The sequence below is a fragment of the Pezoporus occidentalis genome, unplaced genomic scaffold (genome assembly GCF_034315485.1).
Source record: "Pezoporus occidentalis ecotype Australia unplaced genomic scaffold, CSIRO_AGI_Poc_V1 ctg54, whole genome shotgun sequence".
Lineage (NCBI taxonomy): Eukaryota > Metazoa > Chordata > Aves > Psittaciformes > Psittacidae > Pezoporus > Pezoporus occidentalis.
Window position 1 is genome coordinate 2450607 of NW_026915877.1, and position 72089 is coordinate 2522695.

General features: G+C 37.9%; 1 long non-coding RNA gene across 2 annotated transcripts; it reads right to left on the reverse strand.

The window, feature by feature from the left end:
• Positions 1–14290: 14290 nt before the first annotated feature.
• Positions 14291–57846, reverse strand: LOC134173669 (uncharacterized). 2 transcript variants are annotated; one of them, XR_009968349.1, is made up of 6 exons: positions 57602–57846; positions 57198–57320; positions 15882–15963; positions 14986–15050; positions 14551–14621; positions 14291–14430 (listed from the first exon to the last, which is right to left on the reverse strand). It is a non-coding gene; the product is annotated as an uncharacterized LOC134173669 (long non-coding RNA). The 2 variants fall into 2 exon arrangements; XR_009968348.1 differs by having other exon boundaries at positions 57198–57846.
• Positions 57847–72089: the final 14243 nt, after the last annotated feature.

Below are 72089 nucleotides of genomic sequence, written 5' to 3' on the forward strand. Positions count from 1 at the left end.
CTGCATTTGTGAATGATAAGCTTTCTGTACTGTACATAGCAGTTGTTAAGGATCAACTGATTAACCATTTTATAGAAGATTTAGAGGACTCATTCAAATTTTTACAACTCCATGTGTTTTTTTAAATATTGTAATGCTTTCATCCAATATGTTTTCTGCCTCCCAGCTGTAAAACAATACCTATTGTCTTTGGGGGAGGGAATTTATTTTTATAGAATTTTATTATAATTTTTTTTTTTTTTTCATGTTGCTAACAGTATCTTCTAGGACAGAATAAAAAAGGCTCAAGATGAATATTGCATTCTTCATTCTTTTCTCACTCACTTAGGTCAGTGAATTACAATAGTACAAACATTAGGTGTCGCAATATACACTGAACAACCTAGAAAGACACAGATTATGTGATTCATGAGTTCACTAGGTTTTGTTGGTTTGGCAAGACCCCTCACAACCTTTCTTACAAATATACTGTGTATTTTTAATGAGAGAATAAAGGGCTCACATAAAATATGTCAGGCTCAAAAGACTTCTTTGTAGGGGCACTGGTGTTGTTGTTCATGTAATTTTGCATAAAAACACTAGGGACAACAGACACAGTCCAAATTTTCTGCAGCTTTTAGTTAAAATCATGCAATGTAATATAATCAAGCTGTAATAACTTTAATAACAAAAATTATGCTTAAGGTCCTAAGAAGGAGCAAACATGCTGTTTTGGTTAAAGTAAAATGTATACTTAACTGTTGATTTCACTGAACAATCTAAATACTATTGAAGAGTAACAGTTTACCTCACATGAACTAACCAGGCAGGACAGATTTAGGTTTCTCTATCCTGTTATCTCTGTGAGCCAAGCTAAAGTAAATAAATTCATGTTTGCCACAGTGTGCATATGTAAGCATACACTGAAGAGCCACTGGTGCCCAGTTAACCTGTGTCTAAGATGTAAATCAGGAAGGCTTTTCTATGTGGCTTAATAGACCCTTCTTAATTAGTACTGGGGCATCTTCATTTCACTATAAACAGAAGAGTGGTTAATTAAAATATGATCAAATACATGATTGGATCTGGCATACTGTGAGACACCACACCTATGACTGGGTAGTGCTTGTAGCTATGAACTACCAACTGAATTTACCTCTTACTTTGACTCGGAAAAGAGAACCTCCTAAGGAGCAGACTGAAACAGGAAGCATTCAGTTAGGGCGTAGAAGACTGACATTCACTCTCAAACCTGAACCACAGCAGGTCTCCTGCAGTTTTTAGGTAAGAGCCTCTTCCCTCCGGACTGCCTTTGTGCCACATATTCCGTCTGATACCTGGAAAGGTTTCCAGAAAATTCTTTGAAACTGGTAGCAATTAATACTTTGGCCTCTAACAAATGATATCCAATAAGCTCTACAAAGTTTCCCCAGGAAGACAACGGGAGTTGTACAAGCATTGTACATAGAATCATAGAATGGTATGGGTTGGATATAAGGGAAGAACTTGGATCTGATAAGTGCTAGCAGTTAGACTTCTATGCCTGTCACTTAGAGATTCTATTTTTTACTCTACACTGCTTGATGATGTTTTCTTCCTGATATCATATTTTCTCCAAGTGGAACTTCCTGCAGATAACAATCCAGAAGGTACCACAGAAGAGAGAAATAATAGTAAATCATACAGAGCTGCAACTAAAAAGGGCAGGAGAATTTTTGCCATATTAGTTTACTAATACCTGTGAATCTTACCAACCCTGCGTAAAACATTTCATGCCAGGATCCCTTAATTCTTTCTGTGATGCTCTGCAACCTCTAGAATATTACTGCAGTACTTCTCCCAGCACTCACACAAAATTCCTGTTACAGAAATAAATTACAAAAAGAAATTCTTAATTTTTTAGTTGATAATATTGTAAGCACCTGCTGTACCTTTCAGAGAAAAGCAACAAAAGCTGTTTTCTTAAACAATTTTTCTTAAGCAATTTTCTTTTGCAACAAATTTCTTCTGTATCTAATATCACAAATAATTTCCAACGCACAACCTTTTATTAACATGCTTTCCCTAATATCTTTACCCTGTTAGGAATTCAGCAACATTTAAACTTTTTGACTGTTACATTTCCATATGTGTTTTAAATAAGGTTAATACAAGACTCTTACCTGAAAGAAAAATGTGAAAACCTCAATATACATACTCCTGAGGCTTTGATTCAAAGTATCCCACTCTGCTACAGAGATTTTCACAACAGATTTGGTGGGTTTGAGCCTTCAGCTCCCTTGAGGTATGTAAAAGAACACATCCTGTAAGATGTACATCAATTTGACACAAACCAACTGCTACCAGGAACAGATAAAGCTGCCTTGAGGTTGGAAGTGTATTCACAATCCCAATCATCTTTTTGATGGCTCCATTACTGCTTATTTATAAAGTATTTGCCACATATTTACAAAGGAGTTATGTGATTATAGGGATCCTGAAATAGGAAGCACTGCCAAATTATATAGCTATAAAAGTGAAATGAGAATCCGAACTAAGGTCAGGATGTCTGTGTCTAAATATAACAAATACTACTTAGGAATGGACAACAAAAGTGTTTTCACAGGCAAAGGCATTGCCTGCCCCTTTTCTACTAGGCAAATCACTCTTGCATTTCCCCTCTTCAAAACTAATCTATTGCGGCTGGCATTAAACTGAGCTCATTGTTATGTCTTGTAGTTACTGTATTTACAGTGTCAAACTTATATTAACCAGCTTATTAGACACAGCTTAGAGTGTACTTCAACTTCAAATTTATTCACAATTTTCCTCGACTTTATCTGGAACGCTTGGTCCAATCCATATTATGTCTTACCTTTTGGCTGCTAACATTGATAGCACCTCTTTTTATTGGGCTCTGGACGTCTACTGATGTTTTATGCATAATGATGCTCAAGTTTAATTGAGCTGTAAGCTTCAGTTTAATTATGAGCCTTCATGATACCTTCAGCACTTTTTCTTCTCTGATTACTGTAACTGGCTCTCTCTAACCCCTTTAAAATCCTTAATCGATTAACCCACTTGTAGACAAGTCATTTTTAGGAGAATGTCTAATTACACTATTGCAATTATCTTAATGCATCCTCAGTATTTACAGGAAAAAAAAAAAAGCAAAACCAAAAAAGCCAACAAAACCCGAACCTGAGTGAAATGCACTTTGTGGAATATTCTACACATTCACATTCAATAATCTGATTCACACTGCATGTGTCCTGGGCTTGAAATGAATTTATGTGGAGAAAGAGAAGTGACACTCAAAGAAGTCACCTTGTGGGGTAGATTTTTGCACAGTAACTTTCCCACAGATTTTATATCTGTGACTTTTAGATTTACTGAGCTATTCTGCTTCTTCCAGTGTATGAAGCTCTGCTTCTTTCAGTTTCAGAGCCAAAAGAAGTAGTAAGAAATGAAAAAAATCATAGTAGATACATATAGATACATAAATTACATTTAACACTATCTATTTACATGTGTCTCTAATGTAATCTTTTTTTTTTTTTTTAAATAAATGCAACCATGATTAGTACACACATAAAATATTTTTCCTTGTCATTTTGAGCAGGATCCTGGGTGTTATTTGACTATCATACACTATGAACTGCTAGTGGTAAGAAATTTTTCACATATTTGGATCCATAAACATTTTCTGGGATCGAGTTACAGCATTCAAAACAAAACCCATCCAAAAAGAGACCTGGAGCACTACAGCTATGATTTTCCTAAGATGGCCCTAGGCCAAGTGAAGGCAACAGCTTATTTACTGAAGAGTATATCACTCAGCAAAAAATTATACTTGTTGAGTATACAGGCAATATCTAATCAATTCTGAATTATCTATTAAAAAAAACACTTTACAATAAATTTCTGAAAAACAAAAAAACAAAGTAAATTAAGTAGAAAGCACTGCCACCTAAGTCTTTTTAGATCCAAATACATTTACTGATAATGAAACTGAGATTCTTAGTTAGTTAACATGTCTTAAAATGCTTCCTGAAAGTTTGAATATAAGGATCGAAATAAGTTAATTACAATATTATTAAAAAACCCCAAAGAGACAGCTGAACTTAAAATTCTTTTGGCAAATCTTTTTGTTCATTTTTCTTATTCAAAAGTATCTAAGGAATTTTGTAAATTTTATAGCTATGCGCCTAGTAATTAAACCTTAAAATAAAAAAGATGTCACACTAAGAAAACATAAGCAGCCTAATAAATGTGTGTATGAGAGGGAAAGAGGAGGGAGCTGTATATTGTCTGTTTTTGTTCAGTTAGACTTGAAAATCAAATAAGGTCTAAGCTCTCTATTTTTCTATGTCTTAATGTTGTTTGTGTTAACAATGCACTGTGATTTATATTGGCAAATGCATTGTGAACTTGCAAAAAAAAAAAAAATCCCTTTTAAAAATTAGAAGGGAAAGGTTCAGCATTAATACTGACTTTTCTCTCTTTAGTTCCAATTTCCTTACTTCTCGTTGTATAAGCATAACCTTAATGATACACAAGTTGCATGCATGAAATAGTACTTTATATAGTATATTGCTTTCCTCTTCAAGATTCGTCACTTGTTCCCTAATTTATATACTTGTTTTCTGCAACAGGGATCTTGATGGGTTTTGATTTTTTTTTTTTTTTCATTTCTTCACTTGATAGCCATTTAATTATCTGCATGTTTGGTTAAATTCCTGAATTTGGGATCAAATAAATTTCTTGCATATAAATGAACATATCAAGTACAAGGAACATATCAATTCCAAATCAGTGATTTGTCTTCTTGCATTATAGGGTACTTTCTCTAAAGGCATCACTTTACATTATGCACTTCACCAAGTGCAAAACTGAGCTTGCAGTTCTTGAGACTGCTAAAATTTTCTTCTATGCCTATTCAAATAGCATGATTTGCTGAAATAATCCTTGTGGAGGACAATTGTGGTTGCCTAAGGAAATGCAGCATGCAAAATTTTACAGCTTATCAGCAAGTCATAATTATGTTTTTCTCTTTATTATAGAAATGGGCTGATAGATTTCCTTGTCTCTTTCTGCTCCTGTTTTCGCATTTAAGCTTTCCACAACCTCAACACTGTAATTCAAAGTACTGGCCAAATGTGCCCAGAATGTATTCATGTTTTCATAAGAAATATATTTAAAATATTTAGAATTTCTACAACCCTTCTTATTCAGCAATCTCATTTTATATTAGGGAAAGAGATATCATTCCTTATTTATAAAATAAATGCTCCTTTCTTTTTTTTTTCTTTTATTCCTTCAGAGCATTATATATGACTTTCCCTAATGTATTTACAGTGTTTGTATTATAATGCAACTTTTTAGGCAGGAGGCTTATTTTTGTTTCTTCCAGATCCATGATGCAGAACACTAAATCTTATTTTGGGATGATGCAGAGTGAGTTTTGGTAACGCTTAAACTGAGCCCAAACCGAGAAGAGCGAGAACAGTGGGCTCACAGTTCTCAAAAGCAGAAGCACTTTTCTGCCAAAAACATTCACAGCTGCCTTCTCATTTCCTGGGAAAGTCAAGGTGTTCCCCTGGACCTACTTTACAAATTTGTGATTATGCAAGTATTCTGGTCTTCCTTTGTAATATATGCAGATCAATTCAGCCTTGTTAGTATTACCCCATCCTCATTCCTGCAGGCTCGTGCCAGCCTCATCTGTGAGGGTCGGCAGCTCTTAGCAGCTAAATATGCCAGCATTCACAGCTGCTCTCACTTTGCGTGTCTCTCTCTGCAGTGAGGTTGTCCTTGTTTAGTGCTGTCTGCTGCTCACTGGATACCTACGCCCATGCATACCAAATGCTGGGCAAAGAGGGACATCAGCAGTTGTCTTTTCTTCTGCATGCTCATTGCTCTTTGGTATGCCAAAGAATTTGCCTTACTTACTGGAATCATTCTTAATACTGACAAAAAGTAATTACCCCATTGTGCCAGTAATGCTATTGCACCCTCCATGAATGCTGTTTGCCAAAGGTTGCACTTTTGTCACTTTTGCATTGACTGTACTCCAAAGTCTAGACCTCAAGTAGCCAATATAATCGTCATTCTGTAAACATTCTGGATTTTAGTACTTAAAGCACCAGCTCAGACAACACATAAAGAAGAACTACCATCTGAATATTGCAACTTTCAGCACATGAAATAGCAGCATTTAGGTACAGAAATGTTAACGTAGCTCATATTAACCACTTGCAGGTTAACAAATTATTCTCACGCCTTTTTGTCTGGCCCAGGTCTTAACTTGCTGTACAGGTAGTTTACTTCCATGATTATTCCATCTTTGGAAGAATCAGACAGGAAAATATTCATCATCATTTATCTGCTATTTTGACGTCATAAACCTGGAAAGTGTTTTAAAAAACGTCTCTGAACTTTTTTGATATTTCTTCTTGAAGAGACTTACTAAGCTAAATCCTTCTTAGTTAACCCAGTAAAGATTAAACTGTACCTTGACAAGAAGGAAAATAAAAAGTTCAGTCACTATTACAGAAAATGTCATATATAGAATCATAGAATCATAGAATAGTTAGGGTTGGAAAGGACCTTAAGATCATCTAGTTCCAACCCCCCTGCTATGGGCAGGGACACCTTACGCTAAATCATATCACCCAAGGCCTCATCCAACCTGGCCTTGAACACTGCTCCAAAATACTTGCAGATGCAACTACAGACACTCAAATCTAGACTAGAAACACAGATCTCAGTTAATCACAGGAGCAATTCATATGGATCTCCTTCAATCAAGACCTTTAAATTGGCTCACAATTTTTCTGCAAGAGATTATTTTCTAGCTCAGCAAAAGATAGATACATGTATAGTGTAGAAGTGGCTGAGCTCCAAAACTTGTATGTTACAGAAAATCAGCCTAGATATTTTCACATTAATATTTTACCAGAACTGTGGGGTTTGACTGGGAACACAATGAATGAAAGAAATGTATATATGAATGTATGAACGAATGAAGAATGAAATCAACTACCAATAATTCATAACTTTGATGGAATATGAGTCACTGTATCTAAAACCTGGAGAAAAATAAGATCGATAACTGGTTCACTATGTGTTTATCTGACTTGCTAATACAGCCCACATTTATCAAAAATTATTTTTCTTCTGGACAGTAACTGAATCCGATGTGTTTACTCTTTTCACTTTCAACTCATTAGGAAGTGGAACACCTTTCTCATTTGGCCAACACCAAAAAGCGAGACTCAGTTACCAAACCCAGGGTTTTAATTCTTGCTTTATTCAGTGTGTTTTATAATATACTCTTCTAAGCTTCAGGAAAGATCCTAGTGACCTGTTAGAGCATTTATGTCAAAAGGTCGATGCTGATGGCACCAAAGACCAACATGGCAAATAATTTAAAACCTAAAAGCGGAAACACTAACCTATTACAATGAACATTTATTGGTCAAACACAATAGCAGAGTCAACAAGAGAAACAGAACAGTCCATCTACAACTGCTCTGCGTGGTACTCTACGTCTTGATATCTGTATCCATAGACAATAGGAAACTGGTCATACCAGCAAAGAACAGAATTGAATTCTACCTTCTAATATTGTGACTGAAACTGACTATTATATTTTCTTCTCAGCTGAAAGTATTTGCACATTGGATGATTTCAACCACACTGTTCTACCTCCAATTATGAAGTATCTTCCTGCAATCTGCTTTGTTACGTCCTGAGCCCCAGAGCAGTTCTTTTTCTGTGAATGTTTCTCGTGGCTTGTAGGAAGCACAGACCTTTAAATATGAAGGGTGTGAATGTTGTATCAGACCCAAGTAAAATTAAATAATATTTCTCCATTTTAGTATCAAAGCTGTGAAAACTGGTAACTTGGCAAAAACCCAATACATTTGCATATGTTTTGGGTCAATAAGGATTATTACTGCACCCTATCTAACATGCTAATGGTGTAGCCAAAAACATTTTAGTCAAGACTAGATTTTCCTAAGCAATATATGCACTCCATAATTTCAAACAAATAATATTTACTTAAAAACTCATGGGGAAAATATATTTCATAGGGAAAAGGCTGCTGAATTTAGGTAGCATAACAAAATACCATGTTTTAACTGGCATTCTACAATTATTAAGACAATACCTTTTATAACTTTTAATAATATGTTTCACTTCTGGTTTATACAACAAACCTCTCAATCACCTGATACTGAAATCACCCTCAAAATTTATTTCCTACTATCAGGCATATGAAACGGTTTGTTATTTATAGGATAAATGTTATTATTGTAGGGTTTTCCGTGGATGTTTACTGCCAACTACTGACTAACTGACTTTGGAAAAACAAAATTACTGTGACTTTTTCTAAGACAATAAACCGAGAAATTCACAGCCTTTATAAAGAAAAAAATTCTTCCAAATACTACCACCTCGAATTATTCACTGAAATGGTTCAAGTTGCATATATTAAGTTTGGTCTGAGAAATACTACTATTTGCTGTTTGGTTATTCATATATATATTAGGCAAGTACTGCCACATTTTTTCTGGTCATTTAGTGTTTTGGTTGTTGAAACAACAGTCTTAAACAGGTGATTAGAGCTGAGCCTTTATGACTCCTGTCATCTCTCAGACCAAAGTACCTAAGAACCACAGATGAAAAGGTTTAGGGAACAGATCCTGAAAAAAATAACTGTTAGACTACAAAGTCCAGACTACAGATTATTTACACTGTAAATAAAATTAATAGATAAAACTAAATATATTAAATTTTACCAAACTAACATCTGAATTAATGTAATGAGAATTTTTAAAAAGATTACTCAATTCGCAGAGGAAAAGATTGAAATTTCTTTGGGCCAACCTTCAAAAGGTGTGGAACTACACTGAACTTTCTGTTATAAACATTTCACTCATCAGTTAAAAACTAGTGTTAAATGTGTACAACTCTTCTGAATTCTGATTGCTGTAGTTTATATTTAGAGATTTTAAGAACACTCTTGATCTCCAAAACTAAACCTAATAATTAGTTTCATCAGTTAGGGGTTCCAGCTTCAAAGGCTGAACTTCCAAACAAGGCTCAATTTTTGATTACCATCTACAAAGAGACAGAGGAGTTCCATGACTGTGTTTAGCTTGCATCGCCCTACAATAGTAACTAGTAACTCCTGCTAAATACAAGTAACCCTACAATAAAAAACAGTCTGCAATTTGGCCACCTAGGTTAACTTTTGGTCTCAGTCCCTTATATAATGGAAATTTTCACACTACAACAACAGGTAGAGCCAGTACCAGCTGGTACACTGAAACCACTGTTTTCCATACTGGCCGTATTTTGGTCCCAACCATGGATACTGTTATGGTATGAATGTCATTAATAATTCTTAAGATCATTAAATTCATTGTCATACTGCTTGCCACCAGTTTACTCTTCAAATTCTGGAAAGCTAAATATAAACATAAATCGATCATACACTGATGTGATTTTTTTTTTTTTATTCTACAGGTCACTATTATAGAAGCAGACTGCCAGCTAATGAAGTTGTGACCTCATGAGCAGAGCTCCAGCTAAAGCAGGATTCTATATTTGGAAATTGAAAGCTTTAGTGTCTAACATTGTATAGACTGCTCAACACTTGTCAAATTCTTTTCTAAATCAATGTAGACCAACATAAAGCAGATGGCTAATAATACTGAGAAGCAAGTCATTAGTTCTATTCATTTCACCTTATGAAAGCTGTTACTTTTCTTCATGGTAAAAGAATATCTGAAAACAGCAGAATTTTCACGAAATGCACCATAAAGCTATAAAGCCAACAAATTCACCACTTACTCACTACTTTCTTTATGTCATTATCTTACTTTGGCTGCACCATTTTAAACTGACAAATATCTAATATCTTTTCATTTTCTGTTAGAAAATGATGAAGTCTTTTTCCATTGTGTCTACTGCAGTGAACATATTGACTCATAATATGAACTTTCTGGATTAGAAAACTGGCAATTTTTTACAAAGTGAAAAAAATTTGAAATTCTCTGCTTTGGAAAATGACAAGTTTTGCCACCGAGGCTAGTGACAGAAATCTTAAATTGTGTCTAATGCAAATAGGAAAAGCATCTTGGTAAAAAAAAATAAAAGTCACATTTGGGTACATTTACCTTGTTAGTTCCAATGGCACAGAGAAGTACGATGTCTAATCTTTCACTATGCATGAGCTTCATAAACTGCCTGAGGGACTGGCAGAAAGGGACAGAAAAAAACAGCAGTGACAACCATTTTCACATAAGAACACAGCTGGAAGGAAAGACAGTAATGATGTCCTCCTTATGCATAGTATTTCTGTGTTTGGAGCACTTGGGAACAAGTTTATTGCTTCTCTGGAGACTATGCACAAAGTCAAGCTACAGATTAAGTTGGGAAGGGGTTGTCTACTCTTCCAAATGAACTATGGACCTCTCCCCCTTGCAGATGAAGAAATGTGGATTAAAAAAGTAAACTGACAGTGCAAGAAGTAGAGTACACAAGAGGAAGGCAAGCTTTGTGTCTTAAGGGTGAGAGCACTCAATGTGGCAGGGTGGGTAAAGGGTTTTTTCTGTACTATTATTGATGTATTGATAACAGTACTGTTATCAATGTATTCTGTTATCAATGGTTTCACTCTGGTGACTGAGCAATAGAGAACTACCAAAATCATACTCTAGGAGGCACATCCTCAGTACTCTACACAAGATGCATTCAAGCACTGTAAACCCTAACAGGTCAAATCTTGTTTGTCTTGCAGGAAGTCAAGAGATATCATCAATAACATAGTGCTATCCCTTCTTTACCTCAAAAAAATTAAAAGTATATGCAGTCTGTCAGGTTCACCCGAGTTCTCTTTTATGCAGTGTACCATTTCAAAATGCTAGTAATTATTTTTTTAAAAATTGAAATTGAAAAGGGAAACTTCAAGCTAAAACTATGAGAACAGGAATGTGAAGATCAGGCTCTTATTCTAGTTGTCACCTACGAAGCTCCTGTGGGCTATAGCAAAAGGTGCTGAAACCATACCCTGAGCCCTTTATTTCAGGAAACCGTAGGATTTTGGAGGCAGGATGGCAACAGAAGTCATATTCATTCTGAATGAGTTCATTCTAGTGGTACAGTGTGGTATGGTATTGTCCCCAGCAGCAGGCGCTTCTCCCAGCAAGTCCACTGCCATCACACTATACCACTTTTTCATTGCCTAATCTAGGAGAGGTGGAAGCCCTCATAAAATTGGACTCTACAGGTAGGATGGAAACTATCCCTCAGTCATTAATAACATACATCAGATAACAGGTTCTATTTCAAGTCTCCCAGTGGATATTCTTGTGGTACCTCAGGTTGCAATTTTACTTAAATATTTTTTTTCTGATGACTCTAACAGTCTTCATTAATCATTTGGATGCATTTGACATCAACACAAAAGACTAGGTTGACCTTAATATAAGTCATTAATGCCTATGAATAGAACTTCCAAGATTTGCTGAGATCATTCTTTAATTTTTGCATGTTTGTTTCATCTCATGTAACTATTATTGGTTTTGAAAGCAAAGCTGGTCACTGCATTTTGCACTGAGTAAACAGAAGTCTATCTGCTGTTTCAAAATGCTAGAGATTTCTTTCTCCCCCCCTCAAAAAAAAACAACACTACCAAACTTAATATTTTTTAATAAAAAACAGTTTCTTCTGATCTTTATATGATAATAAACTTTCCTAATATTTTCCATTGAAGATTAATACACTTCTCTAGAAAGTTATATCTAATTTATGTGACTTTAAGGGTCATGCTTTAATAACAATGATGAAACACGATTATTACTTCCTAATGCTGAAATTACAGTTTTTACATTGTAAATTTTTCCTGCTATGCGCCCTGTGGCACTAACATTTTTATCACTCCATGTGTTTCTAGTTTTAAAACCTTTACCCCTGCTGTTTGAAAAATATTTCTCATTTTCGTCCCCTATGGAGTACAGAAATCCCTAAAGGCAAACCATTAGTGATCTTTCTGCCTTTTCCCAAACACTTATTATGATCACCAGTGTTGCTTCCACTGCCTCATTGGCTTTTGGTAAAGTATGCAAATGAAATGTTCAAAACACACACTTTTTGCAACTGTGCAAGTTCATACTGATTTATAAAATGGGAAGGCTATTAAACTGACTGAAAATGTCAGCAAGATTTATGCATGGGTGACAAATTGTATTGGAAATGTTCATTTTTAACATGCTGGCCTGGGTTCCTTCTCTTTTTAAAAAAGTATTGTATGTGATACATTTGCTTTAAGGCCATTTGCCCCTCCCATCTCCCCATTTGTTTTAAATATACACTGACAGTGACTTTTTGACCAGGAAAATAAACAAAACTATTCACATCGATTGTTCTTTATCATGGAAAGCAGAAATTGCTTTTCTTCTTACTTGTGTTTTTCCAGGAAGCTATTTAAGGAATTACTTTCACCTTTGTGTTGCAATGAAACACTTGTGGACCAAACAGCTACCTTCCTGGAAAAAACACACTATCTGAAACAGCACAATTCTCCAGATACTGATATACTCAAGTCCTGTCTCTGGGTATGCATACATGAGAATTCTCCTTTTGAGAATGCAAGGCTTGTATTTCAAGTCAGAAACTGCCCTGACACATGTAGGACTTGATCTTTGAAGCAATGCTCATTCTCAAGCAAAAATTCCATATCCAAATATCATAAAGACCATTAAAATGCAAACATGTGCCATGTGCAAATATTATAGCTGTTAAATTTGCCAAATACATACGAAGCATTTGTGGAATCGTGTGAAAACTAGTAAAGAAACTCTATTTTATAATTGTATGATAAAGAAATATATTATAAAGCAATGAAAGCACTATAGTACATTTCACAATAGTAAGGAAATGATGGAGAAATTTATGAGGGTTCATTTCAATTTCAGCACCAAAGGCAAAGAACCTTGTCACTGATGTTAAAGAGAAAAGGTTTAGGCCCATAATCACACATCATATTATCAACATATGTAAAGGCAAAAATGTTGTAAAGAAAGAAAATCAACAAACTATTGAATGCCTTGAAACACTCATACATCATCTCAGCTGCATAATGAGAAATACAGGTCTGATAGCAACATAAGTATAATTTCTGTCAACATGTACAATATTATGTGAGGTTCTTTAAATAGTTTAAAACATAGCATGTTCTATGATACTAATGTTATGGCAAAGAAGCTGTGCTTTTGTGATTACTTTCTTCTATTCTTGTGTATTCATTTTGGTGTAAATCCCACTCATACAAAAGCTTAAACCAAGCAGTGTTTGGGTTTATACAGCAACACCTGTGGGCAAGGTTTCATGTCACCAGTCTGTGGGATCAGCCACCTAAGCCATGTGTTCAAGGTATTTAAGTACCTACTGACCACAGATATAGTATTTCAACCGTATTTAGCAGCACACAAATTCAAATGAGGCTTGTCATTATCTTGTCCTTACTTCTTGGGGTTTGCTGATTTTTTCCTGATTAGTTTTTTTGTTTTGTTTTTTTTTTTAATTCTTAACCAGTACACAAGTGTGCTTACACAGTTCAGTACATGAGATAGATAGCAGATCATTTGCGTACCCACAGCAACTACAGATGCAGTCCTCCTTCACCTCAAGTTCAAAATGCTTTAAAAGTTATTGTATAATCCTTTATGTTGAAAAATTCAATACTGAGAACTTAATGCTACTTTTTATATTCAGATCAGTCAGTACCAGTACCATTATTGCTCTGATTTTCCTAATTAGTTCATTAAGTTGCATAATAATTGGTTTACTGCCACCAACTTTTTATTATGCTAGAACTGTGAAAATTAAATTGATTTAGGGCCTTATTCTGATCTAGTATGCTTACTCACTCACATATCCTGGTGCTTGTTTCAGGCTTTTTTTCCTCCTCATCTCTCAAAATCTGCATATTTTTCCCTAGTTTCACTTAAAATGCAGCCCATATTCCAGTTTTATATAGGTGGGTTTCAGATGTGCATTTTACAAAAATAAACAAATAACCAAAGCATTGCCAATGGAAAACATCTGCCTCTCACCTTAGGAGGTCAAGATAAAACTCAGTGTGTGAAATACAACTTACGAATTTGAATTTATTTCTATTGTGTTAATGACATATATCAATGCCTTGACATACAAGTATCTGGCATTATAATAATGGGGTACCATCCTAAAAGAGATGGCTCGTTGCCAAAACATCCAGACAAAAACATGATGGACCAAATGGAAAGGAATAGGGCAACTATCTGTTGCTAACCTGTCTGAGTAGCATGATTTATGGTAGCAGTACAACAGAGATGGCAGCAGGTAAAACTCAGTACATTTCTCTCTGGAAGGCAGGAGGAACTACATAGTTGCAAAGTGTCCATTCAATGCAGATGCCTGGTGCTATAAGAGGTATAGGAACTTCAGGTCAGGAAGGTGGTTTGGATTTTTTAAAAATTGAACATGAACCCCTATTTATTCAAAACTATTTATATGGATGGTTGGAAGAAGACTTACTTCTTTCCAGTACATAATAAAGCTGTAGCACCCTTGTTCTGAGTAGTCACAGCCAGAACATAGCAGCAATGCTACACCAAACGATGCAGGAAGCATACCCAGACACAAGTTACAATCAGCTGTGGGCACCACTATTTTAGAATAATGTAGAAGTGAAATTACATGAACAGGTGAAGTAAATTACTCTTCTGTCATTTCTGTTGCTTTCCCAAAAGCCACTCTGCCAACACAGAACAAGTAATGGTTCATCTCTTCCTCCCCTGTGTGAAGAATGCAGGGCAAAGAAAAAGAAAGAAAAAATCTGTAAAGTTGCATATTTGCTTATAACTTGAGGCAGTTACTGGTTGGAGGCACTTCTGCACACTTGCAACACCAAAGTTTCAACAAGAATACCTGCCATTTCCTCCTGTGGCAAAAATAAAGTGATGTCCACACCTTGTAGTCCCCAATGGTCTAATCCATAAGCCCAACACCAAGCTGTAGTGGTAAAATGAATAAAACTGAAATGAAAAACAGCAGATAGAGGCTGTTTTCATGAGTTTTTGATACTCTTGGCCTGCTTCTTTATTTTTGGCTGTCAACTTTGTGGCTTTTGGAAATGGAACTACACAGACACTATGCAAATTGAATATTCCCTCCAACAGAAGCAAGGAACTGACCTTTGTGCAATTGTTTTAAAAGTTAAAAGTTTATTGAGATTGCAAACAGTTTAAAATGTTATTGGGAATGGAATATGGTGCATTACATTCTCATGTTTACCAGATGGCTGCCTTAGACAGATTCCATCAGTTATGCCGTTAACACTTCCAAATGAAGAGACACCAGTTTAGAGATGGCTAAGACCTTTCAGTCCTCCCTGCCAGAAACACCTTTTCCCTCCTGGGTTCCAATACACAATCATTGCATTTATTGCTCTGGACCATCAAATTCCAAAACTGTTATGCCAGCTGACTGTTGTCTACTCTCAAAACCTCTCTCAGATGACAAAACACTCGAGTCATGAGAAATTTAGTTAAAACCTTCTGAAGACACAGTTGACAGATTCTGACTGTTCTTAAAGCACCTAGATGACTATGTCATTGGAGTACAATCAGAGAACCACTGTCAATCCCATTTAATATACTCATAACAAACCTGAAGTACAACATTCAAGAGAAAGGGATTTGTCTACTGATACTGTGCTACACAACAAGTTCTGGAATTTCTCTTTATGCTGAGGTATATCAGCTCACTTACTATATTAATACTATCTTACTATATTAATACTATAATTTTCTGGAAAAAGGCTATTGAGTCAAGAGCCAGTTCTGACCATGTAATATTTCACTTACATTACTCCATTTTCCCTGTTGTCCCAGAATAAGGCCTCATTTGATGAACATTTTTTCTTGCTGATGTAAATATTTTCAAACACTGCAATAAAAATTTCATTACAACAGTGATTGAGATGTTTTGGGTAGTTTTGCTAAAAAGAAATGATATGCACATTTTTTCAAATATACACTTGAAGGGAATGATGTGAAGTTAGTGCTACAATAAAAATGTAAATAATATTCATTATAGTTCATAGATTTACTGATATCATCTTTATTGACTCGATAATATTGAAAAACGTAAAAATAAATATAAAATTATTTTGGAAATACATCAGTACACCTTATTTTATCATTATAAAATAATAATGGAAAATTTCTTTAGGAAAAAAATGACATTTACAATATATGAATTTGCTTATGTTTTCCACAAGTGTGATGTTACATAAAATTAATGCATATAATTAATGTTCCTCTGTTTATGAGCAGCATTGCTTTATTCTTACTGCATACAATGTCTCAGTGCCAAGATATAATATAGACCCATTGGATCCAATTTCCCTACAATATCACAACATTTTTATGGTTTCTTGTAACCATCTAAATGGTACTATTTGAATGATGTTTGTCAATGAATCTTGTAGCTTAATTGCAAGATAAGTGTTTCATGACCTGTTTCTGAAGTTAAGCAACATTTATATCTCACTTGAGCAAATATAACTTTTAGGATTGAAATGCAGTATTTGATGAGTTATATACTGGACATTGACAGATGTCAGATATGATTTGGTTTTCCATATGCCTGATCAAGTGAAAAAATAATCTCTGATCAGGTTTCAAGAATATAATACAGAGACTTAAGGAGCTGTAGTGCCAAATGAGAAGCGTCATGACTATACAGCACAAAGCCCTAATCCGGTAAAATATCATTCTGCCACTTGAAAACGGTTCAAATGTGGCAAGGGGTCATAGAATCATAGAATCATAGAATGGTTAGGGTTGGAAAGGACCTTTAGATCTTCTAGTTCCAACCCCCTTGCCATGGGCAGGGACACCTCACACTAAATCACATCACCCAAGGCCTCATCCAACCTGGTCTTGAACACTGCCAGGGATGGAGCATTCACAGGTTCCCTGGGCAACCCATTCCAGTGCCTCACCACCCTAACAGGAAAGAAATTCCTCCTTATATCCAATCTAAACTTCCCTTGTCCTTTCACTACAGTCCCTAATAAAAAGTCCCTCCCCAGGATCCCTAAGGCCCCCTTCAGATACTGGAAGGCTGCTATGAGGTCTCCACGTAGCCTTCTCTTCTCCGGGCTGAACAGCCCCAACTTCCTCAGCCTGTCTTCATACGGGAGGTGCTCCAGTCCCCTGATCATCCTCGTGGCTCTCCTCTGGACTTGTTCCAACAGTTCCATGTCCTTTTTATGTTGAGGACACCAGAGCTGCACACAATACTCCAGGTGAGGTCTCAGAAGAGCAGAGTCAAGGGGCAGGATCACCTCCTTCAACCTGCTGGTCATGCTCCTCTTGATGCAGCCCAGGATACGGCTGGCTTTCTGGGCTGCAAGCGCATACTGAAGCCGGCTCATGTTCATTTTCTCATCAACCAACACCCCCAAGTCCTTCTCCACAGGGCTGCTCTGAATCTCTTCTCTGCCCAACCTGTAGCTGTGCCTGGGATTGCTCCGACACAGGTGTAGGACCTTGCACTTGGCATGGTTAAACCTCATGAGGTTGGCATCAGCCCACCTCACAAGCATGTCAAGGTCCCTCTGGATGGCATTCCGTCCCTCCAGTGTACCAACCAAACCACACAGATTGGTGTCATCAGCAAACTTGCTGAGGGTGCACTCAATCCCTCTGTCCATGTCAGCGATGAAGATGTTGAACAAGACCGGTCCCAACACCGATCCCTGAGGGACACCTCTCATTACTGGTCTCCCGCTGGACATTGAGCCATTGACCACAACTCTTTGAATGCAGCCATCCAGCCAGTTCTTTATCCACCGAGTGGTCCATCCATCAAATTGATGTCCCTCCAATTTAGAGACAAGGATGTGGTATGGGATAGTGTCGAATGCTTTGCACAAGTCCAGGTAGATGACATCAACTGCTTTACCCCTGTCCATCAGTTCTGTAGCCCCATCATAGAAGGCCACCAAATTGGTCAGGCAGGATTTCCCCTTAGTGAAGCCATGCTGGCTGTCACCCAGCACCTTGTTGTTTTTCATGTGCCTTAGCATGCCATCTAGGAGAATCTCCTCCAAGATTTTGCCAGGCATAGAGGTGAGACTGACAGGTCTGTAATCCCCTGGGTCATCCATTTTCCCCTTCTTGAAAATGGGGGTTATACTTCCCTTTTTCCAGTCATTGGGAACTTCACCTGACTGCCATGATTTCTCAAATATGATGGGCAGCGGCTTTGCAACTTCATTCGCCAGCTCCTTCAGGACCCACAGATGGATCTCATCAGGACCCATGGACTTGTGTACATTCAGATTTTTAAGATGGTCTCGAACCAGATACTCTCCTACAGTGGGAGCAAGGTCTTCATTCTCACAGTCCCTGCGTCTGCCTTCCAAGACTTGGTCAGAGCCTTTGCCAGTGAAGACTGAGGCAAAGAAGTCATTCAGAACCTCAGCCTTCTCCAAATCCTGTGTAGCCAGTTCTTCCGAGAGCTTCCTGAGGGGGCCTACGTTCTCCCTAGTCTGTTTTTTATTTGCTATGTACTTGTAGAATCCCTTCCTGTTATCCTTAATACCCCTAGCCAAGTTTAATTCTAACTGGGCCTTAGCTTTCCTAACTTGGTCCCTAGCTTCCCGGACAACATCCTTGTACTCTTCCCAGGCCACCTGTCCTTGCTTCCACTTATTATAATGCTCTTTTTTCATTGGAATTTTCCTCAGGAGCTCCTTATCCATCCAAGGAGGTGTCCTGGCCCTCCTGCTGCATTTCCTTCTAATTGGGATGCAACACTCCTGAGCTTGTAGCAGGTGATCCTTGAATATCAACCAAGAGTCTTGGGCTCCCCTGCCCTCTAGGGCTGTATCCCATGGAACCTTACTAAGCAGGTTCTTGAAGAGGCCAAAGTCTGCTTTTTTGAAGTCCAGGGCAGTGAGCTTGCTGCACGCTCTTCTCACTGTCCTGAGGATCTCAAATTCGACTACCTCGTGATCGCTGCATCCAAGGCTGCCCTGGAGCGTCACATTTCCAACGAGCCCTTCCCTGTTGGTGAGCACGAGGTCAAGCATGGCACCTCTCTTTGTTGGCTCCTCTATTACTTACAGAAGGAAGTTGTCTTCCACACAATCGAGGAACCTCCTGGATTGCTTGTGCCGGGCTGTACCTTCCTTCCAACAGATTTCAGGGTGGTTGAAGTCACCCATGAGAACAAGGCCCTGTGAGCCTGAGTTTTTTCCTACCTGTCTATGGAGTGCTTCATCCGCAGGTTCTCCTTGATCAGGCGTTCTGTAACAGATACCCACAGTAATGTCTCCCATAGCTATATTCCCTTTAACCCTGACCCACAAACTCTCTGTGGACTGGTCACCTGTCCCCAGACAGAGTTCCATACTCTCCAGCCTATCCCTAACATAAAGGGCAACTCCCACTCCCCGGCTGCCAGGCCTGTCCTTCCTAAAGAGCCTGTAACCTTCCATTCCAACACTCCAGTCATAGGAGCCATCCCACCATGTTTCAGGGACGCCTATTATATCATACCCCCGTAGACGTGCACAAATCTCTAATACCTCTTGTGTGTTCCCCATGCTACGGGCATTTGTATAGAGGCATCTGAGCCGAGCTCCAAATGAAGCCGGCTCATTGGCTGGAGCGGCTGGGATATCTCTACATTGCTCCAAGCATTTATTATAGGTGCTGGTAACTGACTGGGAGTGTTGGAAGGTAATGATGCCCCCCTCCCCCAACACAACTAGTCTGGCAAGCCTCCTACCAAAACTGTTCTTTCCCTGCTTTAGACCAGCTCCACCAGCCCCCAGTAGACCTGGCCTACAAACTTGGGTCCCGTGTTCTAGGCACCCAAACCCCTGACTATGACACCACCCTTTTAACCATTTATTAACCTGTTCAATCCTCCTAGCTTTTTTTAGGTCCTCCCCTATATCCTGGAGAATTGATGAAAAGACTATCTGAGCTCCAGAGCCCCTAACCACCTCCGCCAGGGCTCTGTAGTCCTTCTTTATGTTCCCCAGGCTACCACTATCTACATCCCTAGCACCCACATGTATCACCAGAAGTGGATAATAGCCCCTTAACAAATTTTGTACTAGACCAGGCACCATCAGCCTTCCTCCAACCATCATAAAACCAACAGAAATTTCTCTGAACTATACAGCTTACGAGGATTCAATAATGGGTAGATGCTGACTGAGAACAAATCAATATTTCTAGACAACCTGGCCATGGCCACCCGTAGAATTCCTGGTCACATCTCTGCTCCACAGCCTCCGCTTTCCCAGTCATAACAAAGCAAGTCATGAAACAAAAGCCAGCATTTTGATACTGGCCATGAAAAATCAGAATACTTTTTTTCTGAAGAATTATTTTAAATAAGCTCTGAATATCAAGAATTACACTGTTCCCATTTCTATAAACTCCATACAGCTGTAACCTTTAACCCAGCCCTGTAATCAGCTCTGGGTAGAATTGAAGTATGACACCAAATCCTGGTATAAGCATTTTGTTTTCCTACAGTGGATAAACAGGCATCCTTCTCTGTGCATTCCTCACTGGATTTTCAAGCCTTTGCCAAGTATGATTACACAATTCTTAACTAAATATTTGCCAACTGCAGCTGCCATACTAAGCGGTGCTGCTTGAAAATTCCTTCAGCAAAAAGAAAAATATATTGTTACAGCACTTTTAGCATCTTTTACTTTTATGAAAAAAATCCATTTAGGAGTATTAGATAGCATGTAGAAATGAATAAGAACTTTAAAATATATATCTATCAATAATTGTATATGTAGTGCACTTACTTTAACGAATTGTTGCACAAACTACATAGACAGCATTTTTCCTGTGAAATCATTACACTTAAATGAACTTTTGACAATGTATTAATTACAAGGACATGACCACATTTATTTTGCTGATCCAGTAATTACATGCATTAAAGAAATATTTATTCAGAAATGATGGTGCACTTCAAAACAGACTTTTATTGCCAAATTACATTTCCTGTATACAACTGCTTCTTTGCCATTTATGAGCCTTTGCAAACTTTTACAGAGGGCAGAAAGGGGAACAAAAATGCTTAGTAAACTCTGGGCTGACAACTTTCTCTGCACATTTGAAATGATCAGGAGTCTCTTGGTCAGACATAGATCTCAGGCTGCACGGAGAGGTTGGGGCAACTTTGTACACATTTGTCCTATCTGGGTTTTACACTGCTGTTTTATGAGAAAAATGTAAGAAATAGGTTCAATAATTTTCTTTCTAGCTGGCAGAATTTTTTTTTTACTCTGGACATGAAATTAATGTGACCCAACATTCTTGTTATTGCAATACTGAAATTATACATTTGACTTTCTAGATATGTATACAGCCCTGATAATAAAGGTTTTCGCTATTGTAGCATGCCTGACCACTCATATGCACAGGTAAAATGGAAAAGTATTTCAGTCTTTGCTCTTGTCACAGACAGAGATACAGAATTATAGATAAATTGACCATCAGGTTTATTTCTTATAGGACAAGGGGTAACGGTTTTAAACAGGGGAATTTCAGCTTGGATATAAAGAAGTTCTTTACTGTGAGAGTGGTGAGTCACTGGAATGGGTTGCCCAAAGAAGTGATAAATGCTCCATCCCTGGCAGTGTACAAGGCCAGGTTGGACAGAGCCTTGGGCAGCATGGCCTAGTGTGAGGCACCCCTGCCCATAACAGGGGGCTTGGAACTAGATGATCTTAAGGTCCTTTCCAAACCAAACCACTCTATGATTCTAAGATTTTGCAGTTTGTGGTTGTCCTGGGTTCAGCAGTAGCAGTCTTTCTTTTTCTCCTTCTTAGTAGCTGGTGCAGTGCAGTGGTTTTGACTTTCTGCCTGGGAACAGCACTGTTAACACCGATGTTTTTAGTTACTGCTCAAATGTTTAGTCTGACCAAGGACTTTCTGAGTCTCATGCTCTGCCAGGGAGGAGGGGATGCTGGGAAGAAGCAGAGATAAGACACCTGACACAAACTAGCCAAAGAGGTATTCCATACCACAGCACGTCATGCCCAGGATGTAAGTGAGAGTTATGTGGAAGGGCTGACTCACTGCTCAGTCGGGCTGGGTATCGAGGGATGGTATTGTATTCTCTTCCCTTGTTATTTCCCTTATCATTATTATTATTGGTGGTAGCAGGAGTGGGTTTGTGTTATACCTTAGTTACTGGACTGTTCTTATCTCAACCCGGGGGAGTTACCTTCTTTTGATTCTCTTCCCCATCCGTCTGGGAGCAGGGTTGGGGAAGAAAGGGGGGGAGGGAGTGAGAGGGCTGCGTGGCTGACTAACAGCCTGGGCTTAAGCCACAACAGTGGTGCAGCCTTTGAGTTTTACTCAACATTAAAACCTGTGAGTGACTCAAATAAAACCCCCAAAGAGTAAAAAACAATAGGTATCACCTCCAAATCTAAATCTAATATTTCATTTTAGCCAGTGTACATAACACTTAAATTTTCATTTAATTTCTTATTTTCTTTTAAGGCCATCTTGTGCTGTTATATTTGATAGCTAGTGAAAAAACCTGAAATATTCTTACTTGTATCACAATCTTTCCATTAAGCAAAGGAGAATACTTTAATGAAAAGAGAGTATTTGTCTAAATAAAAGTGACACATTTCTGTCCTTTTGCCTAAAAGGATGTTTCATAATGCCAGGAAAGGTATTTATGTAGTCCTCTAAAAATGACCTGTTCTTGACTATCAGCAAAACCAAAGGTCAGAGTCACAAGAGAAAAAAAAAACACTGCCATGTTGAAATAACCTAATTCTACTCTATAGTTGTTCTTAGCAGTTACTATATAGACCTGGCTTTGGATTTTTTTTTTTTTTTTGCTTACTTTCGTTTTAAGGAAAACTTGTAATACAAGTGAGGAAAGAATAAAATTTGAAATTATGAAGGAACAGCCTTAATTATCATAACAACACCAGCCAAAAGAAACAATTTATTATAAAAGAAGGAAAGTCACCCACTATAAGTGTCTTTCACTAAAAATACAAAGGAAAGCACTAAGGGAAACAAGCACTGTGGTACAAATATTCTGTATGGAAAAATGTGGTTTTATATTCACTCATGGTTAAAGTCCCTAGAGCAAAGGGACGTTTCCTACCCATGTGAAAAGATTTACTCATGCAACTTGGTGTGCAGAATGTTATTCCAAGGTAATGGCGACTGGTCTATTGTATTTCTACCTTAAATAGTTTAACGAACATTTTTTCTTTGACTGACTGAGAAATCCTTTGAAAAAAAGTGAAATGTATCAAACAGATAGATGGAGGGACTGTACTAAAAGCAAACGAATACTGATATAACCAATCCTTATTTACTTTCAACTGCTACATTTTGATAAAGTCTGCCACAAAAGCATGGTTACTTCATAATCTCTATAAACCAGTATAGAGGAAAAATATAGGAATTTCTGTTAAAATGTAGACTAATTTAATAATTTGTTTTACTCATTACTAGCATATAAATACATATATATATATTCCACAAAAAAAAAATCATTAAAATTGTGGGTTATTTGCTAGAGCTGACATCAAAAGAAGTCTCTGGTGGCAAATACATCAAGCTGATCTCAACATTACAAGCTCTTTTTCAAACCAAATTTTAACTTTTATAGTTTTCACGATTTCTGGCAATTGATTTTCATAGCTATCTAAATTCTACTGCTGTTGTCTTATGAATAATCTTAATTTTCTGCATAGCATTTACAACAGCAATGTAAATGCCAAGCTACTACTTCTCTTCATATCCAATCAACAGTTTCTGAAAGAAAAATAATTATTCAAAACACAACTGGCAGAAAGCTAAGAAAACCTCTGGCCAAGGACTTAACCAGCTGATTCTCCTTTGCTATACATGATTAACCTGCAATCCTTTCTAGCAAAAGTGCTGTCTAGACTACATAATCTATATTGCTACCAAAAAATAACCATTTTCTACCCACTGCCATTGTCAACAATAAGTATTTGGTTAGGAAACCCTTGTCTTCTAGACATTTGTCTGAAAAGCTTTTCTTTTAGAAGCATTAGCAATGAAGTAAGTAGAAGACAGTAAAAGACAACCATAGTGACCGTAAAAATATTTTTCAGCTTTTGCTTTCTCAGGGACCTATTTCATGGTTTGCCCTGACACCTAACAAAGATAATTGTTCAAGCTATGATATTTCACAGGTCCACTACTACTACTATTACTTATTCTGCCTCGATTTTATAGCCACGCTTCATACAGCATTCCTGAACTATTTCAGCAGCTCTCTAGGAACTACTCAGGCCAGCCAAAAAATATGTAATGTTCAAAGAGCACTCTTATAAACAGGTATGTTGATGGCAACCTTTCAGGATATAAGTTCACATGGTACTTTGTAAAGTGCTCTGACTCTCATGGACACCGGCTTTGGTTCTGGACATTCTTTCTCTGGCCTTGAACAAACATCATTCTTACAGTCCATTTTAACTACCTGTCCTGGGTTCAGCAGTAGCAGTCATTTTTCTCCTCCTTTGTAACTGGTGCAGTGCTGTGTTTTGACTTTCAGCTTGGGAACAGAGCTGATAACAAGGATGTTTTGGTTTGGCCAAGGACTTTGTGAGCCTCATGCTCTGACAGGGAGGAGGGGAAGCCAGGAGGAAGCAGAGACAGGACACCTGACCCAAACTGACCAAAGAGGTATTCCATACCACAGCACGGCATGCCCAGGATGTAACTGAGAGTCAGCCGGAAGGGCTGGGAGACTGCAGGGTTGGAGGAGGTATCGGTCGGTGCTTGGTCGGGCTGGGGGGGGGGGGGGCGAGTTATCGGTCGGCTGGTGCTGAGGTGTTGTATTCTCTTCCCTTGTTATTTCCTTTATCATTATTATTATTGGTGGTAGCAGTAGTGATTTGTGTTATACCTTAGTTACTAAACTGTTCTGATCTCAACCCATGGGAGTTGCATTCTTTTCGATTCTCCTCTCCGTCCCTCCGAGAGCAGGGGGAGGGCAAGAAGGGGGGGGTGAGTGAACGAGTTACCTGACTGGGTTTGAACCACGACAGCTCTCTTTGGCGCCCAACGTGAGGCACGAGGGGTTGAGATAACAACAGATCTGACAGGATTAATAGTCACTCGTCACAATGCTGATTTATTGGCTCTCAGAGTTGCTCCTCTTGATCTCACAGTTTCAGAATGCCGTACATTACTTAGAGCCGGTATTTGCTGTGTTAGTGTTTATCAAATGTGGGGCTTGGGCTAAGGTTCTTGTCTCACTGTGCTTTATGGTGATGACTTGTAATACGGGTGGGCTCCAGCAGCAGGGCGGGACGGACGTGGCCGTGGACTTGTACCTGGCCGTCCGGCTGCTCTTCACCGTCCTGGCCCTCGCCCTCGCCTCTATCTTCGTGAGGCCGCGGGGAGCCGAGGAGGAGCGGCCCCGGGAGCCGGCGGCTGCTGAAGCGGCCCGGGAGAGCGGCCCCGGGGACCAAGCGGCGGCGGGAGCGGGGCCGGAGGCCGCGAGGGGACGGCTGCCGGTGGAGGAGGTTGAGGAGAGGAAGGAGGCGGCTGCTGAGCAGCGGGAGAAGGCGGCGGAGGAGCCGAGCCCCGCGGCCGAGCCCCGCGACGGCCGAGCCCAGCCCCGCGGCCGAGCCCAGCCCCGCGACAGCCGAGAGCATTCCCCGGCAGCCGCCCGCCGAGCCCCAGGAGGATGCAGGAGACCACGCAGCATTTCCTAGCAAGGCAGAGGAGGAAGAGCTGGACTCAGAAAAAGAGAAGCTGGCGGTGGGAGAGCCGGCAAGCACAGCAGCTGCACCGGCCCCAGTGACAAGTACAGCAGCTTCGTTTGAGAGTTCTGGAGGTTTTGAATGGCCTTTGGGTACCCTTGGGACCTGCCTGCTGATTGTGATGGGGATCAGCATGTTGGCACACACACAGACTGTGTTCTACCCACGACCATTTTGTCTGATATCAAAAGTTAAGCAGAGTCAAGTTTGGGTCTTGTCTGGGGTTGGACAACAATATAGGGGGACCAAGAGGTTTTCTCCAAGGCTAGACAGTCATGAGTGGCAGGGTGTGTGAGACAGTATGGGCAAGTATCTAGTCCACTGGGCCCCTCCAGTGCTTTGGAAGCTTCGGAAATGGAAGGCAGCTGCATGGAGTCCCCAGCAACAAGCTGCAGAAACTGCTTAAGGGGACAGTGAATTATTTTGAGCCTGGTGGGACCAAGAGATGGCACTTCAGGCCATCAGAGTATATTGAAAAGATGCAACATATGGAATAAGGGGTGGATAATGTCCTGGGTTCAGCAGTAGCAGTCATCTTGGTAGCTGGTGCGGTGCAGTGGTGGACTTAGCAATGGACACTATTGCCCAGGTTATTCACGAGTGTGAGCAAGTTATCGGTCGGCTGGTGCTGAGGTGTTGTATTCTCTTCCCTTGTTATTTCCTTTATCATTATTATTATTGGTGGTAGCAGTAGTGATTTGTGTTATACCTTAGTTACTAAACTGTTCTTATCTCAACCCGTGGGAGTTGCATTCTTTTCGATTCTCCTCTCCATCCCTCTGGGAGTAGGGGGAGGAAAAGAAGGGGGGGAGTGAGTGAACGAGCCCTCTGCCTGGTTTTAAACCACGACACTACCTCTTTACATGAGCATCTCCTCCCTAGACCACATGCTGTTGCAAAGACATAGCCGAATACTTTCTGACCAAGCCAGTGAAAATAGAATACAAGAGAGATGCAGATGTAATTGAAAGAGGCTACCAAAAAGAGTAAAGTAAGTTATCAGAGAGATCTTGGTAGGAAGGCTTTCAGGAAAAGATGTTTCTGAAGTAGTTCAGAGGAACAGAAAAAGCTCAGTGACTGAAAAATGAATGGCTATGAGACATTAAAAAAAAAAAAATGTGTTGAGAAAAAAAGATAAATAGCTAAAGAGAGGAAGTAAAATGAAATTACTGAAATGTAGTTGAAGCAAGGATTATGGACAGCCCCTTCTTGACTACCAGGTTGTAATGAGAATTGAAGGTTAGCGTACAAGAAAGGAAGAAAGGAAAGAGAAGCAAGGTGCTGATAGGGATGGAGAGCAAGGTATTTCAGAAACTGCTCTCTGGAAAGAATAAAGAAGGGGAATGAAAAGCTTAAAAAGAAAAGATTACAGTAATCAAGGTAGCTAATGGCCATGACAGGCATGGTGGAGAAAGAGAAGATATAAAGAGAAAGCTGTGAGAAAACTAAGCTGGAAAATTAGTATGTAGGAAAGAGAAAAGCATTAAAATAGACTTGGAAAGCACAATCCTGGCACCGGAAAGAAAAGCAGAGCTGCCTGCCATGATAGTTTCAGGATGGGGAAAGAAAGCATTTGAGGGAAAAAAGACTACCTGCACCCAAGTACTGCTCCATCTGACACTACTTCCAGCATGAGAACCAAGTAGTCTTTTCTGAACACGAGATAACTATACATTATTTAAGTGAAAACTGGAGCAGATTGTCTTTTATTCTGGTTACTGTTAAATATATGAAAAGGCCAGTAAAAAGTAAAGAGCATCTTTCTCAGAGTAATTGCCACAATAGACAACAGCAATGCTAGACATTTTTGCTATAGCTATTAAGGCAGGTGGGGTAATGATCACTTTTATCGTTCTTTAGTCATCTAAAAAAAAAACAACCCCAAAACCACAGAGAGGCATCAGTCTCGAATTCACATTATGATACCTGCATAAGTTAGCTAAGGGTCTGACATACAGAATTACAGCAGAAATTCTGATTTAGTGGAAAGACATGTTGACACACACTACAGTGGTCCATAATTTGGCTTTAAGCAATTATGTCTTAAGTTGTACTGCAAGACAGCTCAGCCAAATAAAGCCCAGGTGTTTTAAATGAAGTCGGACTGGTATTTTCCACATCTAGTGCTGGTTCCTGATGTTAGTGATGACACTTATCCTGCCACACAAGGCTGTTGGGGAAGCCTGGTGACAGCAGCAGTTAAATACATCTATTTGAGTGAAAAAAAGGTATAATGTATAGCTTTGGTGAATTCTTCACTGGTTACATTTATTGGGGAACTGTGTTATAATTGAGTCTGATTGAAACCTTCCATATCTCATGACGTTTTCCCAGTAATATGCATACTGAATATTTAGGCTCAAAATTTGTTCATTAGTGTATTTCAATGCATTAAATGTCTCATTCATCCTTGCTCTAAACCCAACTTGTTTTATGACACTGAGAAAGTAGCTTCTTGGAGATGACTGCCCTCTCTAGGTCATCCACAGGTCATCTGAGCTTGATGGAGAGCGAGTGGTGTATCGCAGTCTGTGCCAGACCATGTGAACAAAATGGTCTCCTTGGGCCTTAAATATCATACGGATTCAAGCCACTTTTACTGCTGAAATATTTAAAAACTAAGAAAAGTGGATGCTATGTACCTGACAGGAACTGCTATGGTACCTGCAGAGGCAGTTAGCCTTTGCTTTTCATCACTTTGCAAGAACAATAACCATGACTGTCAGACTAGACAGATTTTGTTTCTCTCACAAAAAGAGCCAACAAAGTCAAACAGACATATCTGTAGATGAAGGAAAACAACAGGCTATTTGACAGGAAACAAAATAATTGTGTGATTTTAGACCTTTTTACTACTATAACTAATATCAATTTTTGAATATAGAATAACCACTGCAAGGTAGATCTAAAGTGGATGCTGCCAAAGGTTATGCAAATGTAGAAAATTATAATTCTATCTCAATGTCATTACATGTGTCTACTTAGATGCACATTTTCTGCTATGTTTAAGTTAAACAAAACACTAAATGACTGTGTAGTATGACATCTCATTAATATGTTTCCATTCACATCTGTGCCTTTAGTATTAAAAAAATAGGCTGTTCTAGTGATAAGAGATTAAGTCCTTTAATTGGAAACAAATGACAAATCACTGTTAACCCCATATGATGCTTTCTAAAACTTCCATCAAATATTCCCCTTAAAACATTATTAAGCAGAAGTTCAGCAGATCTACTTCCTAGAAAGTGCTATTTAACTAAACTCAGGCAGGATGTTAATACTGATGCTGAATTACAGGTTGCCAATGCATTTCCTGCAAGGGGATTGACAGGGGATCATTTTGTTATGGGGCCACCTCCAGCGTGTTGTGACAACCAGTCATTACACCTCTGAGCATAGCACTCAGCTGTAGGTTTCTACAGGATGCAAATAGCTCCAAATGGGTTCAATTTAGAGATAGGAGATAATGTATCATTCAACTCTTTAAGGTAGAAGCTTTTAATTTTCGAGGAAAAAAAAAAAAAAGAGGAGTTATGTTTCAGTCTCTGGAAATAAAGATCTACTTAACAAAGCATGCCAGAAAAAAAATGAGAAGTAATATATAAAAACAGAAAGCTTAACTTGCTTTCTCTACTTGTCTCAGAGACACAAAGGCTGTGTTAGCCACCGACTTGATTTATTTAGAATGCTGTGCAATTGTTCATTTAAAACCTGTGCTTTGCAACTAGTGACAAATACTAGGGAGTAAGATTTCATATTTACATAGCAACCCTTTCACCACGAGTAATCCCAACAGATTTGCAAGATACCCATCAGTAAGATCAAAATAGAGAACAATAATTAATAGTTACAACTAATTCATAACATAGGCAGTGCAGTTACAAAAAAAAGGAGTTTAAAAAAATAACAACAGGGACATAAAAATGTTCAGCTTGTTTAAAAATAGCCATTTTTATGAAATATGAGAAAAAATTTGCTACTTCAAACCACAAACATATTCCCAGGTATTGCAAACTTAACACATTTTGAAAAGAAGTGCTGAAGATGTAGTAAACAAAGACAAAATTTCAGGTATGGAATAAGCAACAGGTTCAAAACATTTTGATTGTAATTTCTGATTTCTGACATTTTGTTCTTGCCAGTAAGCTACAAACACATACTTTAAACAGTGTTATATTTTCACAAAGTCCACTTCTTCAGGAAATTTTCAATAGCTAATAAGTCAAGAGGCCTTAAATATCTATGGTTAACAGATTACTCTCTCTCTCCCCCCCTTCTCTATGTACATGTACATACATACGTACCCAACTACCTGTGTCTGTGATACTTTTAAGTATCTTATATGTAACAACAGGGGGTTGTTTTGTCTTGTATATTTGGGTTTGTTTAATGAAATATGGGTACCTAAACAAAGACGCTTCAGTGGCAAATGAATACTGTTCTCCACAACTATCTATTCTCACAGCTTTTAACAAGCACCACATAAAACATCAAGAGTTTGTGTGTTTATTTAGGGTTTTTTTGAGCTGGTTTGTTTTTTATTTTCTGAACATCCACTGTGATTTAACAAAAATGGAAGTTATCATCTGATAAATCCAAGCAGAAAATGTTTGTGCCCTGAAAAACACTGGCCAAAAATGCAAATTTGGTTTCACTTTTACAATCTTACTGTAAATACAGTCCAAAAGGGAGCTACTTGTCTACTACATGATATATTATAGAGTTGGAGATCTGGTATCAAGTGTATTTCTTTGTCTTCAAAGTAAAGGAAGGAATATCCAAATCAAAAGCCAAAACAAATTAAAGGTACTTTGTAACTGACATTTTAATTATCTAGTTTGGATATTATTCATTTTATTTATTCTTCTAAATGCAAACAATTCTGGACCACTGTATAAATATTATCTCCATTGGAAGTCTTCAGTACCTCTAATAAAAACGTACAATTTCTTGGCTACCAAATCCAATTAAACTTATTCTAAACATACTGCACTCATTGTAACAATGTATTTCTGAATACACAAAAGACTTTGGAAAGAGGGGACAGTTTAAAACAGGCCACTGAAAAGATGTAATTAGAGCTGTGTGGGCTTGGCAAAACTGGCTCAGCAAACAAGCTTGAGGTTACTATTGCCAAAGCACTCTAGGCTTACTGAGGTTTCATTATGGCAAGGAGAGCTTAATTCTGGTAAGTATCAGATACAAGAAGATGTAATCAAATATAAAATAATAACAACAGAAAAGCCAAATGGGAAAGAAGAAACTGATCCCTACTCAACGAAAGAGTTAAAATACAACCAGCATATTAACTGGCTGTGTTACATACAAGTGATTTCAGTTGTGCAGGGTTGTTTAGAAAGAGGAAAACGGGCAGATGAATTAATAGGATTATCATGAGCAATTTATTTTCTGCAAACACTGTCAGGGCCCTTGTTTGCACTTGGACTTCACCCACAAACATACAGGGAGTTTTGTATCTTCTGATCACCACCCAGATGTGTTTGATGAATGCTGTGCACACACAAACACACACTTACGACTTGCTTACATGGCAGCTATTAGTTATTCGGGGTTGTTTCATCTTCAAGGAGGAAATGAACCTTTCTAAAAGGGAGCATGTAAACAACTCATCCAGCTTTGATTATCCTTGGATGAGGGAGAGACCACAGAATATATTTGAAGTGTTTCAAAAGATTTAGAGCTTCAGAGGGAAGCATGCAACTCCTGGAGCTCAGGCACAGCAGGCAAGGACCTTCCTGTCCTCCACTAAGCATAGAGCTTTTTGCAGGAATATTCCCACCCATGTACAAGCAACATCCTGCACATTGAGTAACATCATTGGAAGCTGACTTGTCCCTGTAAAATCTGACTTTCAGCAGTTATCCTTTAGAATAACATTAGAAGTGCCCCAGTGGATCCTATACATCTGGTGAAAATACACAGATGTGCAAACCAGAATCCTTGTCTCTCTTTTGGTCCACTTGGCAAAATCAATCCTACCCCAAATGGAATACAAGGTGCCATAATTGGATCTCCCTCTCCAGGTACACAGCTGTCCTATTTTCTCACTCCTACTCATGTCCTGAGCAAAATGTGCCGTGTTAGGAAAGCAGGTCTACACAATACCACTACTCTTCATTCTTTGCAGCAGACCTTGTCCTGCTCTAACTGAGATGGAGAAGGACCAACCATGATAGTACCCTCTGCCGCTTATAAAAGGAACATTTTCCAGCATCTGACAGAGCATAAAAACAGCTGTAATAGCTGTTGCAACACCACCCCACACCCCTAGCCCCTACCCCGTCCATCTTGACATTACTACCAGGAGCTCTGAAATACTGCATCCAGGAAATAACTCATGAATACACCAACCTATGTCACATATCCAATTCTTCATTAAATGAAACTAAATTTCATCTCTCAAAGAACAGACTTTTTCCACATCAACTACTGGCAAGAAAGAACCAAAATTCTCCAATTCAGTTTGCTAAAATTAGGCTTAAACCCCTATATTCTTAATGGAAGACATGAGCTGGAAAGGTGTACTGCGCTTGCACACCTGCTCATTTTGATGGGTGCTGTGTGCAGCTCACCAGGGTGCCAGGGTGGGGCACCATATCACTTCAGTTCAAAGGCCTAAATATAGGCCCGGGAACCTAAATTTAGATTTGAGGCCTTAAATTTTGCCCTAGACTTCATCTGGAAATGAAATACTTAAGCCGGTTATTAAACTGCATCCATGGTCAGATGAAATAATAAAAAAAAAAAAAAAAAGAGAAAATTAAGGTAAAGTCCTGTAAGGTGCTATTATATTACTCCTCATTACAGAAATCAGTGTGCTTTTAGCAGTTTCTTTGATGCACTCTGTATTTCTGCACTGCTGGAGGAATTCTTGGGCAGCAACTGGTGCAATGGCATGACTAGTGCCAGCCAACAGTCTTGCCATGCCACAGCAGAAATTCAGCCATGGCATCCCACAGACTCACTGGATGGAAAATTGACGGGATAAAAAACACACAGATATCCATTCTCCCAAATATCACAGGGGGGAAACAAGGCTGAGGCCATCCAGCACCACCAGCCCTGCACCATGGCTTGATTTGCCAGAAACCAGGTCCCATATGCATGTTCCTGAGGGGCAGAAGAATTACTTTCAATCCTTCACAGCCCACAAGATATTTTGTCATTACAGACATGTCAGAAAGGCACTGTGTAATCACAGTAATCACTGTAGACAGCTGTAATAATAATAGTAATAAGAATATTTAGATATTTTCATCTTCAAAGCACTTTTAAAACATCTGCTAACAGGTTGCCCCAGCCGCTGTTTAAAGAAGACAATAATTATAACCCTGCTCACACTCAGGGGTGGTAGAGATTTCTGTGGGGATTAACAATGCCATTCTCATCACAGACAAGCCGTGTTGCTACCATGGTGAAAACCAAGGTGCAATGAAAACAGGGGGTTCACCCCATTGTTCCAAGTAGCTGCATGGGAACCGACATTTCGGTGCTCTCAGGTCTCTCTCCTCCTCCCACTGGGAAACGCTACACTTGGTAAAGAGGCATAATTTGGGGGGTAAGGGGGTTGTCGAGGGGACAGTGGAAAATTCAAGAATCTGTGTTTTGGGATTTCTAATGCTTCTTCAAATCTGAGTTAGGATTTGCAGTACCCAAGGATTTTATTTCCCATGCACTCTCACCTAGGAGCCAAGTGGGATATCAAGGGGACAGAAAAATCTTCACTACCAGCCATAACCTCTTTACCTCTGGGCCTGAAACACCTCCTGCTTCTTGTGAGAAGTCTGCAAATTAGAGTCATGACCTGCCTTTGAACATACTTCCACCAAGTTTACTACTGTTTCATACAACTCCAGTCTTCCCTTTAAATTTAATTAGTAGTTTAGGTTTTGCATACCAAAAAACCCAGCCATGTATTTTTAGGGAAAACCATACCAGTGTTCAAAATCTCGACAATCTCTTTATCTGCAAGGAGTGCAAGGATGTCTTCAAAACATGCTGTGCTAATGTGAGGTTAGCAAAATTGGCTGTGGGTGCATACAGCAATGAACTAAGTTACCTTGTGTATATATAGGTTGGTTTTAGTTCTAATTATTATTTCTTTGGATCTGAATCTCAAATCAATTGAAACCAGATGAACTGCCTCCCTAGAAGACAAGTCTCAAACAGGTAGATTGCCTGCAACCATCACCTTCCCTGGCCCTGACTTGGCTCCATCATCTCCCATAATAGTTATATTCCCATTCTGGCAGTCAAAATAACCTGTTTTTTTAATTAATTATTTGTTAAATATTAACGAATAAAATTGTGCAATTAACCCAGGTTCTGGAGAGACTTTTCTTTTGTAGAAGGTTGCAGCCCAAAGCTACAGCCTGATAAGAACCTGAAATCCCAGTGAGAAAACACTGTTTAACCCCTAGTTCAACTTCTAATAAAAGGAAACATAAAAATGCAGCTATAATTCAAGATATCGTATGGAAGTCTGTTCAAAGTTTTTTCAAAAATATAAATTACAAGAGATTATTGATTTTTAAAAAGCTTACTTCAACAATCAGCTTTCTATCTCATTCTATTTCACTCTAGCCTTTATTCATTTCCTTATGTAAAAGAATTTAACCAAAGGAAACTAGCATTTTAATTCAATTTCTCCTATAAAATATATAATTTTATTTTGTCATAATGGCTGCTTTTATTTTCAGAGTCAGATTTTATTTAAATTTCAGTCCATTAGGAACAAAACTTGCCATTTTCTGATAAACAAAATCAGCAGGGAAGCCTCTTCAAACTAGGAATGTATTTTCTATCAACCTTTGTTCTAGCTGGTCTAAATGACAGGTATATTCCACTTTTTCTGCCTTTAGTTTTAAAGATTCTATGGGGAGAAGGGCGAATAAAGAGAGTGACATTTTTAACAACAAAACCAGCAATCAGAAAAGCAGCCCCATGACAGGCATATGGAAGAAATGGGGGGGAGGAGGGGAAATATAATCCATCGCTTTGGACCACCAAAGAGGACTAATATGAGTCATTAACAGAGAACCGTTAATTTTCCTCCCTATGAAGTACTCAAGCCTTTGAGATTCAGTCATTTAACTGTTTCTTGTTAGGCTGGAAAACAGATGCCAAGGAATAAATTTAGGAAAAGAAAAAAAAAAAAAAAGGCAAACCCCCCAAAATTAATGTCAAAGTAGAGTTTGTTAAAAAAATAAAAATTCTTGCTTAAAGCTGCACTTGTGAAAATAACGTCCTTTGGTGTCATGTTCTGTTTTAGTCAGACCAGCATTGCCAGTCAGCTTTCTACCTTACATACTGAAATTTAGATCTGTGGCCCAATCTGACAACTGGTATTCTCTGAGAACTACCTTTCAGCTTTGTGCTTTGCTTGGAAGGAGGTGGCAGCCTCAAGCTGGCAGCCTCAAGCATGAGGGTAAAGACAGCAGCTGCAGTAAGTGCGTGTAAACCTAACCTCACCAATGAGCTGGGCAGAGATTTGGATTTAATGTTAAAATATTTATTTGGTCCGTGGGGTCCCCATTAGAGAATGAGGCCATATTGCCACTTCTGAGGATTGTAAAAGATTATTTTCTTAATTCTCAACTTTTCACAGATCCCACAACATGGCACATAGGTGAGAACAGCAAGCACTGTACAGCTGTAAGTTTCACCATTCCTTGTAATGCCCAGCCTGGAGAGGGAAAATGTTACAGAGACATCTTTGCTGAAGAGCAAAGGCACAACACCACAGAGAGAATGGCTCTCCCAAGGATGCTCTGCATCAGGGTACAGCATCCCACTTCCATAGGGACAAGCCGTTTCAGAGCAATGACTCAACTGATTCTGGACAGTTGCACAGCAAGGACTGAATAGAGCAACTGTCCATGACTCTTTTCAGCAGCACTTCCCACTGCTACTCAATGACTGCAGTTTTAAAAAATGTTATTCCACATGTAGGGGAAGCAAATACAGAAGAGGTGCTTTGAGCAAATCTAAGAAATTGGGTGATGAAAGCAAGATCTTCTCTCTGCAAACCTGAGCAGTTACGGGCAGCAGCATCCAATGATTTGGAAATAGAAAACTGCCTCAGGAGCTAAGGAGAACAACAGAGAGTGGATATTTCAGTACATCTAGCTCTAAAATATTTCCTGACCTCCAAGCAGCACTCCTCTTAGGCAGTATTAACCATCAAAATTATAGATTGAACCTGTGGGATATAAGCCAGTTTCTTTCAGGTTTTATGCAACCAATATAACTCCTCTGTCATTACTCCATGCTTTCATTATGGTAAAGGAGAAAGGCATCCTGATATACCCAGACTGTACTCAGCACCTGGAGTATAACTTCCCAGAATCCAAGCCCCTTAGTCAGAGAGGGAGGGAGGCAGCCCAGCAGCCCAGCATCCAACTGTGTGGGGCTTTTTTTGGTCACTGCTAGAATATTTCTGCAATCTTGTTTCTAGAATTGGCCTTTCTGGTTAAAAGAGTTTCAGATTCTTCTGATCTTTTTTTTGTATTTTACTAATTCTGACCTGAGGATTCACAGGGTATTCCAAAAAGGGTAGGAAAACTAAGGAGTTATTTCAGCCCTAAGAGACTTAAAGGATTATTTCCTTGTAAAATACAAATCACAGTTTTCCTGTAATGTTTCCCCTACTTAAAACACATGTTAATCCATAATTTCCTTTGCCAGATGCAGTGTAATCCTCCTCCTGCAGACACCACAGCACAGCTGTTGTTGAGAAAACAGGAGCAAGAGAAGTTCATCCATTCAAAAGTGGTAAAAGCCAACTTCACCAACCAACTTCTTGGGTTACCCTGGAAGGCAGTCATGCAGCCCTAATATAGAAAAACACAACTTCCTGAATTCAGAGTTCACTCTGCTTTAGAAAACAGCTAAATTTCTCCATTCCCTGATTTCAGACAAACTCCTTCCTTAAAGTGTGAGACAAAGGGCCATTACTACTTCAGCCACTGAAGCCAAGTCCAACAAAATCTACATCAATATATAGATGGGGGGTTCCATGAACATGTCACAATCCACTTGTTTAGCAGCTACTTTTTGTCACTTGTTAATGACTTGTCATGCAAAGAGGCTATGCTATTAATCTTATGCAGGTTCAGTAAATTAGTTTGTAAACAACATCTTAAAACTTTTTAAGTAGGTAAGCAAACTCAAGGCATTTAGGAACAAATCTATCATGCCCCATTAAAAAAAAAAAAAGAAACAAAAGAAAAGGGGGGATCTGGATGGACAGAGAAATGACTGGTAAACCACACAAATATATTGTGGTCTATTTTCATTAAGCCTCTGTATATATACTCTGCATTAGTTTCTCAAAAGAATTATTCCACTGTGGTGCATTGAGTTTTACTCCCAGATATGACTGAAGGAATAATTAATTACCTTTCTCAGTAGTCCTACCTACAATAGTACTGTTAGTAGTACCATTAGTCTGGTAATGATATTCAGAGTGGAACAAATTTGAGGGGTTTGGGCTACTAAGAAAGTGAACATCCCAAGCTGTTTCGCTGCACCTCAGCCTTCCTTTTGCTGCACTGAAGGGACAACAAAAGCCAGCTCTTTAGCCCAGCAGCAGGACATGCTTGGAGGGGAAACCTGGCTCCAGCCTGGGCCAGCCCTGGCATTCTCAGGGAGAGAAAATACAGGGTGAGGATCTTAGCAAGACATGCTATGCCTTCTGCTGGCTGGGGCCAGATGAGTTTCCCCTGTTTCACTTGTAAGGGGAAATACTTTTTACAATGAGGGTGGTGAGGCACTGAAACAGGTTATCCAGAGAAGTTGTGGACATCCTGGAAATGCTCAAGGTGGGACAGGGATTTGAGCAACCTGGTCAGGTGGAAGGTGTCCTTCCCCATGGCAGAGGGATTAGAACTAGATCATCATAAAGGTCCCTTCCAAACCAAACTACTCTGTGATTCTGTAAGAGCAGTTTCTAAGCAAGGAGTTAATGCAATCAGCACCAGCCTGTTGTTGGAGATTTAGAAAAAATCATCAGTTTCACAACCACATGTGGTAAAAAGAAACATACATATTTCCCACAAAGATGCAATACCTTGTATATTTTATATGCATAAACATATGGTCTTCTTTTCTAAAGACACATTACAGAAAAAAACATAAAGAATAAAAGACCCATCTCCTGACTTTCCTTTTACACATACAGTGAAAAGTTTTTTTCTTCATTTTATAGTTCTTTGAGCATTTCCTCTGTGTCTTTCTTTCTTTCCTATTTGATCAGTGTAGGGAGAAGTGTAAAGATCTCCACAGCAAACAGCCTATCCAGCTCCTTCGTTTATCCTCTGCTGAAGTCAGAGGGAAATTTTCTGAGCAGCTGAAGCATGCAGCAGTTTACCTATTGGTGCTCTGGTCTGCCCTTGAGACCAACACAGCTGAGAAATTCTGTACTGCAAAGTATTTTAAAGTCATCCAGGTATTTCATATCCACTCAGTTAAGGAATTAATCAAGCAGCAGCATGAATCAGGCAACAAGTGCCAAGTGCCCATCCGATCTCTCCAAATACAGCACCCCCGAGGCTGCAGAAAGAAACTCCAGAAGAAGTTTGTTTTAGTCAGAGTCTTTGCAGATGGTTTCTGATGGACTCCCTAAAGCCTCAGTTGCTCCACACACACCAGCCTGGGGAGAGGCCCAGGGGTGAAAATGAGCTTCAGATTTTAAAGCATGCAATTATTTGAGTAATACAGAAGGACTGCAAGAAAGACACTGGAGCAGCAGGCACGAGGCCCTGCAGGGAGCAAGACCTCAACATCTCCCTTTCACCCTAAACGTGGGTCTGACATGCATGACCACACCCCACACCTACAGATCTGGGGCAAAATCAGGGAGTTCTTACAAAAACTTTCTAGGCTTTGTACATCAACAGCTGATGGTTACAGGCAACAAATCCTGTAGTTCTGTGGATACAGTCTATGCAGTTATCCAGGAGATCCTGGTGATATCTATATTCCCACTCAATTGTATATTCACTCTCCATATTCCCACTCCATAATGTACATTCAAGCAATACGTACTGGAAAATAGTTGTCTTGAGTAATTAAAGTGTAAGCAGTAATGCTAAGACACTGTGTTGTCTAAGGCATGAAATTCTACAGTTCTCCTAAGATTAATGTCCTGCTCCTGTAACTTGGTTGTTCTTGGCTTAAGTATTCAACATAATGCTACTCATTACAGAGAGCAGTGACATCTCTATCCAAGGGGGAAATATGGTTCAAGTCAGCTTTAGTGTTTAAATATTAGTAGTAAATTCAAATTCAATTTCACATGATCAGTGTATGTGACACTAACTACATCAAGGTAGACTTGGGGATTTCTCAACTCTATATTGAAGAGAATTACATGACTGAAAACTAATTAGGAAAGCACATAAAGTGAATTTATTTAGTATTCTCTTGTATGTAGTTAACTTAAAGTAATGTATCAAATTTCCTACAGAAAAATGTGGCTACATAACACAGAACAAAATGCATCAGAAATCAGATCAAGCATATTATCTTTTTTTTTAACTGAAAATGTTTAAGCTGTAATGAAAAAATTATAATAGTAGGGATTTTTTTCCTCTGAAGGAGTGCTTTGGTACCATGTCTCACAGAAGAAACAGCTGCAGTGTAAGTAAGAGCAGTCAAATGTTATTTGTCTCTCCTGACCAAATGGCACCTGAGTTTTGCTTCCCAAAGCTCCTGAGTGCACTTCTGTGACAGCAGTGTCCAGTGCACAGCCAGAGCAAAGTCCAGCAGCCACTGCACAAGCAGGAGTGCTGTGATGGCATCCTGCACAGAGCAGGATCATTGCCATAACAGTATTCAAAACGAAAGTGTGCTTCATGCTGAAAATTGTTCTATAAAAATCTTCTCTCTCACAGACACCTCTCCTCCTATCTATATAATGTTTTAAGATGGACCCAGAGCCCCCCACTTCTCCCCTCCATGGCACTGCCTTGCAATGCTACCCTGTTGCAGTTGGGCTCTCCGTCTTCTCCTTCTTCCTCCAGTCCCTCTGCAGCAGGCAGGTTACCTGCCAGTGTGTCAAAGAGGAGCGCTGCATCCTGAATGCATGGTGCTAGTGACAAAATTCTACCTACAAATGCATAGTAAATGTTTTATAATGCTTTTGCTGTGTGTTATAAATGATAAATAGATGACAATAGATGACAATAGATGTCTTATAAAATATTTATATCCTATTGTTATTGTTGGGCTACAGCCTTGAACAAAGCATTAAAGCAAATGCAAGTTAAGTGCTGGTGATGACATATATTGACAAAGCCATTTATGATAAATGGACAAACCTTTGAGGGTCAACAACACTTAGAAAAGTTTTATATAGGTGTTTTTGTCTGTAATGTTTTTGGTCCATTACTACCACCCAAATGAAGTAGCTGCATTTTGACCAATAACAAAATATTTTAATAACTGGGAATAAGCAAATAAACCCATCTATCCTGAAGGCAAGAGGACTGAAATAAGAGGGTAATATGCCTACAATGGCAAAGGGATTCATCCCATTCACTAACTGCATTACTGTCCTGAAGAGCAGAACAGAGGACCACATAATGTCCAAAAAGATTTAGCACTGCAAGAGGGTAGTTACTTTATCTTCAGCCTGGGTTTATGGTTGCTCTTTCTAAGGTAAAGCAATCTTAGGAACCTTAGGTTCCTAGGTTAGGTTAGGTTCCTAGGTTAGGTTAGGTTATAGGTAGTCCTTAGGTTCCAACCTTAGGTTTTGCACCCTACTAGAAATTATATCTACAATTGGAACTCCATTGAACTTTGATTATTAATGCATTTCAGTGGCATTTGTGGTTAAAGACTACCTGCTATATACAAGAACATGGGAAATGGAATATTGCACTCTCTTTTCTTGTGGGAGAACTCCAAAATACAGCCATTGACCCCTGGACCAAGGAAATGTTCCAAATTTTTGTTCTGCATATGTATTCAACAACAATGTTTAGGTTCATATGTTGATTAAGTCAGATGAACTAGATGAGGTCAGCACCTGTCTGCAAATCTGCTTTAAATCAAGTAAGCAAAAATCCAAACTTATCTCCTCATATTGTAACCATAGCTAGGAGCCTAAGAGGAAATGTCAGCAAAGCTGATTGGAAGCGTGCTCAGGGAGTGCCCATTTCTCTGCCCGACTAGGAGGGCAGCTGGGTGATTAGCTTGGCTGTACAAGTCTGTGTTGCAAATACCAGAAGTCAGATAAGGCAAATCCTATCCTGGGGATAATCTATTTTTGCTTGCTCTAGGAAGACTAAAGTGATGAGTAAACAGATTTTTGAGGACACAATTTTAAGCTGTGCTGAATGTGGTGGTGGGGAGACCAGCCTCTTGCATCAGGAGATGAATTTGCCCACAGCTGGAAAGTCAAAGTCTGCTCCCTGCCAGCCCAGGAGAATGCTGCAGGGCCTTTGTGTCCCAGGAGCTGGGTTTCCTTACTGAAGTGGCACTTGGCTTGAAAGACATAATTCTGAAGTTACAAAATAAATTAGAATAACTTTCCAATTTCTTACATGTACTTTTGGTAAATGCAATGCTGCTAATTGCTCAGGATTTTCCAAAATGGAACACTGTCAGTCTTAGACACCCACACTTTTTGTACAAGAGGCAGCAATACAAATATTATATTCAATAAAAACAACAAAACCTAAATTTAAATAGAAAACAGTGGTCAAAAATAGATGGTGAATGGAATGGGGAACTTTAAAAAAAAACAACAAACAACAAACCCTACACAAACCCCTATTTTAAATAAAATAATTTAACAAAGGTCATCTCAACATCTAAGTGCTTATCTGGTAACTCAAATATGTGTGTGTTACATAAACAAAAAATAATGGATCTTATTTTCTTTCTAGTACTGTACATTAATTTTTTTTTCTCTCTCTCACAAACTATTTTTTCTGGGATTAATATGTGTACAATAATCATTGCCTATTATTTTTCCTTAAGATCCAAAAATGGATAAGTTGTTGTTTTTTACGTTTATGGTCTGTGTCATATATATGAAGGTACAAAAGATATTTTCTGCCATGAACTTCTCTGTTTTCCATTTTAAACAAAGTTGTCAAATCCTAAAATTATGGGCTTCTATAGTCTTTAGAACACGGGTCTCAGCCATTAGCAATGGTTTCCTATACAAAGTGCAAGAGAGGGGAAAGCAGGAGAAAAAGGACTAGTGTGCTGCACTCTTCCAGCTTTGCTGCAAAGATCCTTTTGACTTCTGCAAAACCAGTTTACATTAAAAGCAATTGTTTCAAAATGGCTTTAGAGATATAATTTGATTGCTGCCTGACTCATTGAGTTTGCCGGTAGAATCATAGAATAGTTAGGGGTGGAAAGGACCTTTAGATCATCTAGTTCCAAGCCCCCTGCCATGGGCAGGGACTCCTCCCACTAGATCAAGTTGCTCAAGGTCCCATCCAGCCTGGCCTTGAACGCTTCCAGGGATGAGGCATTCACAACTTCCTTGGATAACCTGTGCCAAGTGCCATTGTCACAGTAAAAGCAATGGGTTTAAAGATAAAAGACTATCCCTAGTTTCAAATTATTCCATCCCTGTCCCACATAACTATAGGATAGAATGGGGTATGATATTGGACCCTACATATTCAGAGCAAAAGCTAGTAAATACACTCACAGAAATAACTCCAAATATCAGCACTCATTTCAAATTATTGTAATTGATTGTTTGTGGCTTATATATTTACTTGGCTCAAACATTGCTCATTTGTACATAATTTTTCATCCATTAATTCTTCCTCTGTCTTAACTCTTGAGATAAGAAACAAAAGGCTGGTTTGACCTGGAAAACATGGTCTGTATAAAAACTCTAATAATTGAGATGGTTGAACCTAAAGGGAAGAATAAGCAGTGGTAAATTTGCACATAGATGGTTGGTAGCAGCAAAGACATTTTGTTTGTCCACTTCAAAAATAATAACTAGTAACAGGCTTGAACTGCTGAGAAGGAGATTTTGATTAGGTATTAGCAGAAAGAGCCTATAGAGACTGTGAAAACTCCATCACCGAAGATATGAAGAGTAATTTAGACAAGTATCTGCCATGAACGATTTAGGTATTGTTGATCCTGCCTCCTAGCTCTATTTCCTATAATATCTAAGCTCTTCCCTCTCTACTTGTATTGTTAATTCATACTTTGTTTTTACCATGACTAAAGTGAGAATAGTTTTGTATTTTTAAACCTGTACACAAAAAAAATATTCCTGTTCTTCATACTGTTTTCTTAACACTTCAGCATCAAGGAAATAATTAAGTATTTTTAAAAAAGTACAGTCTCCAGTAAAGCATATATATTTCATTTAGCAAATAACACCCATGTTAAAATAAACATTTTTCAATGAGACATACAAATGACAAATTAAAACTGAATAAAACCTGAATGGAATGAGTAAATAACACATGCCAGAAGCACTAAAACACAAAATGAAACTGGCATCAGACAATCTTTTTCAGATTTTTCAGATGATGCAGGGGGGTCTGTGGCGATGTGGAAATCTTGCTAAGGTCCTAATTTAAACTAAAGATTAAAATGAAGATGCAAAGATATAGATGAAGTGGTTTTGTTCAAAGGACAAACTATTAATTTCCGTGAAGAGTGCACATGAATTTATCTACATGATACTGCATTTATCAGAGATGGGTAAACCAGTCTTGGAAGTGAGAGACAAATGAAAGTGCAATGCAAATCAAAAACTACATATGAAATTTTCCTGAATTTTGAAATAGTTTGAATTACATTCTTGGGGCATTTCCAGAAATAGAAGTGCCCAATTCTCAAGTACAGCAAAGAAAGCAAATATTCCTACTGCAGCAAAATCAAAAATAGTCACAGAGCTTTCAAAAGCTCCTATCATCATTTCTTTAACCTTGTCCCTCTTGCCTGTGTGAATTCTCAGTCTGTGCTCCTCCATTCTACCCAAAGTGTTGGCATAAAATAAAATTAATGGCACTTTAATCATTCAGTCCTAGCCACACAGACCTCCTTCAGCTGGAACTACTTCAAATCAAGCTCTCCATCCTTCCTTTCTAGGCTTTTCAAAGCCTGTCTCACATTGAGATTTTTTTCTGCTTGACAAACATGTTCCATTTTGCATTTAGAGCTGAATATTTTCTCCTTCCTCATTTTTTTCCACCAATGTAAAAATAATAATCATTTTTAGAATTGTTTTTTTTCTATACACACCATTATATTTAGATTTCCATTGTTATTTCTATGTACTCTATAATCTACCTTCTTTGTACCTACCTCATCCTTCCTCAAATTAGCTTGCTACTGCAAATACTCCAATGTATTGGAACATAAACAATAAATCAACAAAATGTATTTCTCCTAATTTTTGAAACAGTCTACAACAGAAGTTACACATCAGAAGTGACTTGAAAAATTAGAATAGAAGGGATACATCAGAAAAATGCCTTATGTTTCCATTTTAGTTCCTCTTCCTACTAATATTCCCACTGCAGAATTTGCTCCAGGAACTGCTTGTTGGAGGCTACTATACACAGTATTTAAAATTATACAGTTTAAGCTGAAGTTTAGAAAAAGTTAAGAAGATTTGATTTCTAATCACCTAATACAAAAATCCCAATGTTTCATAATGACATCATACATAATAAGGTAAAATGGGATGCCATGTATCTGTTTCACACTATTCCCCTTTGTCTTATTAATCAGAACATATATCTGTATCACACTTTTTCTACTCTACAGTTAATTCATGTAGCCCTTTTTGTAATTCTTGATTCATCTTGACTTCAGGTTTTCACTACCTATCAGCTCATCAACATATTCAGCATAAAATTGGTTTTCCTTGTTTAAATAAATGTATTTCTTTAGCCTTATTGCCCTTATTTGCCTGTTTTAAGTGTGTGATTGGGTCATAACTAATTCCAAGAACCCACAAGAAATTTCAGTTGTGGCGTAATGATATTTCAATCATATATACTGAAGACACAGATTTTTTTTTTACTTTCTTCCCATTTTGCTCAAAATTCTTGTGGATCATAATGTTTGTCGTGAACAAAATTTACTTCATGTTTATGTACAGAACTTATTACATCATTGCCAGTATTACTTTACTTCAACCTCTCATAATAATGACTACTACAGCTGACCATGTGAGCGCATTATTTATCCTAAACATTTCTAGGAATAAAAAGACCCTGATTCCAGTCCAGCCCAGCCAGTGGTCTGTGCTGGCCATGCAGACATTTTCCTTATTGCTACCATCAGAACCCTGTTTATACCCAAACCCCTTACAGCATCTGTAGAGACTCACATCATTTCTAGTAGATGGTGGCTGACTGTTAACATGCAAAAATATCCCGTATGAGGTTTCTAAACAAAACTGCTGTACCAGTCTGAAAAATAGACTTATTTTTCATAAGTCTGTTTCTGTTGAATGTATACCCATCTCACCCCCTCAGCCATGAATAGGAATATTCCTCCCAGCATAAACTCTTCAGGGTACAAACTGTGCCTGCATCTATATTTGAAATTACCTAGCACATTGCAGCATTCCCCAAAACAAAATAATAATATGCAGACTGCAGAATGTGCTTCTCCAGCATAAAGCATCTGGTTTCACAGTTCATTAGAAGTTTCTTTTTCTCTTATGGCTTTGTGGATAACTTTATACATGCTATTTAGAGCCAACAGTAAATTGGCATTTCCAACGTCACAGTTTGAACACTTTTCAAAAACTACGGCAGACATACGTTGTGTTGGCTTTGTCAACTTATGTCCCACTCTCCTTGTTCTCCTGATAGTTTCCTGCATGCAAGAAACTGATGTTTTCAGTAAACTTAAATGGTTGCTTTTCAGTCCACATTTTTAACCACTTCTTTTATGTTCTCCATTACAGGCTGTTCAGGTTCCTGTATTGGGCAACACTACTTATACATGAGTGAGCTATGCATTTCTGGAGTTTCATGAGTTCAGGACTGCTTTGTCACCTTTATTTAGGGATAAATGATGTAGGGAATCCCTAACCTTAGGGATAGATCTGATTTATCCCTTAGTTCTTAGGTATGCTATGTTTTGTCTAGTCTTGATGCTTTTAGCAAAAGGTCTCCCTGATTGTTAATCAAGTTTTATGAATCCTTTGTTAGCAGCTCTCTCTGTCACTCTGCAAACACAACCACCACCTTGCAAATGCAGACAACAGGGCTCATCAGTTTTTTTGGTGCTGATCACAGGGGTGATATGTTGTCTCCCAGTTACCCAGTCACTCATTTAATACAACATTAATTAACTGTAGTGGGGATTAATTCCAGACTGGAATTTACATTCACTGTAAACCTCAAGCTTGCCACACCACCTCCCACCCCACAACCTCCTATTTGACTCTGGTAGAGCTAGAATTGGTCTGAATTCTTCAAACAAATTCAAAACAGCCTCTGCAAGTGTGTGGGTTTTCAACAAGGCTTTAACACAAACCAGCTTGAAGCAAAAAAAAACCACGCGGCAGGTTGCCAGGGAGCCTGGTCTATTCAGGCAGATGAGGAGATTCTGAGGACCTAGATCACCTTGGCATTAGTGCCAAGTCCCTGAGCATTCCAAATCTGAAGCTCCAGAGCAGTGGCCATGCTGCTGCCCTAGCCCTGAGCTTCTTGTCACTCTGGAAAATGGAGATGGGTAAATTCTTGCTCCATAAGAAGGCTTCGGAACATGATTTTGGCTTGGTTTCATAGCACTATTGCCTTCCCCAGTAGTTTCTTGGTGTGCAATGATGGAGCACAAAGTCAGCTTTGAAGCTCTATCTGATCATAAGGCTCTTTCTTCCAAAAATATCTAATTTACTATATAAATAACTATTCCCTTTATTTAACACTCCCCTAATTCTTCCATGATCTGCAAGCTTTAAGAGGAAAGGGTTTTTTTTCCAGGTCATTATTCACATAGTGAAAACGCATTACGCCATGACTAGATCCTTATGAGGTGTTGCTGAAAACATCCCAATTACTTTTCGCAATGAGTTTACCAGTTTTAAATCTGTTTAATATGGGGTACACTAATTTTTTATTGTATCAAAATGCCATGCTGTACTAAGTCAAGTATATGATTTTAAGTATATTATGACAGCTCAGTAAGCTTTATCAGTCTCTTTAGCTCAGATCTTTGCTCCCAGAGCCTGAAATCCTAGAGCTAGTTGCCTGCCAAACTTTTACATGTATCTGCAATTTTTACCATGATCAGTGCCAAGACTCATCGTTAGCTGAAAACAGTTCACACTGTGTCTTATATACAAATCAAATGAGGGGCAATTAAATAAAATAAGTTAAGCTTTATTAGAATTCAGATGTGGGGTGTACTGCCGGTTTGCCTTTTTTATATTTTTCTTTTTCATTGTGCTTTTATTATTTGGTGTTTTTTAAATAAAACTGTCCTCACAGAAACTATTCCCTCTTGGAAAAATACCCTTTTTCAAGAAGATAATTTAAACTCCTTTCTTATGACAAACCCACTCTCAGTTTCAAAGGAGTCCACCTTGAAAACTGGTATCATCAAGTTTATGACTATTTCTAACATAGTCAAGGAGCAGGAAGATCCCTTGTAAACAGATCTTTAAATGCAATTAGGTATCTAAAGATAAGATTTCTCTCTCCTAGGACTCTCTAACAGGTTTAGGTTTTTTATTTCTTTCAACAAATCTCTAACTAGCAGTAAAAAAAGCCTTTTTCTTGTGATTTTCTGGTTTGTCTATCACCAAATCATGGCAGCTCACAATAAAGGCCAGGGGAGGAACAAGCTGGGAACCTCAAACCAGGTATATTTTCTAAACCACATCTTACTGGGTTTTTTCCTGCCTTGTATTATTAATTACATATTAAACCTGCCCTTATTTATCCAAGAGCCCAGGATCACATGATGCTTTAACACCACTGGAGATGCTGTATCCTTAAAGTCTGACCATTTGACAGCAGGTGGTGGTGACCATCTACAGAAAAAAATGGCTTTATGGCAGGGTCAGAAAATTTATATGGAATGAGCAGTTAAAATTTTCATTTTTCTATGTATTTAAATCCCTTTGGTTTAATTAATGATTTCTAGCTTCCAGGGTTTGAGAGCTGCACATTAGTTTTGGTGGTGGTGTGTTTGTGGAAGTGCAAAAGCACAGGAACATTACAGGGACACTCATCTCCAATAATGGGACACTCATCTCCAATAATTCCATTTATGCATATTTATATATATTAAAAAATACATGTATGTGTATGTGCAAATATAACTTCTCTCTATACTAGTTTCCATTGTTGTTCAATTTTTGCCCCATTTTTCTACAAGTATATTTTGCTCAACTAAGGAAAAAAATCATATGATTTAACTAAAGAAGTTCAAAAGTTTCAACTACAGTCCGTATGTCTGGATGTACTGCACTAATACTAATACATGTTTCCAACAGGCAATCAGTGTTCCCATTCACTCCAGGTTCAGTATTTCCATGGTTCTGTCCATCCTGCACAATACTCGTGTGTGGTTTGTGGTACAGTCAATTCTAGTGCCTCTACTTGCTCAACCAAGGATATATTATACTTGTAGCAATTAGATTTGACTGTAAATCAGCAGAATGGAGATTTCTCCCAATCCCATTTACAATATTCTTGAAGAAAATAGGTATGCTTTCCAATCTTATTCTCCCTTACGCTCCATTATTATATAAAATGGGCCCCAGAAGCTATGCATAACTATAAAATGATTATGATTTATCTGGGTATTTTGTTCCTTTAATATATTATGCCAATTGTCCTAATTCAACTAAGTAATTCTGCTAATTTAACTTTGGGGTTAATCTTGCTTTAAGAACACTTTTTGCTGAAGACCACACTCAGTGGATGCATTTTCTCATTTCCAGACCTGCATGTAACCTTTAAAAAAAAAAAACACAAAAAATCAACAAAAGTTTCTAGCATATCATGTGATCAATAGATACAAGTACTTTCATTTTTTAAATTAGTCTAAGGCTATTTTCCTTTTACTGTTGTATAAACAGGGAATTGAAGGGTAAAATAGTTAAAACTTAATGCTATAGTGCTAATGTGGCTTTTAAATCACGTCAGCAGCAATCACTGCATTATAATTAACAATTTATTGAACCAGCAATAAAATGAACATCACATTACTTCTTAAAGCAGCAGAATAAAATGGCTAATAAATAGCATAAGCCAGACAAATTGCAGAGTAATAGAAATTTTCTTAAGATTTATAGTGTGCAGAAAGATGGATGTGCTATTAGTAGGAGCTCCAATACTTGACAAAATTCTTTTGCAAAGACATAGTTACTATGCATGTCAGAGTTCACAAGTCTAAGTGGTTTATCCAAATTTCAACTCACTGCTATTACAGTGGAAAATACTCATTACAAGGTTTTGTAACTGCAAGCAATGTGTACATTTGCCAACATTCAAACTGCTACTGCCAAAAAGATACTAAAATATTTTCTAAACTGTCAAATAACAAGTCTGTTAGCTTAATCTGAGTCTATTTTATACTTCACAGGCAGTAAAAACTCCTGGGCCCTATCCTGATGTCTCCACTCAGGCAAAACTTTCCTTAACTTCAGTACTTAAAAGTTACCAGGAGTTTCTGCCTATGAGAATGGCTGGCTTGGGCCTGACTTTACAAGGAAAATTCATTAGGGAAGAAACAGATATTCAGTGAAGCTGGAAGCTCAGCTAAATACCTCATCTCTATCAGGGCTGAGGTTACTGACAACACAACCGTGTTGCGTTTTTAATGTTCCTGCTGTTAAGTTGTGTTGTGATTCGTCATGTCAAAGTGTCTTTCTTATGTTCTCATTTCAACATAACAGATGCAGTTTTACATGACATGTCACAACATGGAGCATCAACTGGAAAGAGTCTAAGAGAGCTCTTTCTATTTCTTTTTTTCAAAAAAAAAAAAAGCGAGAAAGAAAAGAGAGGGAGATTAAAAACCTTGCTATGCAGATTTTGTGAGCAGACAGTATATTTAATCACTCTAAGGAAAGGACCTTCAGTCTTTAGCTTTAAATTGAAATATATCGGAAGCTAACTCATGTTCAAATTTCATATGTATTCTACATACAAATTTTAACATGAAATCCGGAGTTAATCTCTGCAGTAATTAGCTGCTAAAAAAATCGAGGCTGATAAGAACATGCAGGTATTTAATAATGCATTACTCTCTGAACCTTGAAGATAAATTACAATTAACTTGCTGGTTAAAGGTGTTGATTACATTATGAGATTACTGTTTTACCATTTTCAAATAAAGCAGTTCTAATGATGGTGCATTTCGACAGAAATGAAAATGGGGTGAATTTGAACACACGCCATGAACACAAACCCACTCACATGTGAGGAAATTACTGGCTACAATCATTCTATAGTCATGGTGCCCATATATGCTGGATACACTAAAACAATTCTAAAAGACCATCACAGCTGTCTGACTGAATGGGTAAGCGCCAGTCTAGCTGCACTGAAGTCATTATTTACACTGAGACTTGGGAGTTTGGTCTCCACACATCAAAGCAGGATTTTACTAAGCCTCCGTTCAACAGAGCCTTGAATAGAAGAAGGTATTTTTGCCTCTATTAATAAAATCCTCTAACAGGAGGCTCTAAAGAAACACTAGCAATTGCCTCTTTGAGACTTGTAAACTTTTCTCTTTCACCCATCCTTGCTAAGCATCTGCAACACCCATTTTCACAGCTTATCCTACATTTTTGGAGGTGGTTGAAGCACATCCATTGAGCAGCAGCAACCACAACTCTCACCTGAATATCCAAAAAACCCCAAATTAATCTGAAAATGCCAAAGATGTAGATGGAGCCTCAAGTACCCACAGGACTAATGCTCATTAAAGTGATACCAAACATGCTAGGGTTTAGTTCATTTGACAAAATGCCCCAGTGCGTGATTCATCATGTCAACATTCTTAATTTCTGCAGAGTAGTGGGGTACAGTTCTTAATTAAAAGGGGAAGAATGTATTGCCAGCCCGAATGGAAAGTTCTCATATTGCAGGGTGCTTCATTCACCCTGAAAATCAGAGAAGGTACAGAGAGGAATAAACCACTCTAGCAGTAGACAGGAATAAACCGGAGCCACAGGGATGGTTTTTGCCCTAACATTAGTTCAGCTGTGATTCATTGCTGGCAGCAGCTTTTTTAATTTGCCCAAAGATACAAATTCTTCTGTATCAGCTAAAAGAGCTACCAAAGCATTCAATAATCTATTGAACATTAAAAAAAAAAAAAAAACTACTTGATTAAGAAAGTATTTAAGTTGTATGCCCTTCCCTCATTGCTATTTAAAGGATTCGTAATCGAGCCACATTTCACAAAACAATGAAATTGGGAATAATAACGGCACAACAAATTAAACGTATTTCAAAAGTAAGTCTGATCTCCTAATATTTTGAGGGTAACTGTTATTTACTACTATTTAACTACTGAAAAACTTGTGCAAGTCTTCTATTCCATGTTCAAATCACCCTCTCTAGTAATGATGGTTTTGAATAAGACTCTAAACTTTGGATGATTGTCCAAGTTGAAAGAACACGGTTAAGCAGCTGTGGTTGCTTACCACAAAAATAAATACTATCATTTAGTGTGAAGGGAGAAACATACGAAGTATTTGAAAAAAATTAAAAATAAACAAATGCATTGTACAAAAATTAAAAATTGCATAATTCCATCATCTGAAATCAGTATCTACGTTTCACATCATGCTGAAAGTTAGTACATGAAAGACCAAAGTTATTTTTTGCTGTATAGGTCATAAAAGAAACCAATATAAAAAAAAACAAAACAAAACAACGTATCTGGTGCAATTTTGCTATAGATAGACACCTTCAGGTCAATAGTGTGAGATGGACAGTCACTTATTAGAGTCATCGCTCATTATCACATCAAAGAGATTTCTCTGAAATTCTGGTGATACCTACACCCAGCTTTACCAAACATAGCAAAAAATCAAGATATCTCAACACAGGAAATGCATATCAGCATGGAAATTAATTAATTCCTTAATTCATCCAAACCACATCAAGTTCTGCACTATGCTCAGCTTGGTTCTGGTTTCAGTGAACTCCTCACAGCAGCTCAGCTTTCCCCAACCCTAAAAAAAATTTTAGAGTTTTTGGATTTGGAGGAGTATCATTTGTATATGTGTAAATGCACAGACACACACATTTCTTTTTTGGACACATAGGTAGATAAAGAAAAACTGTTAGTACATGAAGTGTAAATACTAAATGAGACAGATAGCTGCATAGTTTCATCTCTGATCTACATACGTTCTCATCACTATTACAGCTCTTTCACTGGCTATGCTGCCGACACCCAGCTAAATCCATGAGAAGTGCCCAGTTTGTGCTGGGGTGGGATATGCTTAATTAAAAAGGAAGTAAAGTTTTGCTATTACTATGTATATCTTCCATAAATATGTGCAGATATCTGCAGTATTACACATTAAATCTAAAGAGCATTGTCAGGTTCTTATTTTAACAGGTCTAAGTTGCAGGTGAGAAGGAACAGGACTGTAGTGAACTGATTCATAAAAAAGAAGCCACCTCTGTTTACCTCTGAAATTACAGCTAAGATTGTGGTGTGCTTCTGAGCTTGTATAGCAAGGAGCAAAGCAAAGGACATCAGGGAAACTCCTTTTTTTATCATCTCTACAAGCATGAAAGTGAACTATGGGTTCTGCATCCATAGAAGTGATACAAATAAGACAAGGGGACAAAAGTTGCTGCAAGATGACAGGCGGATGTAAGTATTCTACATGAAATATTGATGCTCCTGTATCATTTTATTGCATTCTATACATATAGATCATAAAGTATGGAGATTGTTCAAATTAAGCAATTCTGTTAATCAAAGCGTTCGGAATAAATGCATTCATCTTGAGCATATATGCTCTGTTTCTTTGAAATGTGGATCAGCCAAAGATGCTGAGCTGCCCGTGTTGGAATGAAGTGGGGTAGAGCCTAGAATCATAGAAACATAGAATGGTTTGGGTTGGAAGGGGCCTTAAAGCTCATCTAGTTCCAACCCCACCACCACAAGGTAGGGAAAACTTCCACCCGATCAGGTTGCTCAAGGCCTCGTCCAACCAGGCCTTGAACACTGCCAGGGATGGGGCAGCCACAGCTTCTCTGGGCAACCTGTGCCAGTGCCTAACCATCCTCACAGGGAAGAACTTCTTCCTAATACCTAATCTGAATCCACTCTCAGTTTAAAGCCATTCCCACTGTCCTCTCACTACATGAAGTTACAGCTTGTTTACCAGGGAAGTGAGAAAACATGCACATAAAGGAAACAGGCAGGGATCAAGGGTGAGAATTAGATCCTCTTTCTTCATTCTGAGTATTTAAAATATATTTAAGCCACATTTCCAGGTTTTGGTTGGAACCTTGCTCTTTTACATTACTCATAATGAAATACATGTTCATTGGATAGCTCTGAAATTAAGAGACACCAGATATCAGAAGACTTGCAGTGTCATCAAGAGAGGCCAACAATGTTTCACTAAACTTATTTCTTAAAAAGAAAAAGCAGCATCATTTGGATTAATGAAAAGACAGTAAATAAAAGCTTCAGTGGTGCATGAAAACACCAGTACAATCTCCCTGTATCTTTGCAGACTGTGCAAAATATATATATTTAGAATTTTTTAGCAAAATATATAGATAACTGAATCTGACTTCCTTTCAAGCTCTCCATTACTACATGAAGAATATGCATGACATATTTCTGTCAGCAAGCTAGAAAGCAACGTGAACGAAAGTATGCTCTGGAATACCCCAAGCCTGTTAATGGGACAGATTCCATCTTCAGAAGATGGCATTATACATACATAGACACTTTTATAAACAATGGGAATATGGATCACCTTCTTTGGGTTCTTCATTTTGTTTTTTTATTCCTCGAATATATTCTATGTGAAACAAAACGCTGCTTAACACATTGCTGCAGATATTGGAGGCATGAAAAGGTACAGTAAAGCCCTATATTTTAGATCATAGCTAGGAAGACAAAAGAAATGAAGCAAATTGAGAGTAAAGAGCTACATTATTTTTTTTTACCCAGAAAAAGTCAAAGGCTCTACCAAAGCTGCATATTTTGTGAAACAAAGTCAGAGACTAACATTGCTAAATTCAGCATGGAAGTGTTTAATTTCCCATAATTTAGCTTTCTGTTTGAAACAGACCACTGTGCCATGACAAGTACATACTAAAGGGGAATATGGAGGACATTTTATGACAAAAATGCTGTTTGGTAAAGTCTATGAAGTCTAAGTTTCCTGCTGATCTTACTCCAGACAATAACTGGGGGGAGGAAGAGGAACCAGGAAAAATGTTTATTAAAAATGACATTTGAGTTAAGAAAGCAAATTTTTTATAAGATATGAGTTCACCGAGGCTTTGAAAGAGGGTTTTTTTTAAGATGATCAAGTGATTGTCTTAGTAAGAAGCTTCATTAAATCTTTCTAAATCTGCAGAAATCATTTTAAAAACTTAACTAGTACTCACACACTTCTGCAGCTTAGACAAGTTAGCTATTTCTGAGATTAGCAAATTTTCCTTATGCTGCCATCTTGTGCCACACAATCCAAGCATACCCTAACAGAAAAAAGAAAAAGTGGGGGGAAAAGGGTGAAGGAAGTAAAAAACCAAACAAGCCACCACCTGTATATCTTTGGCCCACACAGCTGTAAAAATACCCTTCAAAATATAAGCAGGGCATACAGGGTAGAAAAAGTTTTGGCAGTGCCTACAGATAGGTTGGAACAACAGAGTCTTATGAAACAAGTCAGTGTTATAGAAAAGGGGAAGTTCATCTAAAATAGCATCACACTTTTGTTGCTATCTTGCAATATTTTCATCTTTAAATGCTTTTATTGCTAATAAAATTCAGTCTGACTCAACTATTGAGAACAGCAGTCCACCATGAGGAATCAGCAGGAGATGCTCCATCTGAAATCAGGCGAGTTCAGTTCCCAAGCAAAGTTCAGCACAGCTCTGCTGTTACTTAACTGCTTTTCTTTCTTTAAATTTCATCATTTACCCACAGCCAAGTAGATTCAAAAGTTATTTCAATTATGTGTTTCCCTTTACACTCACCTTGGCTTTCCAACTCCTAACATATTCGTTATGCCAACATTACTATTGTAGCATAAAATTCTTCACCCACCATCATGTTTTAAGAAGTCATATCTGTTCTGTCACTTCTGCCTTATTTATTTTTCTAAGAAGAAACTATTCAACTTTAACTACTGAAAAAAAAAATCACTAAATTCACCTAATGTATTTAAATAGTGGTTGTGGTAACAGTTAACAAATAGAGCTGTTTACTTATTTTGAATAACTTTCATATTTAATGGGTAATTTTCCTGACCAAGGCCCCCAAGGCTTTTCATGAGGACTAGTGCTCCATTAGTTTGGGTTCTGTAGAAATACAACATAAAATACAGGGGAGCGATGTGTACGGCTGGATGTGAGACAGTAAACTACACTGAGGCATCAGTAGTATACATGTGACAGACTTAACCTTTATTAAGTTTCCCTAGCCATTTCTGAAAGCTAGGAAAAGTACCGCTTTAAGGAAGGACGTGAAGGAAAATATTGAAATGCGATTGTGAAAGTTAAGGAATGCTCCTTCCAAGCATGATAGGACACACAGAGTGCTAGTTAATTTATTATGCACAGAAACACCACCAGGCTTTGTGTTCTTATGCTGTAGAACAATAAAAACCAAGCTGTCCTGTTTTGAGGAAAGTAACAGCAACATGACAAGAGTGCTACAATATAGCATTAATGATCAGTCTGACTAGTTGTGTAATGCAAGTAATAGTAAAGACGGCTCCACAGCATTATTGCCTCTTCTTCCTTCTACCTGTCTCTTAAAATACTACCCTTCTATTATCCTGTCCTGGCAGAAATTATATAAAATCTATATCTCTTATGATTTTTTTTTTTTTTTTTAGCTAAACTGCAAGAATCATCCTTTTTCCCGCTTAAGTCCCCCCTGTAAAGAACAGGTACATGCATGCTTTCCACCTCACATAACTTCTTCACTCCAAAACCCCTAAAACTCTCCCAAATCCCCCATGCTGAGAACCTAGACCAGATGATTTTTGAAAGCCTGCAAGGGTAGACAACCTCTGAGAAGAGCCTCCATGCACCTGATGTCATCATCCAGGTGGGGGACAACGCCTACAGAATTGCACAGGCCTTGGCATCAGCCGTATGGAACACCACTGGTAAATCGTCAGATGCTGGTTACACCTTGAGCAGTCATGTGCTATGATTTTTGCTCAGCAATTCAGCCAGTTTCACACCCACCTGGCAGGCAGTCCATGCACCCAGGCTAGATTTAATGCACTTGTTTCCCATCTCTAGGTTGCCTGAAAGCTGCCCTCTGGGTTTTGGAGTAGTTCATAATAATTGTGCAAAGTACGAAGCACATACGTAGCCCATACAAGCTTCCACAACTCTTCCCCGTGTTCCTGATTAATGCCAGGAAATAAAGATAATTTTTCTAGGAATGCGCATACTTGCGTATCATGTTTATGTCTATCAGGAGATACTCTTTATGAAAAATTAAGAAAATGCTGCTACAAGATTCCCTCATTTCCAAGTGAAATTTTGAAAAAGTGCACAAACTGGACACAGCACTACAAAGTTTTCCCAGAGACATTGATACTACCAAGAAACCAGAAGGACAATATTCTTCCCTCTATTTGTAGTATTGCCTATAATCTCTCACCTTCATAGTACAGACCTTTAGTATAGAATAAAGCTAAAGCAAAGGAGTTAAGAAATAAAAGTCTTTCATAGATGGTACAGATGCCTTCAGAACTACCCTTCCTGAAACAGATTTTAGGCCACAGCTTCTGCACTTGCTTGAAAAGGCAGAAAGACAGAAATAGCTTGATATTTACTAACATTAACTAGTTTATTGGGGCTATAAATAATTTGCATTGGTTCTGGGACCCTGTTGTTGTACAATAACATCAGACTGCTAAACCTAATCCATAGTTCACATCCGAGAAACATAAGGCAAGATGTCTTGGTCTAGCCAAGTATGAAAATAACATCACTGGGGAAAGATACCCAAACCGATAGGACCTCAAATCATGTTCCTGATTTCCTACCATACACGTATGACACTAAAAAAAAAAAAAAAAAAAAGAAAAGCCTTGGATTGGTGATATTATTATTTATATTAATTTAAACTACTGAACAACACTTCTAGTGTCAAAAGTATAAAATGTGGTGTTTACTTCTCACAGGATTTCACAGGAGGTTATACTCAAAAAGTGACTTCCAAAGCATGATGAGTTTTCATTCAGGCAACTTCAGTTCATATCACTACATCAGGAAAGCATTATGCACAGTGAAATGAACTACAACAAACATAAGGAATTTGGCAAAATTATCCACAGTACCTAAGAACAGATTTTGTAAATGACAAAAGGAATGGCAAACCATACCCACTCAGCTTTGCAGGTGCAGAACATCCTTAAGATTCCATGAAAGAAAGAAAAAAAAAAAGAAGAAAAAATGATAATAAAAAAAATTAGGACAATGTTTTCCTCATTTATGACCTCAATTATATGTGCTTCTGTGAGTACAAGAAAGAGGACATATCATTAAATGCAACTTGCACAGCAAACTAATCCTATACCTTGATGGAAACAAAACACCATGGGTATTGTGGCTAACTTGTAAGCAATAGCACAAATGCTTCTCTGGCAGGGCTAGGTTAGCTCAGCAGATGAAACCATTACTGCTTCCAGGTGGTAGTAGTGGGGGTGATGTCTTCTCAGTGCTCAAATAAAGGATGACAAGAAAAAAAAAACATGGCATAAATAATAAAGAGACGTGGGATCAGAAAGACATTATGTTTCAGATTTGTTTTAATGATATTTCACAATATTTCACAGTAAGGCCAGATGTTGCTCTCCCGTGTCAAAGAAGGCCAGTTGCTATATCTCAGATTCAGTATTTTCATCTATTTTAGTCATCTGTCTGCATTACTATCTGTCTACTTGGTACTGAGCTTACTTTCTTTTAAAGAAAGAAAGCATCAGCTCTTGGAGATGGACAATTCTTGCAACATTTTCACACTTACAGACATTACAAAGGTCAGCAAGCTGGGAGCTACCAGGTAAACTATTCCTTTGCACGTTCAGTGTTCCCATACTAGGGATGGGTTCATGGAAAGGAAGCAAGAAGTAAATATGTGATCCTCAAAGGCAGAGATAAGTGATTGTCTTCTGGTGGCCTTCATCCCACTACAGAGAAACAGAGGAGCTTTATTTCCTTTAAGAGGTGTAGAAAACTGGGAGCAAGAAGTCATTCAGCTGTAACCCAGAAGCGCAGGGGGCTTCCAGGTGACCTAAAACAGTTCAAATAAATAACTTTTCACATGGAACCAGAAGATTGATATAATGCTAAGAAGTCACAATTCCTTCAGATGGACAGAGCTATGGAGCACGAGCAGCATGAAGATTTAGGGATAATTGTGGGATCTTCAGAGCTCCAGCAAAACCTACACACCCAGCAGTTCTGGGGAGTACACCAGGTGAGCTATGAAGATAAATGTACTGAGTCAGCTGTCACTAAATAAAGATGGGACTCCTGTGATTACTGATCTAAGTGGACATTGGACTGGAAAATACAGCACTTTGTGTCCAGACGCAGCTGTGGCACAGTCCAGAAAGTCTTCAGTGTCTGCACTGCAGGCACCTTCTCCAGCTCCTTTTACAGAGCTGCAGCATCTGACAAGGCCATCCATCCTGCAATGCATTTGGGAAAAAAACTTAGACTTCAGGAGGGTATCTGTGAGCATTTTAATTCTGTTAAGATCAAAATAATGATAATAGTCAAAACAAGGATAATAGTCACAAAAAAATTCCCCCTCCCAAAAGAGTCCTAGAAATCCTAATTTACTGACTGGTAGCTAGTTTCACTAAACAGAAATATAGTAATTTAATAATCTTACCATAGCAGTTTTCAGTAAGGAAAATTAACTAATTCATTATCACTTATAATTTGCTGAGGCATAGCTGCCATATTTGTAAAATCAGCAGGTTCAGAAAAAAGCAAGTTTTTAATGAATGTTCTTTTTTTTCCTTTCTAGATACATAAATGATACAATTACTTAGCTCCCTCTAGTGCCAATTTCTAAAATAAATTTCCCACTAATGACTGTATTCACCAATGTAATCATAGGAGCAAATTAAAAATTCACTTGGCAATAATTAACTAGTGAACTCTCAAAGGATTTAGTAAATTGCCATGAACTGAAGCAGAATTCAACTAGTGTCACAATTACAGAGAAAGGTCAAATGTAGGCTCTTTGAAATAACAAAAATATGACATCAATGTTCAGACACTCTGTATTTTGAACAATTGAGGCACACATGCCAATAAAGAAGAGCAGTCAAGGAGCAGCTATAGCAAGTGCAGTAGCTCTATCATTCCTCTGACATTTTCAATGCTATTATTAAAGTTGTATCTGTGGGTTTTTTTCATTTGCAGTCTTCATTTTTAAGGATTGATAATTTTGCTTTCTAAAGATACTCCAGGCTGAAATAGGGCACACACCTAGACTTTTTTTTTAAGCAGTAAAAAAAAATCTTTTTTTTTGGTTTGTTCTGGATTTTGAAAATGGGTAAAAAATAGTATCATATACAGTTGCCTTGTTCATAGATTCTTCCCTTGGTATATTCTTTTGGCCATAGAAGGTGCTGAGCTAGACCAAACTTTGAAATAATCCCATAGAAGTACTCTAAATTAATTAGTAATAATAATAATAGTCACTAGTAGAACTAATAACACACAAGCATTCAGTGCATGCAGAGGAATGCTTCTGCTCATCCAGATGTTGGAGGAAAGAGAACCACAGGGGCAGGAAGGGTCCTTAGCTGGTATCACTGGTATGGTTCCTATGAGTTACACTGTGAATAAAAATAACCATAAACACAGCCATATGAAACATTTTGTTTGTTAGGATATTTGGGGCTTTCTTATAATTGTGGTGTGGATGGTCTTCGCCCCATTTCTAGGTTCCTTTGCTATCTTCATATAACCCACTTCAAGAAGAAATAAATATTCTCTGCAGAACATATGTTCTAATTACTTTTTGCTTGGGGTTTCAATATTGTAGCCATTCTGCAAACACAGGTCTGTACACTAGTCCATGCTTAACTTGGAAGAGATGGCACAGCCTACCAGGAACTAGGTGTCGATACTACAATATGAGTTTTCATATAACCATTCTATGATTCTATGGTTCTATGAATATATATTGAGATAAAACCAAGGACTGAGGTGGGTTGAGCTTCCACCAGCATGAGTTTGGCAAGCCCCATTGTTCAGTTACCAGATTAAACATCAGTCTGGGTCAGGCAGTTAATTTATGGTTACAGAATCATCTCAAAAGCATCTCATTTCCAGGAAATTCATCTCTCTCTTTTGAGTTACAAAGAATATAAACCCAGCAGTTCTTTACAAGGCCTGATAAACACTATATGCAGTGGCAATGCAAAAAAAAAAAAGGTTTTCCAATATAAATACAACATTTTTCTTTTACTTCCCATTTTTCTTAATCCCACCTTGGATTCACTTATTAAATACCTACTCCACATACCACAGCAATGACAGTAACCAACTGATAGGACAACTAGCTTTCTGCAAACACCAGCCTTAGGGCTTTCTGTAGAAACTGAACTAAACATTTATATTAAAAAAAAACAAAACAAGCAACTAAGCTCTTGTTAAGTATGTGAAGGAAAGGGTAGTCGACCACCTCTCTGTGATCTGAGTCAGACTTCAGTCACCCCTTCTACAGGGAAGCTGAGTCTCAATTCCAGGTTGAAGTGGCCTAACGTCAACTTCCAATACTGTCTGCAAAGTAAAAAGAAAAACAAGAAACAGAACCTCCAAAGAGCAGCTAGTATCTTTCTATTCCGAAGCAGCTCAGAAGGCACACAGGTCACCTCCAAACCATCAGTGACATGAAGGCTGACCTCCTTAAACCTCACATCGTCAGGCTCATTTTCAAACAAAACTGTATTTGTAGTCATCGTGTGAACTCTTGTCAGCAAGTTCATGCTCCTCCTGGAAGTGCAGACACTAGAAATAAAAGAGCAGCCCTGCAGCCCTCTTAACATCACTTGCTGTCTCTGGGTGATAGCCCATTTTGTAATTCAGGGATTCCAGTAAGTTTCTCCTGAGGGCTCATGTGAACCAGCTGGTTGGTGAGGTTTCTGGGAGGCCCCAAGGTCCCTGTGTCAAAGAGTCCGGGCAATGTCCCAGACTGCCTGATTTCCTTGCAGGCATATTTTCTTCATTTTGGCTTTACTGAAAAATGTTTGAAACACCCTGTCCGCAGCAGCTCATGGAGTTCCTCACCTGCTTCTTTTAAGAATCTTGAATGGAAGTCAGCTGGTAATATGGAAATAGTCAGTTTAAGCATATGTTGTCTCACAGAGAGGGAATTTTCACATTTCATCCATGCCTGTCTTTTTTTTTTTCCTCTCCTCCTATTTCTGTTAATTAAATGGGTAATAGCAATTGATTTTAATATTCCAGTTAAACAGTCTATCCCACAAAATGTCAGTAGTTCTATCAATACCACTAAACAGCATCTCCACCTCCACTGTTGTGGTCTTTTCAGTAAGAAGAGACCTAAATACAGAGACACCTAAATTAGCTGTATGACATTAGTTACAGTCTACATTGAGATTTTCTAGCTCAACCATAAGCATCCATATTGTTTCTGATCCTTAAAAAAAAAAAACCAAAAAAAAACTAAGAAGGGCTTAAATAAATATCACTGCTGTTAAAGAACATATCTTTATTACCTGTAGAGCAAAAGAAGAATCTGAGAGATAGACATTCAAAGCAACACGCAACCAGTTTTTTGATGCAGGCCCTCAACCCTAAACCAGATTGCTTGCTTTGTGCAAAGAGCTAACAAAAAATGCTCAAAATTATGTCAGATAAAGTGAGGAGTACATTTATTAGCATTCTGCAAATAGACATGGCCACGTATTTTAAAGCAATATTTTAAAAGCAAGTATTTTAGAAGGAAATATTTTAAAAGCAATTGAAAAGAATGAAGTCTAATAATAATTATATATTTTTAAAGCCATGTGAAAGAATAGATCATATCAGATTAGATTAGATTAGAAGAGAATAGAATAATGTATAATGCATGACAAAATAAAATAAAATCAATTCAGGATAAAATTTTAGATAAATATTATGTTCTTAAAAAACACATAAATATTTTTTCAATCTTCAGAGAAAGATCTCTCATAAAACTGGTCCCAGTTGATCTATAACTTATACAAAAAATTTAGATTTTCCACTTTGGCACCAAAATGTAGGCTTCTATATCTATTTTCATTATCAAATTATCTAGTTGGGATTTCAGAAATGTCAAGAACCCCACCTGCAGCTGGTATCATTGAACAGTATCTCAGAAATCAAATAATTTTTAAATGCACACAGTGACTAGTCAGTACTTTCTGATACAATTATTTTCTATACAAAACTGTATTTAAATGAAGATTAAGAATGAGCAGATGATATTGTTTTCCTTTATATTTTTTCTCATTCAAAAATCCTTTTAAACAAAAAATTTATAAAATTATTTTTTATTTACTTTTGTGTTAGTTTTTCAATTTAGATAAACAGTATTTTAATGGCAGCTGAAATTTTCTACTCAGATAATTAAAACCAAGCAACTTACGTTCAATAAGATTTTTCTAACCTGTTTAGATTTTATGGCAAGTTTTTCTGAATACAACTGCATTTGTCCAACTTTCATCAAACAAAATGGAACCATTTAACTCCAGATTCTCAGTTTTGAAGGGTGCATGCTTTATGCAGACTCAGCATGTGTTTTTGCATATGGGTGCAACAGGACTAAGGAGGTTTTTAATGTTACAAAAAATATTTTGCTGGTAGCGCTGCTAAAAATAATTTTAAACTCATACTGTGCCCACTACTTTTGCCACCTTTCTCTTTTTTTGACACTTTTAATTAATCTTTTATCTTTTCCTTTTTTGTATCCTTACTGCTTCCCCTCTAGCCAGCACCGTTATTCGTTACCTAAAACCTTCGCATATTTTCTTTTGACTATTATTTCAATTTTATTTTATATTTCTATTTCCTAGTATTTTAAATGTTTTAATGCACACTTTCCTATTTGTTTCTCAAGCTTTCTTTTTTTTCTTTTGCATTTATTCCCTTTGTCATATACTTTGGTGCTCAGGTTAAGTTTAACTTGTCTCTTGCTGTCTTCTTGGGGAAGAAAGCAAGGAAGAAATGAAGGCAGCTTGTGTTTTAGGAGGAGAGTTGTAAATCATAACGAGGGCAACATTAGAAGTTTCAGTTGTCTTGCACTGCTTCCAGATTTTTCCAGAGTGATTATTGAAGGCACTGCAAGAATTTTGGAAGGGTGAGTGGGGCTGGGACGGGGAATTTACATATGACTTTTGTGATTTTATTAAACTACTCCACTGGCTTTTGATGAAAGAATTCCTCTAATATTCCCTTTTCCAAATTGTTCCAAGCAACAGCAGTGGAGTGATCAGGTCTGTTTCCCCATAAGCCTATATTCACCTCCCAAGATTTTTCTGAGCAAACCATGTCGGCTTTAAACAACAAAGTTATTTCTCATACATATACTTAGTCTTATCTGAAACTGTTTAATTTATACTTTCTTTGTAATCTAAAATGCAGAATAGCCTGTGCTACTGACTTTATTCACATATTTCAATAACTCCTTTCTGTGGACCATGTTTCCATATAAAATAAAAAAATAATAATTAAAAGAAACCCAACAAAACCCCACAGAAAACTCCAGTGGCATTCAGTAATAAATTACTGATAAAGCCTACATGGCACATGCAGAACACAGTAGTGTTCTCCATGAGCTAAACTGATGAACTGTTGAACACAATTCTATTAAAAAGAAAGGTACATTATAGATAAATTGTACAGCAGTAATTTCTAAAATGCATGATACTTCTTCCAATGCCACCACAGGACCTGCTGCTAAGTATAAACATGATTAGCCACAAAGTTACCCACTACAGAATTATTATCAGTATATATTTGCACAATGAAGAACTAATGGGAATTATGCAGATTGTATTTCCTTTCCTGCTGAAGGCAACCAAGCTTTACCATCAATAGCAAAACGAAAACAGAACTCAGCTGTGGAAGAACAACACAGGTTTTATTTTATTTCCAATCGTGTATTGTTGATTATTTCAAGACTTTAAGACACATGTTTCTTTTTTACATAATTATATGACAAGCAGTCCAGTATCATTTTTAAAGGCATACAAAAATTTTCGTGCATTTTAATGGCTTTAAATACATAATTCTACTGTTGTATATAGAAACCGGTAAACACACATCAAAGTGTTTTTTAAGAATTATAACATAATCAGTAGGTAGTGCAAATCAGTAGTGATTGGCTTCCTTAATCTGACTGGAAGTGCTACTTTAAATGCTCTGCCTCCAGAGCACTTAAGGAGGGTGAAAGCTGGTTCCCAATCCCACTCCTCTGGTTGGTGCACATCTCTGGGTTGGCCAGGCTTCCTAGTGGCATGCTGGGATCTTCACCTGCCATCGCCCCTGCAGACCAAAATTCAAGGCCAGGCAGGGTCTCCTGCTAGAGTCACCAGCACAAAGGGGCCTCTGAGGCTGCACAACCTCAGGGGCCTCTCTTGTTCAAATAAATAAAGAGCTGTTGATTTAATAGACCTCTGTACTTTGTTCAACTTGAATATATCACCTTAAATACATCACCTTAAAAATGAACAGTTAGGAGCACTATAAAATTAATAGTTGGTAATCTACAGGCAGAAACAAAAACTGGACTACCTAGAAAAGCATTTTTGTGTGATTTTTTTTCAGGCAGCTTCTTCAGGCACAGGAAAGTGGTTGAAGGATTTAATTTGCTGTGCTTTGATTTCTTGTTTCTTTAAACTTTTGCCAAAGATGATGGGAATGCCAGATGCACATTATTTTGGTAAAATTTAAAATCCAAATAAATATAAGTAACGTTTGCTTGGTCTTGGTATTTCCTCCCACTCCTCCCCCTATGGAAAAAGCATTTAGTAGAAGTTTAAGTATTTCTAGTCTGTCATAAGAGCAGCCACAATGAGACTTCAGTAAATCTCTCTTTAAAAATCCCTTACAGAGAGATTGCAAGCTGAAACATTTTTATGGACATGACGAGATGTGTAATGAGTGGTTTTCTTTTGTGCTGTAAGTGATGCTTTTAAAAAAAAAAATCAAACAAGAAACCAACAAACCCAAAAATATTTACTTGAGTACCAGTATTTAATGTTTCAGCTTGGAAAAACAAATAGGAATGAGAAAAAACCCAAAACAAAACAACTCAGACTTAAACTCTCAGATGATCAGCTTCATTGCATAGGTCCTATACAGTTCACTCAAATCAACTACTCAAAATAACTTTTGCATTCTACTTTGTAACAATAGTCTGAAGTTTTACATTCATTGTATGGGAAAAATGAGGTTATTTAAATACAGCCTTAATGAAAACTGACCAGCATACCTTCAAATGATTTTTCTGTGAAGCATAAAGTAATTTACAAAATCATAATTAGTGCATTGGTTCATTGTATTTGCATGTTCAAGTTCCTTAAATACATGGAATATTCTCCAATACAGCCTGAAGTATTCAAGGTTTTATATCACTAGCAATTTCTTTACATATGCTGAAAATATGGACTGCTTACTGGAAAAGAAATCAAATGCATATTTGATTAATTGATGTAGTCACATATTAAAAACTTTTGCTTCTTATCCCATTAAAAGTAACACTAATGAGCAATGGCTATGACCTTCAAGTAGAAAGCCACATGTGCTTCAACCCCTCAATATTTACCACCCAAATTTAATCTTTATAATGGACACCTTAAAAGGAATCTGATAGAAAATACTAAGAGCTGCTCCAAAACTAAAACACTTAAGGAAGATTTTGATTAATGCCTTGTGATTAATCAATTGATTAATATAGTTTTCAATACAGATGTTAGGACACTGTCTACTTTAATCAACCATCCTGAAAATGGTGAAGACAAATGATCTATTTTTTTGTCGATTGAAAAAAGAAAGCCTATTTTAGCTGTTACGTAAATTATAAGACAAGCCTTCCACATGATGCACAGATTTTTCCTTTTATAAAAACCTTACGCACTGGAACTGTTAATTAGCTAAGTGTCATCCTTCTGGGCAGGAACTTGGTATAAACCTAAAAAAAAGTCACACATTCAGCCAAATGAGTGCACTTTTAAAAAGAAATTGTTTTAGAATTGCACTATAATCCATATTTAAAGTCCCTCACCCTGATATTTTTTTTATTCTGATACTGTTTCTAATTTGTGATTATGCTTTCTACCATACTAAAACTGAAATCTTTATTCCAGTCAAAAATAATCACCCCGTAATTACTGTGACAAAGTGCCCAAGCTGTATCATTGTGGCCATTTCGACTAATGATATTGTATTAGAATGCCTAGCAATAGACTTCAAATGGAAAATATAATTATGTGCATTAGTTTGTCTAAGCATTTATAAGATCACATATCCATCAGTTATCAGGTCTCATAAAAAAAGCCATATATCACTGTCACTGCTAGTTTTGTTATTGGAAATGTGGGCTGTTATGAACTCAGCTTAAGATGTGTGTCTTAAATTTCACTTATTTTGTTGTCCAGTAAATCCATGTAAGCTGAAACCTTATAAAATTAGCAGAACTTTCAGCTGATGCCACAGGAACAATTTTTTTGACTGTCTCACCAAACATAAACTAAATGGTTTAGGTACTATTTAAAGCTGAAGGCCTTAATCCTGAAGATATTTTTCACTTTGCACACTAGACTGTTCACTGTGCATAATGTTAAGTGGTTCCATATACTTTTGCTGAACATCTCTATGTTCTCCTGTTTTGCAAAGCTAAGGCAACATCAGAGCAACCTCTTCACATTTCAAGCAAACTGAGTATCCAACACAGCTTCATCTTGTAAAAAGCTCTTCAGTAGCAACTGCCTTAATTTCTTTCATGCTCTTTCTCTATATACTTTGCTTTTCTTTGGAAAACCTAAACTGACAATTTTGCATTCCAAAAGTAAATGCCTCTTTGATTTATGATGCCCAATATCCAAAAGCTCTGATGCAACAGCTACCAAAACCCCAAAATAAAACTAGTAAAGTCAAAAGAAGAAAGGTGTGTCTGTCAGTTACTGTCACTTTCTTTGTATTTTAAATAAAGCCAGAGGAGAAGCAATCCTTTTGCTGTTGAGACATCACAGTGATAGCAATAGCACCTGATAATGCCTGGCTATCATTTACGTTGGAGGCCCTCTTGGGCATAGTTATCACAAAACGATATGTTTTGATTCTCAGAGAAGAAAGCAGCAGGGTCAGCAGAACTGCTGCCTCGGAATTCCGGTGAGTAGACTTTGGCCTGTTTAGAAGAGTGGTTGACAGAGTCCCTAGGGAGGTAATCCTGAAACTCAAAGGACTCCAGAAAGGCCAGGCATTCTTCAAGAAGAAAATGGAGCAAGAGCAGGCTGTCCTCATGTATGGAAAGACCAGCCTGGCTGAACAGAGCGATTTGGCTGGAACTCAGGAAGAAAATGAGAGTTTATGACCTTTGGAAGAAGGGGCAGGCAACTCAGGAGGACTACAAGGATCTTGTGAGGCCATGCAAAGACAAAATTAGAGGGGCCAAAGCTCAACTAGAACCTAACATTTCTACTGCCACAAAAGACAATAAATATGTTTCTATAAATATGTTAGCAACAAAAGGAGCGCTAAGGACAAGCTCTATCCCTTACTGAATGTGAGGGAAACATAGCAACAGAGTATGAGGAAAAGGTTGAGGTATTTATTGTCTTCTTTGCCTCAGTCCTTAATAGTAAGAGAAGTTGTTCTCTGAGTACCCTAAGTACCCGGTCTCCTAAGCTGGAAGACAGGGATGGGGAGAACAGAATGAACACCACGTAGACACACACAAGTCAATGGGGCAGGTTCAGATACACCCAAGGGTACTGAGGGAGCTGACGGAACTACTCAACGAACCGCTTTCCATTATGTATCAGCAGTCCTGGAGAACATGGGAGGTCTCAGTTGACTGGAAGTTAGCAAATGCGATGCTAATTTGAGAGGGGCCAGAAGGAGGATTTGGGGAATTACAGGCCTGTCAACCTGACCTTGGCAATTCTGTGTTCAGTTTTGGACTTCTCACTACACAACAGTGAGGTGAGTGACACTGAGGTGCTGGAGTGGGTACAGACAAGATCAGTGAAGCTGATGAAGGGTCTAGAGACCAAGCAGGTCTGTAGATCTGAGGAAAGGAACTGAGATTGCTCAGCCTGGGGAAAAGGAGGCTTCATTCTAGAGAACTTCTTGCTCTCTACAATTACCTGAAAGGAGGTTGTAGCACAGTAGGAGTCTGTTTCTTCTCCCAGGTAACAAGTGATAGGGCAAGAGGAAATGGCCTCAAGTTGCACCAAAGGAGGTTTAGACTGGATATTAGGAAAAATTCCTTCACCAAAACAGTCATCAAGCATTGGAAAACGCTGCTTAGGGAAGTGGTGGAGTCACCATCCCTAGAGGCAATTAAAAGATACACAGATGTGGCACCTGGGGGCATGGTTTAAAAGTGGACTTTGCCATGCTCGGTTAACAGTTGGATTTGATGAGCTTAAAGGTCTTTTCCAACCTAAAGGATTCTATGATTTTATGTCAAGGAGGATACATCTCCCAACATCTGATGCCATATTAGTCCACAAGGGTAAGTTATTACATCAGCTATTATTACATAACCTTGATGAGTTACTCTCAGAAAATATAACTAACATTTTTCTTCCACTTTTTGGGTCATCTGAGATGCATATCTGTGGTTTCAACACCACACAAATAATAATGCTTACTGCATTTTGATGCCAGTATAAATTTAAGCCATCCAAACAAGATTGTATATTTGAACTGACAAAGAATAAATTATTTGCATCTGGCATAACTGATTGTTGTGTCAAAGCCCTGGCATATAATTCTTAATCTTATAGATGCCTGTTTACTTGTGCGTAAGATAACTCTTCTGAGTCTCTTCCCAGAACAATTATCAAGTTATTGCTATGGGCTAGCCTGGAACTTCCAGGGAAGCTGCATATAAATACAGCCATCCCAGAGCAGTCTGAAAGGGATATTTTGAATTACAGATCACTGCTCTGCTTTTTCCTCAATGCCCTAAGTAAAATGGGAATCAGAGCATGCTGGTCAGGCACAGAGCCGCAGGTATGCCTTTTGCTTCCACGTGCTTCTCAGCACAAGTACCCCTAAGTATCATGTAATCAGAGGAGAAATGTTACTCACCCTCCTCCATGGCTGAAAAGGTTCTGTGATAATCTAGGTTATGTAATGCAATATATTTCTTTAATGAAAACTGTCTTTCAATGGCCAAGGGTTTTTTATTATGGTGGGTTTTAATTAATATTGATTTTACATGTTTATAAAGGAAATACACCAGCTCAGACCTGGAAAATATTTAAGATATGTTGTTCTTCTAGGAGAATTTTCATTGATTTTTATTAATCCTGTAGTTTGCAATGACTGGGTTTTATCTGTTGTTATCTATTTCATATTAGGATGCTAAAATAATCTATTGCATTTGATATTCAAATATGTACCAGAATACATGTGAACTACAGATCCTCAAAGGAACCTTTCTTTTGCATCTACCTGTTTTACACCAATAAAGGGCTGGGGCCCTATTTTGAAAGATCAATAGGCTGTGAAATTTCTGCCTCCTTATTAGCAGAATTAATTTTAAAGTGGCAATCTACATCTAGAAAATTTGTTTCATATTGAGAAGCCCAGATGTTTTTGGTCTCTCTGACATTCCCACCATCAGAATAAATTGTATTTCCAGATAATGTAATAGATAAGAGATATGAATAAATCTCACACAGTTCAGTTGATAAAATTAACATGCTGATGATATTTTAATGTTTCCATATAATCAAGGGGGCATGGATCATGCCACCACCAGTTCCAGTGTAATTCTGTCCTTTAATCTTTTCTCAAGAAAAAAAAAGGGAGCATTAGAGAGAATTATACAGCAAACAGTATGTGCACGTCTTAAAGCAAGTTGTTTGTGATATGGTTGAATAGCTTTGCCCAAAGGTATTGCAGCAAAGCAACTAATATACTGGAGAGTTGGGGTCAGAACCAGTATTTCAGCAGTGCGTCACTTACTTACCTATTGTAGCTTCTGGTGGCGAAACTCCACTGACTTGGAGAATAGTATTAGCATATCGTAAACATATCATCCATATGACCTTACACAGAGGACATAAAATAACAGTTGTCTTACACATAGGAAAACTGACTTTCAACCTAGGGCAGTCAGAATTTGGCCCAAAATGCAGATATGTGTTTTGTGGAGCAGGATGCAGGTATAAGGCAACTTAAAATTAAACTACATTTGGTGGCCAATGACAAACTAAAGACAAAGACACCAAAGGCAAAGGAGACACGGAGTGGGGGGTGGGGGGAGGAGAAATATCATAAAAGTATTGAGCCTAAGAAGTATTCCTGTTTGGCAGAAATTATTGATATGTGGTGGAATTTACCAAGCAGCCTCAAATGAAAAATGAAATTGACATGCTTTAAAGACCCAATTCCCACTACATTTTGATACTTCTTGGATATCTAACTGACTTACATGGCTTTAGACTTCTGGCTTTATTCTTCAAGGTAAGAAACATCAGAATGCATCCCCTTCAGATATTTGCAAGAGAAACGTTAATCAGCTCCAGGACTAAATGGTACACTTTGAGATTGATAATGCTTAATCTATATTGCTCTTTCTTCACCTGTGATTTTTTTTAAAGTACAGAGAACCCATTGTTTTTAAAGCTAAAAATGGACACAATTAACTATGAATATCATTATATTCTGTTGATGAAAAAGGAGCAGGTGATCCTGTACTACAGTGAAGATCAACATCATGAATGCAATATTCAGAAAGGAACAACCTTAAGTTCCCATGGAGAATCCTCATCTTGCTTTCTAAAGGCATTTTTATGCAATATTCTAATATACGTTTGAATTTTCACGTGGAAAGAATATCACCATCCTGTTTATCATAACTTTTATAAAGAATCTTAACATTCCTTTAAAACTGACAATTAGCTGATGATATTGTGAGGACTAAAAATTCACACACAAATAATCTGAAGAGGTGAAGTTAATGATGATCAGTTGCCAACTATGTACACAACCCCCACATTGGGTGATGCTGACAGAAGAAAGAAGCAAGCTCAAATAGCCAGAGCTTCCTCTGGAAACTAATCTGGAAGTCTTATCAAGATTCAACACATTCCCTGGGGAACATGCAGAACTCAAACCTTTCAAGAGCTGGAATTGTTTTCTAGTTTCTGCCCTAGTCATGAGGATTTGATCCTGTTCAGAGATAAGGAGCCGTTACCACAGCTCATCAGCTTTCTGCTTAGGAAAACAGCTCTCTAGCATCTTACCTCAAATATCCCCCGGCATTTTGCATGTGTGTGGCCCTCTACCATGGTGGAAGAGGTGAACTTCAGGCAGAAACATTTCTCCTTGAGCCAAAATATTACTTCAGGATAGAACCCTGTTTCACCTAACTCTATTTCAACCAAGCAATAATTTTGACATGGGATTGACTTTTAAAGCTGTCAACTGCATTGACCTGGAGAAATCATGGACAGAAAGTTCATGCAGGTCTGCTCTTTCTGTTGTCATGAGAGAGACCACCAAATGATGCTCCTCCTGGCAGATGTAGGCCTTTTACATGTAAAGAATATAAAATGTCAGATTTCATTTCATGAAAAAAATATGTCTATTCCCTATTATAGCAAATACTTTGAAGAAGAGGCAATATTGTCTTTACCTAAATGCACACATACACATATACATTGAAAAAAAATATATCTCTTACCAGAATGTAAATACCCAGAGGTCTTTCATTATTACTGGGGAAAACAACTGGCAGCTTAGTCTAAAATGTACCACAGAAAAAAACAGTGATTAGCAAGTAACAAACAAAAAAATAATGTTGTGTGTATACA